Source organism: Nerophis ophidion, linkage group LG11 (assembly GCF_033978795.1).
Source record: "Nerophis ophidion isolate RoL-2023_Sa linkage group LG11, RoL_Noph_v1.0, whole genome shotgun sequence".
Classification (NCBI taxonomy): domain Eukaryota; kingdom Metazoa; phylum Chordata; class Actinopteri; order Syngnathiformes; family Syngnathidae; genus Nerophis; species Nerophis ophidion.
This window is the reverse complement of record NC_084621.1, coordinates 12,615,870-12,687,958: the sequence shown is the minus strand read 5'-3', so window position 1 is coordinate 12,687,958 and position 72,089 is coordinate 12,615,870. Positions and strand designations below refer to the sequence as shown.

The 72,089-nt window shown below is 41.8% G+C and overlaps 2 protein-coding genes and 2 long non-coding RNA genes across 5 annotated transcripts in view; 3 read left to right on the top strand and 1 right to left on the bottom strand.

The window, feature by feature from the left end:
- Positions 1–3,436, bottom strand: part of fhl3a (four and a half LIM domains 3a) — a 126,639-nt gene extending 123,203 nt beyond the window's left edge. For both annotated transcript variants that reach the window (XM_061915105.1, XM_061915107.1), the window contains exon 1: positions 3,253–3,436. The gene's annotated coding sequence lies outside the window, so the exon portion shown is untranslated. The remainder of the gene's footprint in view (positions 1–3,252) is intronic.
- Positions 3,437–10,595: 7,159 nt separating this feature from the next.
- LOC133561380 (uncharacterized) lies at positions 10,596–14,423 on the top strand. Its single transcript, XR_009808661.1, has 3 exons — positions 10,596–10,860; positions 12,198–12,308; positions 12,379–14,423. It is a non-coding gene; the product is annotated as an uncharacterized LOC133561380 (long non-coding RNA).
- Positions 14,424–23,392: 8,969 nt separating this feature from the next.
- Positions 23,393–41,941, top strand: utp11 (UTP11 small subunit processome component). Its single transcript, XM_061915104.1, has 8 exons — positions 23,393–23,681; positions 23,768–23,829; positions 27,878–27,980; positions 30,071–30,181; positions 33,314–33,407; positions 41,358–41,488; positions 41,578–41,688; positions 41,758–41,941. Exons 1-8 carry the CDS (start codon positions 23,622–23,624, stop codon positions 41,839–41,841), a joined length of 756 nt encoding a protein of 251 aa, XP_061771088.1. The 5' UTR covers positions 23,393–23,621; the 3' UTR covers positions 41,842–41,941.
- A 1,315-nt stretch (positions 41,942–43,256) lies between these two features.
- Positions 43,257–71,604, top strand: LOC133561665 (uncharacterized). Its single transcript, XR_009808751.1, has 3 exons — positions 43,257–43,356; positions 44,028–44,243; positions 71,386–71,604. It is a non-coding gene; the product is annotated as an uncharacterized LOC133561665 (long non-coding RNA).
- Positions 71,605–72,089: the final 485 nt, after the last annotated feature.

Genomic DNA, 72,089 nt, shown 5'->3' with positions numbered 1-72,089 from the left:
ATAACAATTTTATATATTGGTGGGGCGTAGCAGAAAATAATTGAGAAGCACCACTGTGGTAGGCTAATGTTTTTAGCATCACGCTAACACTGGCATATAGCCATACATTAAATATTTTTTATTTTTGTTTACAATAAGAAAACAACTGTTTTGGATATAAAATGTATTTTGGGGAATTTTAGTGTAATTCAATATCTTAGTTGAGTTTTTTCCCGAACATAATTCCAGTTTGTTGTTTTATTATGTGATTCTGATCAAAATATAATGTCATCTGAAAAAAATGCTCTTAATAAGTTTGCAATCATGCCTACAATTTTATAGATAGCACGGGGGGGGGGTACCAGAAAATAATGGAGAAGCACTGTGGAATGCTAATGTTTTTAGCATCACGCTAACACTGGCATATACTTTTTTTTTTTATTAACAATAACAAAATAACTGTTTTGGATAGAAAAAGCATTTTGGGGGAATTTTAGTGTAATTCAATATCTTACTTTTGTTTTTTCCCCACGTAATTATTCCCACTTTGTTGTTTTATTATGTGAAAATTTATGTTTTCTGTGGCGTTAAAACATGTCATTTTTGTGTTTTGATTGAAATATAATGTTAACTGTTAAAAATACTCATCCAAAGCTCTTAAGTGTGCAAGCATACCTAAATGTTATGCAGAGGTGTACTTATAACAATTGTATAGACAAAGCAGCAAAACGTGGGGGGGAAGCTAATGTTTTTAGCATCACGCTAACACTGGCATATACTTTTTTTTTTATTAACAATAACTGTTTTGGATATAAAATGTATTTTTGGGGAATTTTAGTGTAATTCAATATCTTACTTTTGTTTTTTCCCCACGTAATTATTCCCACTTTGTTGTTTTATTATGTTAAAATGTATGTTTTCTTGTAGTGTTAAAACATGTCATTTTTGTGTTTGGATTGAAATATAATGTTAACTGTTAAAAATAATCATCCAGAGCTCTTAATAAGTGTGCAAGCATACCTAAATGTTATGCAGAGGTGTACTTATAACAATTGTATAGACAAAGCAGCAAAACGTGGGGGGGAAGCTAATGTTTTTAGCATCACGCTAACACTGGCATATAGCCAAATATTAACCCAAAAGGGACAAGCTGTAGAAAATTAATGGATGGATATAGCATTTGAAAGATATTAAAAGTTATGTTTTGCAGTATACAATAACAAAATAACTCTTTTGCATATAAAATCTATTTTTGGGGTGTTTTAATGTTATTTAATATCTTACTTTAGTTTTTTTTCCACATAATCTGACCTTGTTGTTTTACTATGTGAAAACGTACGTTTTTTGTGGCGTTAAAACATGTCATTTTTGTGTTCTGATCAAAATATCAACTGAAAAAAAAAAAAATACACTTAAGTGTGCAATCATGCCTAAATGTTAAGCAATTGAAATAAAATAAAATAAAACTTTTATGTTTATTTACAGTAAGAAAATAACTGTTTTGGATATGAAATGTATTTTGGGGGAGTCTTAGCGTAATTCAATATCTTAGTTTGTTTTTTCCCACCACATAATCCGAGGTTTGTCGTTTTATTATGTGAAAATATATGTTTTCTTTGGCGTTAAAACATGTAATTTTTGTGTTCTGATTGAAATATTATGTTAACTGTTAAAAATACTCATCCAAAGCTCTTAAGTGTGCAAGCATGCCTAAATGTTATGCAGAGGTGTACTTATAACAATTGTATAGACAAAGCAGCAAAACGTGGGGGGGAAGCTAATGTTTTTAGCATCACGCTAACCCTGGCCTATAGCCAAACATTAGCCCAAAAGGGACAAGCTGTAGAAAATGAATGGATGGATATAGCATTTGAAAGATATTAAAAGTTATGTTTTGCAGTATACAATAGCAAAATAACTGTTTTGCATATAAAATTAATTTTTGGGGTGTTTTAATGTTATTTAATGTCTTACTTAAGTTTTTTCCCACATAATCTGACCTTGTTGTTTTACTATGTGAAAATGTACGTTTTTTTGTGGCGTTAAAACATGTCATTTTTGTGTTCTGATCAAAATATCAACTGAAAAAAAAATACACTTAAGTGTGCAATTATGCCTAAATGTTAAGCAATTTAATTATAATAAAACTTTTATGTTTATTTACAGTAAGAAAATAACTGTTTTGGATATGAAATGTATTTTGGGGGAGTCTTAGTGTAATTCAATATCTTAGTTTGGTTTTTCCCCCCACATAATCCCAGTTTGTGGTTTTATTATGTGAAAATGCATGTTTTCCGCGGCGTTAAAACATGTCATTTTTGTGTTCTGATAAAAATATCAACTGAAAAAAAATACACTTAAGTGTGCAATCATGCCTAAATGTTAAGCATGATAAAATAAAATAAAACTTTTGTGTTTTGGATATAAAATGTATTTTGGGATAATCCCAGTTTGTCGTTTTTTGTCGAGAAACGTGGCTTCCCTCGGACACAATGGCGGTCACCAAACCCGTGTCCACACCCCTCCGACTTTTAGGTACAACTATAGAATCTCACTAAAACACTAGTAACACAATAAGCAGATATGGGATTTTCCAGAATTATCCTAGTAAATTTGCGTAACAACATCTGAATCGCTCCCACTGCCCTCGTCTTTTTTTTTTTTCTAGTCCTTCACTCTCACTTTCCTCATCCACAAATCTTTCATCCTCGCGCAAATAAATGGGGAAATTGTCGCTTTCTCGGTCCGAATCGCTCTTGCTGCTGGTGGCCATGATTGTAAAAAATGTTCAGATGTGAGGACGTCACGCGCACACCGTCTGCTACTTCCGGTACATGCAAGGCTTTTTTTATTAGCGACCAAAAGTTGCCAACTTTATCGTGGATGTTCTCTACTAAATCTTTTCAGCAAAAATATGGCAATATGGCGAAATGATAAGTATGACACATAAAATGGACCTGCTATCCCCGTTTAAATAACAACATCTCATTTCAGTAGGCCTTTAAGTGTGCAATCATGCCTAAACGATGATACAAGTGACAAATACAGTAAAAAAAAAAAACATCTTCTTGCACTTGTAATGACGTCATGAGGAGCACTTGTAATGACGTCATGAGGAGCAGCGTGCGGACACTGTTGTTGCTTCTAAGTCAATGTCAAGTTTGAATGGCGTTCATAAGGCACATCAACTCAAAGTACGTCCATGTGTGCATTCAACAACAGGACTGTTTCAAAATAAAATAAAAAAAATCAATCAAAAGTCATGTTTCCTACCAGCGGGCAGCCTGGGTGTCAGTCAGCCGGGAGTGGAGCTCCGTGGGGCGGGTGATGAAGGAAGGCTGCTCCGGTGAGTCTGCAGCGTTGCCAGCCTGCAGGACACACAAAACGTTCCTGGGACTGAGGGACTAAGAGACTATGAGACTATGAGACTGTGGTCTACAAAGTTGTGCAGCTTGCCGGCTACTTTTTTTTTTTTTTTTTAAGTCTTTACTACTGAGGAAGTCGCTAGTGAGTCACAAGCCCCGCCCCCCCTCCGCCAACCCCGCCCACTTCCATATAAGGAATGCCTGCCTTCCTTGCAGCTCTGCAGCAGCCTGGGTGTGTGCAGCTAGCTGCTTGTTTCCTTGGTAGTTTGACTAAATGAGCTTTAATTGGACTTCATATGAAGCCAACAATAGATCAGGGATGTCAAACTGGTTTCCATGGCGGCTCACGTGGCAGTTATGGCTGCCATCAAAGTGGATAATGTATTAATTTGCCTCTGGATTTCATTACTACTTATATGAATTGTTGTAAGTAGAATCTCAATTTTACAATAAAAACTTTACATTCACAAAATTTTACTGCAAAATATGTTTTATTTTTTTGATTGTTTTTTCACAACATTTTATGGTAAATGGAAAAACAGTACCACTGTTTTGTGTGGGTTTTTTGTTGTTGTTTTTTTTTACAGAAAAAGTTGGCAGCTTGGTTGCCAGAATTTCCGTGTTAAATTGATATTGTTTTTTACACCATTATATTGTTAATGGAAAAACAATTCAAGTTATTTTTTTTTTATTCTGGCAACTTAGCTGCCAGTTTTTCTAGGGTGAAGTGAAGTGAATTATATTTATATAGCGCTTTTCTCAAGTGACTCAAAGCGCTTTTATATTGTGAAACCCGATATCTAAGTTACATTTTAAACCAGTGTGGGTGGCACTGGGAGCAGGTGGGTAAAGTGTCTTGCCCAAGGACACAACGGCAGTGACTAGGATGGTGCAAGCGGGGATCGAACCTGCAACCCTCAAGTTGCTAGCAAGGCCGCTCTACCAACCGAACTATACCGCCCCTAAAAACAAATGTACCGTCTTTCCATTCACAGTGTCAGAGTTAGTTTGTGACCAACCCCAAGATGCAGAGAAGGAGGCAGGCATTGAATAGGGAAACATGATTTAATTAAAATATTAAGACAAAAACCGAACGAAAGGTACAACAAAAAGCGCGCATGAGGCGGGCAAAAAAACTTGGCTATGAACAAACAAACTTGGAAGCAGGGAACAAAAGACAGTAAGCTACAAACCGCTACTACGACAATAAATCCAGCGCAGAGTGGAGGACAAAGCAGGTCTAAAATAGGAGCGGGCTGATTGACACCAGGTGTGGCCGGGTGCCAATCAGCCGCAGCAGAGGGGAAACGGCGCCCAGGGAGAAACACAGGAAACAGCCAAAATATGAGCCCTTACAAGGAAATACTACACACACAGAGGAAACAAAGACACATGCAGAGGAAAAAACTAAAACATAGCCAAACTGTCAGGGACAAGCCTGACACAGAGTAATACACCGTTAAAAACGACAGCCGTGTATTTTACAGTTAAAAACTGGCAGCTCAGTCAACAGAATTTCAACGCAAGAAAGAGTAGTCGTTTTTTTTCAATTTACAGTAATATGCTGTAAAGAACAACGTAAAATTAATTGTCATTTTTTTTATTTGATGGTGAGTTTGCTGTAAAGTTAAAAATTATCTTTTATTTTTTTATTTAGACAAAAGTGAATTATATTTTGTGAAGTGAATTATATTTTATATAGCGCTTTTCTCAAGTGACTCAAAGCGCTTTACAAAGTGAAACCCAATATCGAAGTTACATTTAAACCAGTGTGGGTGGCACTGGGAGCAGGTGGGTAAAGTGTCTTGCCCAAGGAAACAACGGCAGTGACTAGGATGGCACAAGCGGGAATCGAACCTGCAACCCTCAAGTTGCTGGCACGGCCACTCTACCAACCGAGCTATATTATCATATTTGGAAAGTATGATAGTATACTGCAGTGGTGTCAAAGTCATGTCAATGAATGATCTGTGGCCCCCGGGATGATATTTGATTAGCAGTAGAACCGGCCCGCAGGCCACAGCCGCCTGCTGCTGTTTTGCACGCACCAATACTCCAACAGAGTTGGTGCTAGGAGTTTTCAAAATGGGGCCCCCATCAAGTCCAACATTTTTTTGGGGGGCCCCCACTTTTTTGTAAGCGTTTTGAAAACAAATGATAAATGTATGCATTATCCTGTTATATCTCGCATTTTACATGTGTTTTAGAAAAAGGTTGTCATAAACGTACTTACTGTATTTCCTTGAATTGCCGCCGGGTATATAGTATGCGCCTGTCTAGAATTACTGCCGGGTCAAACTCGTTTCGCAAAATAATTAGCGCGTTTGTCGTTTCGGCTTCAAACTTGCACAGGAAAGAGTTTGAACCCTTCTGATTAAAAGTTATCGAAAGAGTTTTGATTACTTCTCCCGTTTTGATTTTACGAGCCTTCAAACAACCCCTGTGCAAAGTTTCCTAAAAAATGTAATTTTTGCCTCTTTGAGCTGTAATTTCACCCCCTTAAAATGCTTCAAAGTGCAAGGCGAAAGCCATTTATCAACAACATCCAGAAACGCCGATCTGTAATTTGACCCCTTAACTTGCTTCAAAACTCACCAAAGTTTAGACACACATCAGGACTAGCGAAAATTGCCATCTAATAAAAAACCAAACCCTAAAAATCAAAATTGCGCTCTAGCGCCCCCTAGGAAAAAAACACAGACAAAACTGCTCGTAACTTCTGTTAGGAATGTTGTAGAGACATGAAACAAAAACCTCTATGTAGGTCTGACTAAGACCAGGGCTTGAGTCGCGGGGGCAGCAGCCAAAGCGGACCCGACCAACGCTGCTTGTTATATTTGTAACCATCAGTTAATTTTTTTTTTTTTAAACATGTTTTTGCAATTTAAAGCAAATTATTTACTTTTGAATATGTAAAATTGTATTATTAGTATTACTATTATTATTGATTAGGGACCGAATGTCCCTTTGGGACAGAGGACCCTATTGTATTTCTAAAGTTTTATTATTATTATTCCTTCGCCTCTTTGTGCTGTATTTTGACCCCCTGAACATGCTTCAAAACTCACCAAATTTTACACACAAATCAAGACTGGCAAAAATTGCCATCTAATAAAAAACCAAACCCTAAAAATCAAAATTGCGCTCTAGCGCCCCCTAGGAAAAAACACAGACAAAACTGCTTGTAACTTCTGTTAGGAATGTTGTAGAGACATGAAACAAAAACCTCTATGTAGGTCTGACTAAGACCAGGGCTTGAGTCGCGGGGGCAGCAGCCAAAGCGGACCCGACCAACGCTGCTTGTTATATTTGTAACCATCGGTTAATTTTTTTTTTTTTTAAACATGTTTTTGCAATTTAAAGCAAATTATTTACTTTTGAATATGTAAAACTGTATTATTAGTGTTACTATTATTATTAATTAATGACCGAATGTCCCTTTGGGACAGAGGACCTTATTGTATTTCTAAGGTTTTATTATTATTATTCCTTCGCCTCTTTGAGCTGTAATTTCACCCCCTTAAAATGCTTCAAAGTGCAAGGCGAAAGCCATTTATCAACAACATCCAGAAACGCCGATCTGTAATTTGACCCCTTAACTTGCTTCAAAACTCACCAAAGTTTAGACACACATCAGAACTGGCGAAAATTGCCATCTAATAAAACACCAAACCCTAAAAATCAAAATTGCGCTCTTGCGCCCCCTAGGAAAAAACACAGACAAAACTGCTTGTAACTTCTGTTAGGAATGTTGTAGAGACATGAAACAAAAACCTCTATATAGGTCTGACTAAGACCACGGCTTGAGTCGCGGGGGCAGCAGCCAAAGCGGACCCGACCAACGCTGCTTGTTATATTTGTAACCATCAGTTATTTTTTTATTTTTTTTTAAACATGTTTTTGCAATTTAAAGCAAATGATTTACTTTTGAATATGTAAAACTTTATTATTAGTATTACTATTGTTATTAATTAGGGACCGAATGTCCCTTTGGGACAGAGGACCCTATTGTATTTCTAAGGTTTTATTATTATTATTCCTTCGCCTCTCTGAGCTGTAATTTCACCCCCTTAAAATGCTTCAAAGTGCAAGGCGAAAGCCATTTATCAACAACATCCAGAAACGCCGATCCGTGATTTGACCCCTTAACTTGCTTCAAAACTCACCAAAGTTTAGACACACATCAGGACTGGCGAAAATTGCCATCTAATAAAAAACCAAACCCTAAAAATCTAAATTGCGCTCTAGCGCCCCCTAGGAAAAAACACAGACAAAACTGCTTGTAACTTCTGTTAGGAATGTTGTAGAGACATGAAACAATAACCTCTATGTAGGTCTGACTAAGTCCACGGCTTGAGTCGCGAGGGCAGCAGCCAAAGCGGACCCGACCAATGCTGCTTGTTATATTTGTAACCTTGTGTTAATTTTAAGTTTTTTTAAACATGTTTTTGCAATTTAAAGCAAATTATTTACTTCTGAATATGTAAAACTGTATTATTAGTATTACTATTATTATTAATTAAGGACCAAATGTCCCTTTGGGACAGAGGACCCTATTGTATTTCTAAGGTTTTATTATTATTATTCCTTCGCCTCTTTGAGCTGTAATTTCACCCCCTTAAAATGCTTCAAAGTGCAAGGCGAAAGCCATTTATCAACAACATCCAGAAACGCCGATCTGTAATTTGACCCCTTAACTTGCTTCAAAACTCACCAAAGTTTAGACACACATCAGGACTGGCGAAAATTGCCATCTAATAAAAAACCAAACCCTAAAAATCAAAATTGCGCTCTAGCGCCCCCTAGGAAAAAACACAGACAAAACTGCTTGTAACTTCTGTTAGGAATGTTGTAGAGACATGAAACAAAAACCTCTATGTAGGTCTAACTAAGACCAGGGCTTGAGTCGCGGGGGCAGCAGCCAAAGCGGACCCGACCAATGCTGCTTGTTATATTTGTAACCATCAGTTAATTTTTATTTTTTTTTTAAACATGTTTTTGCAATTTAAAGCAAATTATTTACTTTTGAATATGTAAAACTGTATTATTAGTATTACTATTATTATTAATTAGGGACCGAATGTCCCTTTGGGACAGAGGACCCTATTGTATTTCTAAGGTTTTATTATTATTATTCCTTCGCCTCTTTGAGCTGTAATTTCACCCCCTTAAAATGTTTCAAAGTGCAAGGCGAAAGCCATTCATCAACAACATCCAGAAACGCCGATCTGTAATTTGACCCCTTAACTTGCTTCAAAACTCACCAAAGTTTAGACACACATCAGGACTAGCGAAAATTGCCATCTAATAAAAAAACAAACCCTAAAAATCAAAATTGCGCTCTAGCGCCCCCTAGGAAAAACACAGACAAAACTGCTTGTAACTTCTGTTAGGAATGTTGTAGAGACATGAAACAAAAACCTCTTTGTAGGTCTGACTAAGACCAGGGCTTCAGTCGCAGGGGCAGCAGTCAAAGCGGACCCGACCAACGCTGCTTGTTATATTTGTAACCATCGATTAAGTTTTTATTTTTTTTTAAACATGTTTTTGCAATTTAAAGCAAATTATTTACTTTTGAATATGTAAAACTGTATTATTAGTATTACTATTATTATTAATTAGGGACCGAATGTCCCTTTGGGATAGAGGACCCTATTGTATTTCAAAGGTTTTATTATTATTATTCCTTCGCCTCTTTGTGCTGTATTTTGACCCCCTTAACATGCTTCAAAACTCACCAAATTTTACACACACATCAGGACTGGCGAAAATTGCCATCTAACAAAAAACCAAACCCTAAAAATCAAAATTGCGCTCTAGCACCCCCTAGGAAAAAACACAGACAAAACTGCTTGTAACTTCTGTTAGGAGTGTTGTAGGGACATGAAACAAAAACCTCTATGTAGGTCTGACTAAGACCAGGGCTTGAGTCGCGGGGGCGGCAGCCAAAGCGGACCCGACCAACGCTGCTTGTTATATTTGTAACCATCAGTTATATTTTTATTTTTTTTAAACATGTTTTTGCAATTTAAAGCAAATTATTTACTTTTGAATATGTAAAACTGTATCATTAGTATTACTATTATTATTAATTAGGGACCGAATGTCCCTTTGGGACAGAGGACCCTATTGTATTTCTAAGGTTTTATTATTATTATTCCTTCGCCTCTTTGAGCTGTAATTTCACCCCCTTAAAATGTTTCAAAGTGCAAGGCGAAAGCCATTCATCAACAACATCCAGAAACGCCGATCTGTAATTTGACCCCTTAACTTGCTTCAAAACTCACCAAAGTTTAGACACACATCAGGACTAGCGAAAATTGCCATCTAATAAAAAAACAAACCCTAAAAATCAAAATTGCGCTCTAGCGGCCCCTAGGAAAAACACAGACAAAACTGCTTGTAACTTCTGTTAGGAATGTTGTAGAGACATGAAACAAAAACCTATATGTAGGTCTGACTAAGACCAGGGCTTGAGTCGCGGGGGCGGCAGCCAAAGCGGACCCGACCAACGCTGCTTGTTATATTTGTAACCATCAGTTAATTTTTATTTTTTTTAAAACATGTTTTTTCAATTTAAAGCAAATTATTTACTTTTGAATATGTAAAACTGTATTATTAGTGTTACTATTGTTATTAATTAGGGACAGAATGTCCCTTTGGGACAGAGGACCCTATTGTATTTCTAAGGTTTTATTATTATTATTCCTTCGCCTCTTTGAGCTGTAATTTGACCCCTTTAACGTGCTTCAAAACTCACCAAATTTTACACACACATCAGGACTGGCGAAAATTGCCAAACCCCAAACCCAAAACCAAACCCCAAAACTCAAAATTGTGCTCTAGCGCCCCCTAGGGAAAAACACAGACAAAAGTGCTTGTAAATTCCGTTAGGAATGTGGTAGAGACACCCATGGCTGATTCCAGGCATCTTTATTCCCTATTTTATATGCACTGTAACTACCTCTGTGCCTTCAATTGTTCTTTCCGATGGATGGTTTCACTTCTCCATTCCGCAGAATGAAACCTTGGCCGTGTGCTGACTCAGCGAGGAACACAAAGACGTGGATGCAGCCGCCTTCTCTGCTTCTTGGGTCATAGGCGGGAGAGGAAAGGTACACGGCGCGTACGTTGAGTCATGATGCCAGCTAATCATTAAAACATCTCAACATTGTTGACAGCAGCCCCGCCTTCCTTGATAAGACTGTCTTACACAGAGTCATGTCAGCACAGTCTTCATCACCTCAGCGGCTCAGCTTTGGACAAATACCACATTTTGGGGCTGCAGGGGTGTGCTCTTTAACAACCTTTCTTCTCCAATGTCTTTTAAGTTCTTTTTTTTTTTTTTTAAAAAGGACAGACGTTGAGAGGTTTCTACCCCTCAACCTCAGCCAGTGAAGACAATCGATATATTTCTTTACAGACAGACATCATTTTGTATTGCATTATTGTTTCTTTTGTTAATATCAGAGTCAATTCTGCAAAAACCACACCGCTTATGGACAGAGACCCACAGGTAAAGAATCTGGGTATTATCTTCGACCCAACTCTCTCCTTTGAGGCACACATTAAAAGCGTTACTAAAACGGCCTTCTTTCATCTCCGTAATATCGCTAAAATTCGCTCCATTCTGTCCACTAAAGACGTTGAGATCATTATCCATGCGTTTGTTACGTCTCGCCTCGATTACTGTAACGTATTATTTTCGGGTCTCCCCATGTCTAGCATTAAAAGATTACAGTTGGTACAAAATGCGGCTGCTAGACTTTTGACAAGAACAAGAAAGTTTGATCACATTACGCCTGTACTGGCTCACCTGCACTGGCTTCCTGTGCACTTAAGATGTGACTTTAAGGTTTTACTACTTACGTATAAAATACTACACGGTCTAGCGCCATCCTATCTTGCCGATTGTATTGTACCATATGTCCCGGCAAGAAATCTGCGTTCAAAGGACTCCGGCTTATTAGTGATTCCCAAAGCCCAAAAAAAGTCTGCGGGCTATAGAGCTTTTTCATTTCGGGCTCCAGTACTCTGGAATGCCCTCCCGGTAACAGTTCGAGATGCCACCTCAGTAGAAGCATTTAAGTCTCACCTTAAAACTCATTTGTATACTCTAGCCTTTAAATAGACTCCCTTTTTAGACCAGTTGATCTGCTGTTTCTTTTCTTTTTCTTCTATGTCCCACTCTCCTTTGTGGAGGGGGTCCGGTCCGATCCGGTGGCCATGTACTGCTTGCCTGTGTATTGGCTGGGGACATCTCTGCGCTGCTGATCCGCCTCCGCTTGGGATGGTTTCCTGCTGGCTCCGCTGTGAACGGGACTCTTGCTGCTGTGTTGGATCCGCTTTGGACTGGACTCTCGCGACTGTGTTGGATCCATTATGGATTGAACTTTCACAGTATCATGTTAGACCCGCTCGACATCCATTGCTTTCCTCCTCTCCAAGGTTCTCATAGTCATCATTGTCACCGACGTCCCACTGGGTGTGAGTTTTCCTTGCCCTTATGTGGGCCTACCGAGGATGTCGTAGTGGTTTGTGCAGCCCTTTGAGACACTAGTGATTTAGGGCTATATAAGTAAACATTGATTGATTGATTGAAATATACATCACCAAATCTCAGTGGCCTAGTGGTAGGTTGTGAGTTCAAAACCCGGCCGAGTCATACCGAAGACTACAAAAATAGGACCCTGAAGGGTTGGAATTGGGGGTTAAATAACCAAAATGTTTTTTTTTTTTTTAAATCCTTTTTACTTTAGATAAATGCATACTAGTACTAGCTATTAGGCTGTTCTAGTGTTTATTTGTACTTATTCTTATTATCTTTTTCGTTTTTTTATGTTTTTTTTTAAGACAAAGAGCAGCTCGAAGACCTCTATGAAGAAAACCAATCATGGATCCAGATTTCACTCGCCCGGAGGTGTGGCACGATGGCGAGCGCCTGGTGCCCGGGTCTGTTCCCAGGTACAGCCCGACAACTAATTAAGTTTTTCAGACATATACTTGGAATAAACCCTCTCCATCTTTCAAACAGCAACACATTCTAGGTGAGGGAGGAAAAAGCCTGCCATCATCCAGAGTGGAAAAAGCAATAAAAGCTTTGAGTCCAATGGGAGGAAGAATAGTGTATATCTCAGTGGCTGCGGCGTGACATGTTTTGCAGGAGGACCTTGGCCAATGGCGGTGTGTCTCTCCTGCGAGCTCAGAGTGCCAAACAAGATGTCCTCCTTAACCGTCACACTGAAACTGAACTAAGTTGTTGACACCGTTTGCTTTAAGAAAAAAAAAAGTACAATTTGCAGCCGATTAGAGCCAGCTGCAGCACAGTATTCTCTGTGCGCCTAATGTACGGAATAATTATGGTTGTGCTTACCGACATCAAAGCTATTTTATTTACATAGTGAAATGATAAGTGTGACCGGTTGATGGCAGTCTGTCAGGTTCAAACACTGATGACATCTATTAAACAGACAAGAAGCAAGGAATCATGCAGAGACAGAGTTTAATTTTGCTCAATGAGGAGAATGCATGGAGCTGCACACTTAGTTACAGTCTCGCCCTACACTCTAAGGTACAGCTCCCGCGTCCCTCTATTTATTAAGGAATTCCCCAGTCAACATCACTGAGGCCACCTCTGAAAGGAGTGGTTGCGTATCATCCAAAGCAGCTCCAGTACGCACAATACGTGACGGAGTGTGCCGGCGGCCTTGTGGTTTCGCCTTGTCTCTGCTTCGTCTGCGTTATGTTGTCTTATCTTGGTTGAGGTCCTTGAAGTCCTTGGCTGTTGGCGGGCTAAAACAAAGATGACATCTGCAGCTGCAGACAAGAGGTTTTGTCCTTGTACAGATAGAAAAAGTACAGCTTGAGCACAATTGCTAATAACTATAGCAACAGACTTTAAGCATACTAAAGTTGTGTGATGACTTACACATAATTATTCCAACGCAGTCACACATAAGAGATACATGAAGACTGCAATATGACTCAAGTAAACAACACCAACATTTTATATCGTCCATTGAAAATATAGAACATTACACACGGCGCTCAAAAATCTATTAAAATGTTTTAGTGCGTGTAGAGGTTGCCCTCTAGTGGGTTCCTCGGACCACCACACACGGCCACGAGAGCCCGGGTTTCAGGGTACAACACTGGTTCATTTGCATAAATAGTGCGAGGCTTTTACTTTCCACCAAAATTTATTTTCTGAATCCATGTCTCGCTCTCTCACTCTGGCTCCCACTCCAACTCTGTGTCTCGTTCCAGCTGCTGCTAATAAAGGTGACAGGTGATTAGATAACATGGCCCACGTGGGCCGTCTAGTCACCTGTCGCTGTCTTCAAGGCCGGTCCTTCCACACCCTGTTCCGCGGCAGGCCTGCAGGTCACGCCTCCCTCCACAGTACGACTTTGGTAAGCTGTGAAGCCGCACCGCTTGATGGATTGTTCTGTTGTGGGGGGTGGGGGGACCTGCGGACTTGCAGCGGAATGGGGTGTGCAAGGACCGGCTTCGAGATCAGCGACAGGTGCGTAGATGGCCCACCTGGGCCTGCTTATCTAATCACCTGTCACTCTGTTAAAAGGCAGCAGCCGGGGAGGAGAGAGGAAGTGGAGTTGGAGCACTAGCGAGAGCGAGACAGACCAACGCAAAGACAATTGCTGAAAAGCACGTCAGAGACAATTTTATTGCAAAATAAAACAGTGTTCTCAACCCTGAAAGGAACTGTCATGTCAGTGCTTGGTGGGCCGAAGAACCCGGAAGGGAAAAACCTCCACAACTGTGCTTCAACATATGAGTATTATTATAGTGTGTGTATAAGGTAAGAAATATTTCCTGGCGTTTTGTTTCGCAATATTATGCAAAAGAAACTTTTCTTACCTTCTGGTACCTGCTGATCTGTGTTTGGGAAACTGAAAACTTGCACGCGTCCGCCTTTGTAGTCTGTGACGATGACGTAGTGGATAAGCTTCTTCTTTTTCTCTATCTTCTTGTTATGGGATATTCTTCCTCCACTGTTGCCATTTCTAATATAAAGTAGTGTCAAGTTCAAACTTATATCTGTCAATAAACTCATCATGTAAGCGCTAAAACATACCAGTGTAGTGAGTTCACAATATTCACCCAAAGAACTTTAGTTATTAGAGAGATCCGGTCGGACGTTTTTTCACGGGGCACATTTCTGGTGTTGTTTTTGTTTCCGGATGAGGAGATGCTGCACCGTTATTGATCGAAGTAATGTCTGAATGTCATTGAAACAAGTTAGCTCCATCTTTTGACACTTCTCCCACTCCCGTCCTTGAACGCTACACCGCTACAACAAAGATGACGGGGAGAAGACGCTGTGGAAGGTGAGCCGCGTAAATAAGACCGCCCACAAAAGGGCACATCCCAGAAGTATCATGCTAAAACGTCGCGGAATGATGACATGTGCGCATGACGTCACGCATTGTAGAGGACATTTTGTTCCAGCACCGTTCACAGCTATAAGTCTTCTCTTTTCACCGCATAATTCCACAGTATTATGGACATCTGTGTTGCTGAATCTTTTGCAATTTGTTCAATGAAAAATGGAGACGTCAAAGAAGAAAGCTGTAGGTGGGAAGCGGTGTATTGAGGCCGTCTTTAGCAACTCAAACACAGCCGGTGTTTCATTGTTTACATTCCCCAAAGATGACGGTGAAGCTTTACTATGGAACAGAGATGTCAAGCGAACACGGTTGGATTGGACCACACACACGAAGTACAGTGTATTATGCAGCGATCATTTCGAAAGAACGTGTTTCGAAGAGGGTCCCTTGCGAAGGGCAGGGATGGGCATCGCCACCACCCGTCAACTGGTGCTGAAGAAAGGTGCGGGGCCGACCTTCAGGTTGTACAGGTACCACCATATAATCTCACTAAAACACTAGTAACACAATAAGCAGATAAGGGATTTTCCAGAACCATCCTAGTAAATTTGTCAGTGTGCTAAAAATACACTGCGATTCTATGTTCTAGAGCAGGGGTGCCCACACTTTTTCTGCAGGCGAGCTACTTTTCAATTGACCAACTTGGGGGGATCTACCTCATTTATATATATCATTTATATTTATTTATTTATGAAAGAGACATTTTTGTAAACAAGTTAAATGTGTTTAATGATAATACAAGCATGTGTAACACATATAGATGTCTTTCTTTCACGAAGACAAGAATATAAGTTGGTGTATTACCTGATTCTGATGACTTGCATTGATTGGAATCAGACAGTAATGATGATAACGCCCACATTTTCAAATGGAGGAGAAAAAAATGTGTCCTTTCTGTACAATACCACATGAAAGTGGTTGGTTTTTGGCATCTAATTCATCCAGCTTCCATACACTTTACAAGAAAAACATTGGCGGCAAATTCCGTAGCTTGCTTGATTGACATTCACGGCACCCGAGGGTCTTGTGAGATGACGCTGGCTGCTGCCAGTTCATTATTATGAAAAAATGACAGAGAGGAAGGCGAGAAACACTTTTTATTTCAACAGACTTTCGCGCCGTCCCTTCCGTCAAAACTCTAAAGGCCGACTGCACATTTCCTATCTTCACAATAAAAGCCCTGCTTCATGCTGCCTGCGCTAACAAAATAAGAGTCTCGGAAAGCTGGCGTGCACAAGTGATATGCACGCCAGCTTTCTGAGGGATCGCTTGTGCACGCCAGTTTTCCGAGACTCTGTATTTAGTTAGCGCAGGCAGCATGAAGCAGGGCTAGGAAATGTGCAGTCGGCCTTTAGAGTTTTGACGGAAGGTACGGCGCGAGAGTCTGTTGAAATAAAAAGTGTTTCTCGCTTTCCTCTCGGTCATATTTTAATAATAATGATCTTGCAGCAGCCAGCGTCATCTCACAAGACCCTCCGGTACCGTGAATGTCATTTAAGTGACGTCTTGGTGAAAATTGATGATCACTAATTTTTAGGTCTATTTTTTTTAAAAGCCTGGCTGGAGATCGACTGACACACCCCCCACGGTCGACTGGTAGCTCGCGATCGACGTAATGGGCACCCCTGGTCTACACTAAGTTTCATTTTCAAAGCTGTGTGGGTGGCACTGGGAGCAGGTGGGTAAAGTGTCTGGCCCAAGGACACAATGGCAGTGATTAGGTTGGTAGAAGCGGGGCTCGAACCTGGAACCCTCAAGTTGCTGGTACGGCCACTCTACCAACCGAGCTAAACCGGTTGGTAGAGTTGCACCTGGATGGAATCAACTGTTATGAGAATCCTGACTAACGCCCCAATTAGACTGATTAATGCAGTAAATTTGTGATAAATAAAGACAAAACATCAGTTTTTTCCCTGATTGGTGTGAGGTATTGATATCCTTTTTCTGTTACGTGACCAAACATTCTTTCTAAAGACACACCACAGTGGTCATTTGATCGTTTCGCCACCCAACCAGCCTGGCCTCTCCACTGTGGTGTGAAGAAGACATCAGGCTGCAATACACGCCTTGGAAAGTCAAGCAGGGAAAATAACAGCTAGATTCACACTTAATTGTAGACATTTTTCTTTTACAAGACTCTGCGGTTTCAAAGCGTTGGTGAAAATACCACCCAGGAACGAGGCGATATCGGAGAGGCTGGCGACTGGCGGGCATTGAACAGAAGGCCGTGCAGGGCTGCTGACGGCCATGGAGCTGTGGAAGCAGGTATTGAAAGACGACAGTGTACAAACCCCGTTTCCATATGAGTTGGGAAATTGTGTTAGATGTAAATATAAACAGAATACAATGATTTGCAAATCCTTTTCAACCCATATTCAGTTGAATATGCTACAAAGACAACATATTTGATGTTCAAACTGATAAACATTTTTTTTTTTTGTGCAAATAATCATTAACTTTAGAATTTGATGCCAGCAACACGTGACAAAGAAGTTGGGAAAGGTGGCAACAAATACTGATCAAGCTGAGGAATGCTCATCAAACACTTATTTGAAACATCCCACGGGTGTGCAGGCTAATTGGGAACAGGTGGGTGCCATGATTGGGTATAAAAACAGCTTCCCCAAAAAATGCTCAGTCTTTCACAAGAAAGGATGGGGCGAGGTACACCCTTTTGTCCTCAACTGCGTGAGCAAATAGTCAAACAGTTTTAGAACAACGTTTCTCAAAGTGCAATTGCAAGAAATTTAGGGATTTCGACATCTACGCTCCATAATATCATCAAAAGGTTCAGAGAATCTGGAGAAATGACTCCACGTAAGCGGCATGGCCGGAAACCAACATTGAATGATATCCTTATATCACCCATGTGGTGATATAAGGATATCACCACATGGGTTCAGGAACACTTCAGAAAACCACTGTCACTAAATACAGTTGGTCGCCACATCTGTAAGTGCAAGTTAAAGCTCTACTATGCAAAGTGAAACCCATTTATCAACAACATCCAGAAACGCCGCCAGCTTCTCTGGGCCTGAGGTCATGTAAGAAGGACTGATGCAAAGTGGAAAAGTGTTCTGTGGTCTGACGAGTCCACATTTAAAATAGTTTTATGAAATATTCGGCATCGTGTCATCCCGACCAAAGAGGAAGCGAACCATCCAAACTGTTATCGCCGCAAAGTTGAAAAGCCAACATCTGTGATGGTATGGGGGTGCATTAGTGCCCAAGGCATGGGTAACTTACACATCTGTGAAGGCACCATTAATGCTGAAAGGTACATACAGGTTTTGGAACAACATATGCTGCCATCCAAGCGCAGTCTTTTTCATGGACGCCCCTGCTTATTTCAGCAAGACAATGCTAAGCCAAAATTCAGCATGTGTTACAACAGCGTGGCTTTGTAAAAAATGAGTGCCGGTACTTTCCTGGCCCGCCTGCAGTCCAGACCTGTCTCCCATTGAAAATGTTTGGTGAATTATGAATCGTAAAATACGACAGTGGAGACCCCGGACCGTTGAACGACTGAAGCTCTACACAAAACAAGAATGGGAAAGAATTCCACTTTCAAAGCTTCAACAATTAGTTTCCTCAGTTCTCAAACGTTTATTGAGTGTTGTTAAAAGAAAAGGGGATGTAACGAAGTGGTGAACATGCCCTTTCCCAACTACTTTGGTACGTGTTGCAGCCACGAAATTCTAAGTTAATTATTATTTGCAAAAAACTAAATTTAGTTTATGAGTTTGAACATCGAATATGTTGTCTTTGTAGCGCATTCAACTGAATATGGGTTGAAAATAATTTGAAAATCATTTTATTCTGTTTATATTTACATCTAACACAATATCCTAATTCATGGAAACTGGGTTTGTATATATATATATATATATATATATACATATATATATATATATATATATATATATATATATATATATATATTATATATATATATATATATATATATATATATATATATATATATTAGGGCTGGGCAACGATTAAAAATTTTAATCGAAGTTAATCGCGCTATTTCTCCAATTAATCGCGCTTAACTGCATTGTATACGCAAAGCCCAATAATGAATTCAAAAGTAGTGTGTAGTGCACCTTTATTGGAATATTCTCCCACATGAACAAAAGCACCAAAACATTTGTTGTGCAAACACAATTTAAATCAGTCCTTGTTAAACAGTAGCAGTTAAATAGCATATTTCATGAAAATCAACTCAAAAAATGTAAATACAAACATTTAAGCTTATTGCCACTGCCAGGGTATTTAAGTTGTCCTGTTTGTTATGGAAAATAAATATAATCTACATACAAATCTCTGAGCCACAATCATAACATCCGAACAGGCAATTTCTGAGGTAACAGCAGAAACATTTTTTTTTCCAGGGATCTTATGTTTAAAAAAACCTATATTATAGGTAGTGGGCTGTTTTAGGGAATTTTTGATCAAATTATCCGTGGTAGCAATATTAATAATGTTGTGTTTATTCTGCGTAGTGCACTTAAAATAATTATGACCATATCTAGGAATTGATATGATGTGAATTATCCGATTGTTTGCTTGGTGCTTTGATAAACTGAACACATCATATACATGGTACTATATTGTGATGTTATGAGCCAGGGAAAAAAAGAACTACCCTACCCAGCATGCAACAGGAGTGACGAGCATGCGCGGTAGCCCGGTATAGGTTGTGTCGCCATGACGGCATCTTGTATGTTGTGATATGCACGCTCTGAAAGTAAACGTTAAGAACTCAGCCAACACTCCTGGTCTGCATTATTCATAAATAGACAGACAACACATATACTCCGCTGCTTCACAGGCCGCTGGATGTAGCCGGCAAAGTATTCCCATGCTAGCTAGCCGGTCTAGCAAGCACGCGTCATTCAGTCCAAAACGGCCCGATCTATCCACATCCAGAATTGTCTGGCGGTCGTAAGTGATCCCGGAGTGACCACGCTGTAAGCCAGCCATGAAATTTGCAGAATTGTCCGGTATTTTTGCCCAAATGTTCCATCTTTACCAAGAGCCCCTCGACAACGAAGCCCATTCAGGCGACGCCATCTTGTTAAGAAAAGGCGTTAACAAAATAAAAGCATGTAAACAACATACGCAAATGTGCGATAAAATAATTGTCGGCGTTAATAGATTGATGAGTTAACTCGTAATTAACGCATTAATTTGCCCACCCCTAATATATATATATATATATATATATATATATATATATATATATATATATATATCACCAATTTAGTGATCAAGTGTACGGAATATGTACTGTACTGTGCAATCTACTAAAAAAAAGTTTCATTGAAACTGAATAAAATTGCTTTGAGGTTGGTAAGCTTAACCACAATTACTCCGTACATTAGGCGGAATAATTTTATAGATATATGTATGATAATTGTATGGGGTTATAAGGCGCACTGTCGAATTTTGAGAAAATGAAAGGATTTCAAGTGTGACTTATTGTCATTAAAATCCGGTACTAGGGAACGGAAAGGCGTTTGTAGAGTCATACTGTTTTTCTCTCAGGTGTGACTGAAACAAACAGATGACACAGAACAGTCAAAGCACCAGTGAGCTAATTTGACCCAGACTTGCAACTCTGCATGGATGTAATACCCCACCGAACAAGCAGCTACCTCGCCTCACCCCCACACCCCCACACCCCCTCCTCTGAACCGCGAAGAATGTGCGTTACATGTGTGAGATTTGCCCAGCATGCAGAATGTTTGTGGCTGATGAGGACCGTGAATGGGATCAGTGTTTCCACATGATGTCACATATTTTCTTTATCAGCCCGCCGGTTAATGACCTCAATCTCGCGCACGTTTCCGCGCGACTAATCCGCTCGCCCGCAGGACTGTACTCTATATTTACAGTAACCGCCGCCGGTGTAGTTGCACCTTTTAATGTCTGCAATCAGACTTACTGGGTTGCTCGCTGTTTCATTCCTGGAAGTCAGGGAAATACTCTAAAATGTTTCCCCATCGGAAATAACACAAAACTTCATAAAAACCTTTTCAAAATGACTGTAATACAAGTGTATAAAGAAGTTGACCACCGTTGTTAGTACTGTGAACACTAATGATGAAGGCAATTTGTATAAAAATGATCCATTCGAGGGCCCGACTTACTAAGATCCAAACACACAGCGTGTGCAATCTATAAAAGAGGGTGTATTATTAGTGGGTGTGTTAAGTGTGATTTACTAACACTGTGTGCAGAACATCCATCCATCTTCTTCTTCTTATCCGAGGTCAGGTCGCGGGGGCAGCAGCCTAAGCAGGGAAGCCCAGACTTCCCTCTCCCCAGCCACTTGGTCCAGCTCCTCCCGGGGGATCCCGAGGCGTTGGACGTGCCCTAAACACCTCCCTAGGGAGGCGTTCAGGTGGCATCCTGACCAGATGCCCGAACCACCTCATCTGGCTCCTCTCCGTGTGGAGGAGCAGCGGCTTTACTTTGAGTTCCTCCCGGATGACAGAGCTTCTCACCCTATCTCTAAGGGAGAGACCCACCACACGGCGGAGGAAACTCATTTGGGCCGCTTGTACCCGTGATCTTGTCCTTTCGGTCAGAACCCAAAGCTCATGACCATAGGTGAGGATGGGAACGTAGCTCAACCGGTAAATTGAGAGCTTTGCCTTCCGGCTCAGCTCCTTCTTCACCACAACGGATCGATACAGCGTCCGCATTACTGAAGACGCCGCACCGATCCCCCTGTCTATCTCACCATCCACTCTTCCCTCACTCGCGAACAAGACTCCTAGGTACTTGAACTCCTCCACTTGGGGCAGGGTCTCCTCCCCAACCCGGAGATGGCACTCCACCCCAGACAGTCTTATTTAAATGATGTACGATACAGGCATCACCACGGAGACACTTTCATTTACTGCTCATGCACGTTATCATGCTGCTATATATATATATATATATATATATATATATATCCATCCATCCATTTTCTACCGCTTATTCCCTTTCGGGGTTGCGGGGGGCGCTGGCGCCTATCTCAGCTACAGTCGGGCGGAAGGCGGGGTACACCCTGGACAAGTCGCCACCTCATCGCAGGGCCAACACAGATAGACAGACAACATTCACACTCACATTCACACACTAGGGACCATTTAGTGTTGCCAATCAACCCTAAATATAATTCTATTTTAGTTACTTTAGTTACTTGAGGTAGCGACTTGTCCAGGGTGTACTCCGCCTTCCGCCCGAATGTCACTGAGATAGGCTCCAGCGCCCCCCGCAACCCTGAAAGGGACAAGCAGTAGGAGATGGCTGGAAGGATTTTAATTACTTTATTGAGCTTACAACCAGGTTTCACGGTGGCAGAGGGGTTAGTGCGTCTGCCTCACAATACGAAGGTCCTCCAGTCCTGGGTTCAAATCCAGGCTCGGGATCTTTCTGTGTGTAGTTTGCATGTTCTCCCCGTGACTGCGTGGGTTCCCTCCGGGTACTCCGGCTTCCTCCCACTTCCAAAGACATGCACCTGGGGATAGGTTGATTGGCAACACTAAATTGGCCCTAGTGTGTGAATGTGAGTGTGAATGTTGTCTGTCTATCTGTGTTGGCCCTGTGATGAGGTGGCGACTTGTCCAGGGTGTACCCCGCCTTCCGCCCGATTGTAGCTGAGATAGGCGCCAGCGCCCCCTGCGACCCCGAAAGGGAATAAGCGGTAGAAAATGGATGGATGGATGGATGGAGCTTACAACCCCCTGGCGCTGTTTTTGTACTTTTTAAAAAAAATTAATAATATATCTAAATTGTTTTTAAATGTTGCAATTTATAAATAAAGATTTATGAAATTTAAAAAAAAAAAAAAAAAAAAGAAGTCTGTTTTTTTCTATATTCGACACATTCATGGCAACTTGTCCAGGGTGTACTCCGCCTTCCGCCCGATTGAAGCTGAGATAGGCACCAGCGCCCCCTGCGACCCCAAAGGGAATAAGCGGTAGAAATGGATGGATGAATTCCGCCCGATTGTAGCTGAGATAGGCGCCAGCGCCCCCCGCGACCCCAAAAGGGAATAAGCGGTAGAAAATGGATGGATGGAGGGATGGGTTTCTAAATTAAAAAAAAAAAAATAAAATATATATATATATATATATATATATATATAAAATACATAAATGAATACAAAAATAAATAAATAAATAAATCAAGGCTGTCCTATTCTACATTAGATGCATTTGTGGCGACTTGTCCAGAGTGTACGCCACCTTCCGCCCGAATGTCGCTGTGATAGGCTGCAGCACCCCCTGCGACTCGGAAAGGGACAAGCAGTAGGAAATGGATGGATGGATTTTAGTAACTTTATTGAGTTTACGACCACTTGGCGCTGTTTTGTGCTGTTCTTTTTTTTGTACTTTTTAAAAATTACTATTATTTCTCAATTGTTTGTAAATGTTGCAATATATAAATAAAGGTTTAGAAAACTAAAAAAATAATACAATTAAATGTGCTATATTCGACGCATGTGTAAAACAGCGCTCCCTGTCGTGTTTACCTAAACCCATCCAGTTGGTACTTGGCGCTCCCAAGTGACATTTTTATTCCACTTCATCATCGTTCAGATGACAAATCGTACCTGTAAAAAATATTTCATAATTATTTAGCCTGTTAGACTTACTTGTAAAGACCTACACAACGTTTTTACTATTTCTCTTTTCGTGGCGAATCTCCGGAATGAAATAAACGCCGCACGCCAAACCGGAAACCACGTGGTTGTACGGAAAGCGAGTTTAGCAGAACACGAGCCTTGAATTTCCAAAGTTTATTTTTAAGGGCTTTTTTATTTGTTTATCTTATACAATACGTTTTTTTCAAACATTTTGCAGCTATGTCGTCGTTCAGAAAAGCCTTAAAATCCCGACAGAGGAACCACCATGAGCGGTCTCAGGTGAGCTAAATGCTAACATGGCCACGCTTGTGTTTATTAAACATGATTTGTTATTTAACACATAAACCTTGTCTGTGTCCACTCAGCCTGCCTTCAGGAAGCATTTGGGACTCCTTCAGAAGAAGAAAGACTACAAACTCCGCGCAGAGTAAGTTTACAAATTTGTCGAGGCCAGTGTTTATCAACCACTGTGCTGCGGCACACTCCTGGGAGATTGTCTACTTTCACCTATTTGGGTAAAACGTTTTTTTTGCAAACCAGTAATTAGGGCTGAACGATGTGGCCTTTTTATCAATATCTCGATATTTTTAGGCCATGTCACACTACACGATATATATCTGCATATTTTTCCTTAGCCTTGAATGAACACTTGATGCATATAATCACAGCAGTATGATGATTCTATGTGTCTACATTCAAACATTCTTCTTCATACTGCATTAATATATGCTACTTTTAAACTTTCATGCAGAGAGGGAAATCACAACTAAAAGTGTATTTATTAAACAGTTATGAAGCAGTGGCACAAACATTCATGTCATTTCCAAAACAGAAAGTGCAAGATTGTCACAGACATTTTAAAACAAGATATGAGTGCACTTTTGTGCATGATGTCACTAAGATGACATATTAAAACAGTAAATTAAAGTGCACTTTTTGTACAGAACGCCACTACAATAGTTTAAAACAAATTGCACTTTTGTGCATGATGTCATACAAGATATTTCAATAAATGTCAAATAAAAATGAGTTGCATAACAGGAAATCAAATAGTGTATGTCCTTCACTATGTGGTAGGTTCCTGCGGACGTTTTCTCCTTCTGTTGTTGACTATTTTTTTTCATACGCTGTTGATTTGGAAATGGTTGCTTGGGCATTTTGTCGGCATGGCACCGGTTGGAGTTGTTGACATGCAGAGTTTCAAGCACTCTTCATTCTCTAGGGCAGTGGTTCTAAAACCTTTTTTCAGTGATGTACCCCCTGTGAACATTTTTTTTAATTCAAGTACCCTCTAATCAGAGCAAAGCTTTTTTGGTTGAAAAAAATAGATAAAGATGTAAAATACAGCACTATGTCATCAGTTCCTGATTTATTAAATTGTATAACAGTGCATAATATTACTCATTTGTAGTTGTCTTTCTTGAAATATTTGGGGAAAAAAATAAAAATAATTAAAAACTTGTTGAAAAATAAACAAGGGATTGAATTATAAATCAAATTTCTACACTTAGAAGTAATCATCAACTTAAAGTGGGGATTGAAATCCATCTGGATTCATGAACTTAATTCTAAACATTTCTTCACAAAAAAAAAAATCTTTAACATCAATATTTATGGAACATGTCCACAAAAAAATCTAGCTGTCAACACTGAATATTTAATTGTTGCATTTCTTTTCACAGTTTGTAAACTTACATTCATATTTTGTCGAAGTATTATTCAATAAATATATTTATAAAGGATTTTTGAATTGTTGCTATTTTTAGGGGCGGTATAGCTCGGTTGGTAGAGCAGCCGTGCCAGCAACTTGAGGGTTGCAGGTTTGATCCCCGCTTGCACCATCCTAGTCACTGCTGTTGTGTCCTTGGGCAAGACACTTTACCCACCTGCTCCCAGTGCCACCCACACTGGTTTTAAATGTAACTTAGATATTGGGTTTCACAATGTAAAGCGCTATGAGTCACTTGAGAAAAGCACTATATAAATATGATTCACTTCACTTCACTTAGAATATTTTTAAAAATCTCACGTACCCCTTGGCATACCTTCAAGTACCCCCAGGGGTACGCGTACCCCCATTTGAGAACCACTGCTCTAGCGGGTGACATTTCAAATGATGCTACAAATGACCATTAACACTACTTTTTCTTAGCAACGCTTTTGCCGCATACTTGACATATTACGGGTGTCTGTTCAACATCTTCCCGCTTGAAGCCAAACCACCGCCAGACGATGGACCCCCTTTCTTACCACTCTGCTAGCATCACAGCTAACGTTACCATGCCGCTACCTCTCTGCTCGGCGAGGGCGTATGACTTTGCATGCGTGACATCATGTGACGTATATAAGAAGATGCGCTTGTTTTATGTCCCTGTGAGAAGGAGAGATAAGAAAGAGTGAGAAACACCTGTGGTGTAATGCCCGCAGCAAAAAGCAACTGCGTGAGAAGGTATACTCCAATATCACCATATAGTCATTTTCTGTATCGCACAGAGACAAACCCGCGATGTTTCGAATATGTTCGATATATCGCCCAGCCCTAGTTACATTTTTTTTTTTTTGCAAACCATTAATTGTAGCCTGTAAAATTGTGTTGTTGTTGAGTGTCAGTGTTGTCTAGAGTCAGAGGTGGGTAGTAACGCGCTACATTTACTCCGTTACATCTACTTGAGTAACTTTTGGGATAAATTGTACTTCTAAGAGTAGTTTTTATGCAACATACTTTTACTTTTACTTGAGTATATTTATAAAGAAGAAACGCTACTTTTACTCCGCTCCATTTATCTACAATCAGCTCGCTACTCGCTACTTTTTTTTTATCGATCTGTTAATGCACGTTTTGTTTGTTTGGATTTTGTCAGTAGGAATTACGCATGCTTTCGTTTCACCAATCAAATGCAGTCACTGGTGACGTTAGACCAATCAAACAAAACCAGGCGGTCACGTGAGCATCACACGTCGAATCCGACCTAAAAAAGTTGAAAAACTTATTGGGGTGTTACCATTTAGTGGTCAATCGTGCGGAATATGTACTGTACTGTGCAATCTGCTAATAAATGTTTCAATCAATCAATCAAAAGTGTAAAGGAAAAACGACACTTTATTTCAACCGTACTTCGCGTCACAAGCCTAGAGGCTGATCGCACAGTTCCTGTCTTCACAATAAAAGCGCCGCTCCATCGCGCCTGCGCTAACAAAATAAGAGTCTCCGAAAGCCAGCGCAAACAAGCGAGCAAGCTACGGAGTTTGCCGCCAATGTATTTCTTGTAAAGTGTATAAAAACGAATATGGAAGCTGGACATATAAGATGCCAAAAACCAACGACTTTCATGTGTTATTAGACAGAAAAGAGGAACTTTTTTTCTCCTCCATTTGAAAATGTGGACATTATCAGCACTATACTGTCTGATTCCAATCAATGCAAGTCATCAGAATCAGGTAATACACCAACTTATATTCTTGTCTTCATGAAAGATAGGAATCTATGTGTGTTAAACATGCATGTATATTCATTAAAACACCTTTAACATTTCAACAAAAACGTCAAAATAAAAAACTATAAATTATATACTGTATATATATATATATATATATATATATATATATATATATATATATATATATATATATATATATATGATATGTGTGTGTGTGTGTATATGAGGTAGATCACCTCGACTTGGTCATTTATTAAGTAATTGATTAACGTTGAAAAACTTATTGGGGTGTTACCATTTAGTGGGCAATTGTAGGGAATATGTATTGTACTGTGCAATCTACTAATACAAGTTTCAATCAATCAATCAATTAATAAATGCCTACTGAGCCTATGGTGCTGTTAAGTTATTGTGGCTCAATTTGCCTTATTTTTTTTATTTTAATGTATTATTATTTAATATATATTATTGTTTTAGTTGCTTAAGAGATATTCCTGGCTATGAATTTGCTCATTGCTCTTTTTATGTTTTGTGCATTATCTGTTGCCGTAATTATTAAACGAACAGGTTACTCATCAGTTACTCAGTACTTGAGTAGTTTTTTCACAACATACTTTTTACTTTTACTCAAGTAAATATTTGGATGACTACTCCTTACTTTTACTTGAGTAATAAATCTCTAAAGTAACAGTACTCTTACTTGAGTACAATTTCTGGCTACTCTACCCACCTCTGTCTAGAGTTCAGCAAAATAACCGTGTAATATTCTTCCATATCAGTAGGTGGCAGCTGGTAGCTAATTGCTTTATAGATGTCGGAAACAGCGGGAGGCAGTGTGCGGGTAAAATTGTGTCTAATGCTTAAACCCAAAATAAACAAAAGGTGAGTGCCCCTAAGAAAAGGCAGTAGGTGGCAGTAGATGTGCCTTTGCGTTTTTTCAAAGCAAAAACTGTGCCTTGGCTCCAAAAAAGGTTGAAAAACACTGGTCTAGGCTTTACCATAGATATTTAACTGCAGCCATTGATTGTGTTCCAACAGTGATTACCACAAGAAGCAAAACACCCTCAAAGCCCTTAAGAAGAAGGCTCTGGAGAAGAATCCAGATGAGTTCTACCATAACATGATCAACTCACAGATAAAGGTAACCATATTTTTCTAATCTGCTCCTAATCTTTTGAAAACAGGGCAAAAATGTGTCAAAACTGCAATCTCTATTGCCTGTGCTATTATGTGTGACAAATACATTGGGACCGGGTGATATTTTTAATGATTTAAATAAGGACCAGGAGAGAGAGAAAAAAAAGAATGTTCCATCCATCCATTTTCTACCGCTTATTCCCTTTTGGGGTCGCTGGCGCCTATCTCAGCTACAATCGGGCGGAAGGCAGGGTACACCCTGGACAAGTCGCCACCTCAATGCAGGGCCAACACAGATAGACAGACAACATTCACACTCACATTCACACACTAGGGCCAATTTAGTGTTGCCAATCAACCTAACATTTGTATTTCAAATGTAATCCTGGCAGCATGGTAGACAGGGATTGGTTTGTGTGCGCCTCGCAATAAGAAAGAGCCAGGTTCAATCCCCGGGCTGGGGATCTTTCTGTGTGGAGTTTGCATGTTCTCCCCGTGACTGCGTGAGTTCCCTCCGGCTTCCTCCCACCTCCAAAGACATGCACCTGGGGATAGGCCCCTCCCACCTCCAAAGACATTCACCTTGGGATAGGCCCCTCCCACCTCCAAAGACATTCACCTGGGGATAGGCCCCCTCCCACCTCTAAAGACATGCATCTGGGGATAGGTTGATTGGTGACACTCAGTGGCCTAGTGGTTAGAGTGTTGTGTTGTGAGTTCAATCCCAGGCCCTGTCATACCAAAGACTATAAAAATGGGACCCATTACCTCCCTGCTTGGCACTCGGCATCAAGGGTGGGAATTGGGGGTTAAATCAGCAAAAATGATTCACGGGCGCGGCCACCACTGTTGCCCACTGCTCCCCTCACCTCCCAGGGGGTGATCAAAGGTGATGGGTCAAATGCAGAGAATAATTTCGCCACACCCAAGTGTGTGTGTGACAATCATTGCAGCTGAGTTGGGCTTCGGCACCCTCCCGCGACCCCGACAGGGACAAGCAGTAAAAAAAAAAAATGGAAAGATAGATGGAAGTAAACGTCCTCTGATTATAATCCTCTTAGCTATCAACACAGAAAGGAAAGAAAATGTCAACACAACCATGGAAACACTCAAGGTAAAAAAAAAGCTCTAAAAATCCCTTTTTTTTGACTCTTATAACGTCTTAAATTTAAGATACAAAAATATTTAGAATGTAAGAAATGCTTAGAGTGTAACAAAATAGTGTGAAAATTTTAACTTGGAGAAATCTGGGAGGAACTATTTTTTGCAGGTTTAGTTCCACTTAATTTGCTCTGTTATTCCTATTTAATTGTGGAAAGGAAATCATGTTATTTGAAAGTAATTATTATTTAAATATTATCGGACCAAATCATTTTAGTTTTAAAGTCGCACATTTGTTATATTTTGTAATTTATTTTTATTTTATTTTATGGAAAAGTCACCACTGCACTTCAGTTCGTACCGAATGTTTCCATTTTCCTGAACAGAGAACAGAGGAAGGTTGAAAAAAAGAAGTGGGCGTGGCTAAGCTCTACGGTCCGTTTTTAAAAATCCAATAAACTGCCATACTGTCGAGGTGACCATTCCTTTGGTATCGACAATTTATTTTTCTCTCTCTGCAGCACTCATTTTTACTTTCTCTTCTCACTCCATGCAGAGAATCAACAGCGAGATGGCATGATGGTGCAACCAAACTTGATACTGTTACGTGATTGGCTCTTAGCGTGTTCTCTCCCATTGCTAAGTGATCACTTCCTGTTTTGTTGGGTTACAAGAACGAGAGTGAAGTCATTCATACAACCAACTTGGCTTTTTAGCTAGCTGCCGTCGAATGGTTACACTTATCATTACACCATGTACAAAATAAAATAGCTTTGAGGTCGGTAAGCAAAACCAGAATTATTCTGTACATTAGGCGCACCGGTTTATAAGGCGCCCTGTCGATTTTTGACAAAATTAAATGATTTTAAGTGCGCCTTGTATTCTGAAAAATAGTGTGTATGCTAGTACGACTTCCAAGCAATAAGGTATCCACAAATCAGTGAAGAGCCGTTGCTTATCGTTATCTCTTTTAATGTTGTGCCCGGTCCACAGGATGGCATTCACACGTCTAAAGAGGGGGACCCGATGACAGAGGAGCAGAAGAAAGTGATGAGGACTCAAGATATCAAATACGTGGAGCTGAAGAGGGTGGCGGAGTCAAGGGTAAGTTATACAACATGTAAATTTGAATCCGTAATGTGCTTTTACACTATTGGTACTCCGCTACAGGGAGTCTATCCCACTTCCTTATTTGTTATACATCTTATCTCCTGCCACTCTGTCCTCCAGACTCATTGTTTTAAGGAGATGCCAGTAAAACATGGAGTCACCTGTCTTGTTTTCAGATGTCCACCAATGTGTGATACAAGATTGATGTTCTAACATTTAAGAATAATTCAGCAGTCAAATGTAGCTTGCACCCGGAAAGTATTTACAGTGCTTCACTTTTACCACGTTTTGTTATATTACAGCCTTTTCCCCAAAAGGTTCTAAAGTCATTTAATTCTTCAAAATTCTTCCCCACACTGACAATTTCAAAATGTTTCTAAATTTGTTTTGAAAATGTATTACAAAAAAAAAAAAAAAATCACATATACAGTACAGGCCAAAAGTTTGGACACACCTTCTCATTCAATGCATTTTCTTTATTTTCACGATTGTAGATTGTCACTGAAGGCATCAAAACTATGAATGAAGACGCGTGGAGTTATGTACTTAACAAAAAAAGGTGAAATAACTGAAAACGTTTCATATTCTAGTTTCTTTAAAATAGCCCCTCTTTGCTGATTACTGTTTTGCACACTCTTGGCATTCTCTCCATGAACTTCACGCACACCTGTGAAGTGGAAACCTTGTTTTCAGTTGTTTCAACTTTTTTTTGTGAAGTACATAACTCCACGTGTTCATTCATAGTTTTGATGTCTTCAGTGACAATCCTGTTGTTGTAAAGGAAGCGCATTGAATGAGAAAGTGTGTCCAAACTTTTGGCCTTAGACAAACTTTAATGATCCACAAGGGAAATTTTTCCACACAGTAGCTCAGTTACAAATGATGGAAAAGATGGAAAGGTATAAAATACACTAAAAGCCATACAAAATATAACATATACCGTATTTTTCGGACTATAAGTCACAGTTTTTTTTTTCAGGGGGTGCGACTTATTATACTCAGGAGCGACTTATGTGTGAAATTATTAACACATTGCCGTAAAATATCAAATAATATTATTTATCTCATTCACGTAAGAGACTAGACCAGGGGTGCCCATTACGTCGATCGCGATCGACTGGTCGATCTCGGAGGGTGTGTCAGTCGATCTCAAGCCAGGGTTAAAAAATAGACATAAAAATGAGCAATCATCAATCATACCAAGACTTCACTTTCGTCAGTTGTTTGACATTCTCGGCACCCGAGGATCTTGTGAGATGACGCTGGCTGCTGCGAGCTCATATTTAAGAAAAAAATCACTAACAGGGCGGACATATTTTATTTCTAGAGACTCCGTACCTACTGTCAAAACTCTAAAGACCGACAACACAGTTCCTGTCTTCACCATAAAAGACCTGTTTCATCCTGCCTGTGCTAACAAAATAAGAGTCTCAGAAAGCTAGCGTGCACAAGCTAGCAAGCTACGGAGTTTGATGCCAATGTATTTCTCCCCCGCCCTCAGCGACCGCTTTCTCACTTGCTTGCCCACCCGCACACTCACTGACGTCACTCACCTGCTGCCAGACATTAAAGGGCCACACACATATGCTACTCTCATAACAAAGTGTTTAAAAACGAGTATGCAAGTTGGACAAATGAGATGCCAAATCCAACCACTTTCATGTGGTATTGGACAGAAAGGAGGACTTTTTTTTTCCTCCATTTGAAAATGCGGACGTTATCAGCACCACTGTCTAATTCCAATGAATGCAAGTCATCAGAATCAGGTAATACACCAACTTATATTCTTGTCTTCATGAAAGAAAGGAATCTATGTGTGTAAAACATGCTTGTATTATCATTAAGCACCATTAACTTGTTAACAAAAATGTCTCTTTCATAAATAGATAAATATAAATTATAAATAGGAATGAGGTAGATCTCCTCGACTTGATCAATTGAAAAGTAGCTCGCCTGCAGAAAAAGTGTGAGCGCCCCTGGACTAGACGTATAAGATTTCATGGGATTTATGGATTAGGAGTGAGAGATAGTTTGGTAAAGGTAAAGCATGTTCTATATGTTATAATTATTTGAATGACTCTTACCATAATATGTTAGGTTAACATAGCAGTTGGTTATTTATGCCTCATATAACGTACACTTATTCAGCCTGTTGTTCACTATTCTTTATTTATTTTAAATTGCCTTTCAAATGTCTATTCTTGGTGTTGGGATTTATCAAATAAATTTCCCCAAATAATGGAACTTATACTCCAGTGTGACTTGTATGTTTTTTTCCTTCTTTATTATGCATTTTCGGCAGGTGCGACTTATACTCCGGAGCGACTTATACTCCGAAAAATACAGTATATGTAATATTTACATAATATATGTACAGTATAGGATATACACTGATTTATTATGTTTATATCATACCTGTATATATAACAATTACCATGTACAATATTACAGTATATATGACATATGCAGCATAATATAGAGAGTAAATCCAGCAGAAAATATATATTTTAAACAAAGACAAGTAGCTAACATTCAAAGGTGTCAGGTAATAGACATTAGCCTGTACTGTACATAAGTATTCACAACTTTAGCACAATACTTTGATGTATCTTTTATTTAGAAATTACAGCTTAAATTATTTACTTTTGTGTTTTTATTTTAAATACATTTGCAAATTTCAAAAACATTTTCATATTATAATTATGGGTTTTTGTGTGGAGAATTTTTAGGAAAAAAATGAAGTAATTTTATTTAACAATTTTGGAAAAAGTGATGCACCGTCTTTCTGATTGCATTGTATTCTACACAGGATGTCTCAGGTAAGGGCAAAATAAATTCCAAAAAGAATACATTTGTGTTATTTCATGATTACAAGTCAAGGCACTGGAGATACTCTCGCCTCAGCTAATATGCAAGAACAAATCATTGAGAACAACAACTGAGACAAGCTGTAAATAAGAGGAAACCAGATGAACTGCGAGTCTAAAAAACAATAAATAAAAAATTCCTGTATTTAGTGTTTGCGAAACAATTGACCATTGAGTGGGGGGAAACAGAGACAATCATGGCTGAAAAGAAAATTTAAGCGCTACACACCATTAACCCTGTTGATCATTTCTTTTTCAGAAAATAGAGCGCATGAAGGCGAGTCTCCATCTTCTCCATGTGGATGGCAGACAAAAAAACAACCACACCTTTTTTGTGGATTCCAAAAAGGAAGGTTGGTAAACAAATGGGTTGTACTTGTATAGCGCTTTTCTACCTTCAAGGTACTCAAAGCGCTTTGACACTACTTCCACATTTACCCATTCACACACACATTCACACACTGATGGAGGGAGCTGCCATGCAAGGCGCCAACCAGCACCCATCAGGAGCAAGGGTGAAGTGTCTTGCTCAGGACACAACGTACGTGACGAGGTTGGTACTAGGTGGGATTTGAACCAGGGACCCTCGGTTTGCGCATGGCCACTCTTCCCCACTGCGCCACGTTAGAAAACTGAAAGGATAGTTGTATTTTGGCGCGCAACAGGGAGGAAACATTTCTGGAGTATAATCACATTAAATGAAAGATTGACACATTTTCATGGAAATTGATGATGGTAGGAAATGTGGGATGATTACTACAAATGTTGTCTCAGACACTTGTGACGTATTTGTTCCAGGCCTGACCCTGGTAAATTAATTGCTGCACAGTAAGATTACTATAAATAAATCTAATATTTTCGTAGAACATAAGACATGCACCTGGGGATAGGTTGATTGGCAACACTAAATTGGCGCTAGTGTGTGAATGTGAGTGTGAATGTTGTCTGTCTATCTGTGTTGGCCCTGCGATGAGATGGTGACTTGTCCAGGGTGTACACCGCCTTCAGCCCGATTGTAGCTGAGACAGGCTCCAGCGACCCCAAAGGGAATAAGCGTTAGAAAAATGAATGGATGGATAAAAAAGTTACAATTGTCAGGTTCAAACATTGACGACATCTATTAAAAAGACAACAAGCAAGGAATTAAAGAGAGACAGGATTCAATTTAGCTCAATGAGGAGAAACGTCTCTGCTGTACTCTTTGTACAGTCTTCCACCACACTCTGACAAGAGAATTCTACACCTTTTATTTGTACTTTCCCTGATTACATGGCGACAGCTGTTTCTAAAGGGAGGGGGGTCGTAAACAGCCGTCGCTCTTGGTCACAAAACAGGCCAAAGAAAAGATGCCGGAGCTTGCGTCAGGTCCTGCTTCCTCTCCGCTTTGTAGATCTCTAATCAAGACAAGATCTTCCTGTGGATTACAATAGATCAAAGAAACCGACACCTTCATGTCGCTTTCCATCGTACACAGTGAAGTTTTACAAACCTTTTGCTTGGTAAGATCTAATAGAGCTTTTGTCTTCTCGCCGGGAACTCATGGCAACACAAAGTTTTGTGATAACTTAGATACAATTGTTCTGACAACAATCTTCTAAATAATTTATTCAAACAGAATCTAAGTCATTTAAATCAAATAACACCCTTAGAATCACCTGTACACCCAGTAAAGCAGCCTTGTGTGCATTGTACTGTAGATTACAGTACACACCCAAAGGGTTTCGTGGGCAGAAAAGAATGCTCCCATTGAATTGTTAGCAGACTTTTTATTTGTTTATGTATTTATTTACGACTTAGAATGCATAAAACAACATATGTTCATGTCTCATATACAGGGATTGTGAATGATAGAAAGCACATCTTGTTCTAATTTTTGCATATTTCCAGTACGACTGATCTGCTGATATGGTCAGAGTGCAGAAGCGTTCCCATCGTGATGTCAATCGACGGAAATTGCCGTAAACATTTGTAGCGGAATAGTCAATATTCCGGTCTTAATTGTGGCAATTTGTGGTGGCTCGGGGGTTGTTTTAATGAATACAATGAAACCCAATGAAGTATATAAAGTCAACTTCTTTTTTCCATTCTATTGGTACTTTAAGTGGCGCGCTGGTCTTCGTTTATCACACGTCTCGTCCTTTGACATTGCTTATGTCAAATGCTCACCAATATATCATTGATGAGGCAGGAGTTGAAGATTAAATTGAAAAGAAAAAAGTTGTTCTTCAAAAATGTGGTCAATTTGATTGTTGCAGAGCGCTGAGATAAGCCGTCGTGTTGCCAGCGGTGTTCAGTTCACCCTTAACCCGGAAACCGAAGTCCCCCTTGGTGAAAATCTAATGCCACAACGCAAATAGAAAATATGACAAATGCTGCACTTAAGTACATATAACACTTCATTTAGGTCAGACGTGTAGAATATGCTTCAAGAAAATATTCGATGTCGTGAAGACAAAATATTTGAAGCGTGAAGAGGCGAGGAACTTCTTAAGTGAACATTTTGCCATAAACCATGCAGGATGATTACAACTGTACAGTATGAATGACACATCATTCATTTTTCAATGTCTTTTTTGTGGACTGTCATCAGTACTTCTATAAACCTGTCATAGTGTTTTCGAAATCTTTAACAAAAAAGGAATTTCAGAGCACATTATTAAGGTGACCAGGGAAGAAAGATTGAATATAAAGCTGACCTGGGTGAATTTTAAGGCCTGAGAGCCACATGTGTGGCCTGTTTAGCTTTTCAATCCTTAACATTTTTTTTTATCTTTAAGATGGAAAGTGTAGCTGCAATTATGATGTGCAGTGATGTTTTCTAATGACCGTAAGTCTTGAACTACACAAAGTATTTCAATGGTTCGAATCTGCGCTTTTGCATGATATACTAGAAACTATGGTCATCTAAGTAGGGCTGGGCGATAAGGCCTTTTTTTAATATCTCAATATCCTTGGGTCATATCGTGATACACCATATAGGGACGGCGTGGCGCAGTGGGGAGAGTGGCTGTGCGCATCCCGAGGGTCCCTGGGTCAATCCCCACCTAGTACCAATCTCATCACGTCCGTTGTGTCCTGAGCAAGACACTTCACCCTTGCTCCTGACGGGTGCTTGTTAGCGCCTTGCATGGCAGCTCCCTCCATCAGTGTGTGAATGTGTGTGTGAATGGGTAAATGTGGAAGTAGTGTCAAAGCGCTTTGAGTACCTTGAAGGTAGAAAAGCGCTATACAAGTACAACCCATTTATCATTTATTTATTTATATATCTGGATTTTTTTGCCTTAGCCTTGAATGAACACTTGCTGCATGTAATCACAGCAATATGATGTTTCTCTGTGTCTACATTCAAACATTCTTCTTCATACTGCATTCATATATGCTACTTTTAAACTTTCATGCATAGAAGGAAATCACAACTAAGTCAATTGACCAAAAGTGTATTTATTAAACAGTTATTAAGCAGTGGCACAAACTGAAAGTGCAAGATTGTCAGAGACATTTTAAAACAAGCTATGAGTGCACTTTGGTGCATGATTTCATTAAGATGACATATAAAAACACTAAATCAAAGTGCACTTTTTGTACAGAACAACACCACAATAGTTGAAAACAAATAAAGTGCACTTTTGTGCATGATGTCACACAAGATATTTCAATAACTGTCAAATAAAAATGAACTACATAATAGGAAATCAAATAGTGTTCGTCCTTCGCTAGGTGGTAGGTTCCTGCGGACATTATCTCTTTTTGTTGTTGACAATATTTTCCATACAGTGTTGATCTGGAAATGTTTGCCTCGGCATTTTGATGGTGTGGGCGTGTGGCACCGAATGGAGATGTTGAAATGCGGAGTAAACACTCTTCATTCTCTAGCACAAGGGTGCCCATTACATCGATCGCGAGCTACCAGTCGACCGCGGGGGGTGTGTCAGTCGATCTCCGGCCAGGCTTTTAAAAAAAAATAGACCTAAAAATTAGTGATCATCAATCTTCACCAAGATGTCACTTAAATGACATTCACGGTACCGGAGGGTCTTGTGAGATGACGCTGGCTGCTGCAAGATCATTATTATGAAAATATGACCGAGAGGAAGGCGAGAAACACTTTTTATTTCAACAGACTCTCGCGCCGTACCTTCCGTCAAAACTCTAAAGGCCGACTGCACATTTCCTATCTTCACAATAAAAGCCCTGCTTCATGCTGCCTGCGCTAACTAAGTACAGAGTCTCGGAAAACTGGCGTGCACAAGCGATCCCTCAGAAAGCTGGCGTGCACATCACTTGTGCACGCCAGCTTTCTGAGACTCTTATTTTGTTAGCGCAGGCAGCATGAAGCAGGGCTTTTATTGTGAAGATAGGAAATATGCAGTCGGCCTTTAGAGTTTTGACGGTAGGGACGGCGCGAAAGTCTGTTGAAATAAAAAGTGTTTCTCGCCTTCCTCTCTGTCATTTTTTCATAATAATGAACTGGCAGCAGCCAGTGTCATCTCACAAGACCCTCGGGTGCCGTGAATGTCAATCAAGCAAGCTACGGAATTTGCCGCCAATGTTTTTCTTGTAAAGTGTATGGAATCTGGATGAATTAGATGCCAAAAACCAAGCACTTTCATGTGGTATTGTACAGAAAGGACAACTTTTTTTCTCCTCCATTTGAAAATGTGGGCGTTATCATCATTACTGTCTGATTCCAATCAATGCAAGTCATCAGAATAAGGTAATACACCAACTTATATTCTTGTCTTCGTGAAAGAAAGACATCTATATGTGTTACACATGCTTGTATTATCATTAAACACATTTAACTTGTTTACAAAAATGTCTCTTTCAAAAATAAATAAATATAAATGATATATATAAATGAGGTAGATCCCCTCGAGTTGGTCAATTGAAAAGTAGCTCGCCTGCAGAAAAAGTGTGGGCACCCCTGCTCTAGCAGGTGACTTTTCAAATGATGCTACATATTAGCAGTAATGCTACTTTTTGTAGCAACGCTTTTGCCCCACACTTGACAAATTACGGTTGTCTGTTAGACATATTCCCACTTGAAGCCAAACCACCACCAGACGATGGACCCCCTGCTGTTTTTCTTGGGAATAATTATTCCTTCATTTGTTACCAGATTCACCTTCTTTCTTTCATATTACCACTCGCATGGCTCCCGCTAGCACCACAGCTAACGTTGCCCATGCTGCTACCTCTCTGCTCCGCGAGGGCGTTTACTAGAGATGCGCGGTTTGCGGTCTCTTCCGCGGAGTCCGCGGGTAAACCGCGGGTCAGGCGGGTGACATGACGAAACAATTGATTTTAAATAAATTCAGGCTGGTGGCGGTTGAACCATTCGGAAATATTTGATATACATGGTTCAGGGATCGGTAGCCTTTACCATTCAAAGAGCCATTTTGGACCCGTGTCACAAAGCAAAGAAGACATTAGGAGACGCAAACATTCTGACGAATGTCTGCCGGCAATCACCCAGTTAATAAGTATTAGGGCGAGCTATGAAGCTATCGCCTCTGACGCCTTCTACATGTACAATCTACTTGCCAGTCCAGCAACATGTTGTGTGTGGCTTCCGCAGACACACGCACACGACTGCAAGGCACGCTGGGTGATACTGAGTACACTAATGGTTGTGATATAAACAATTTTAACACTCTTACTAATATGCGCCACGCTGTGAAGCCACACCAAACAAGAATGACAAACACATTTCGGGAGAACATCCTCACAGTAACACAACATAAACGCAACACAACAAATACCCAGAATCCTTTGCATCCACGAGTCTTCCTGACTATATTATACACCCCACTAGCAGCAAACCCCGCCACCCCCCCACCCCCCTTGCGTCGGTAAGGTGGGCGTAGTTGGTGGCGCGGGGGTGTAAAATATAGTCAGGAAGAGTCATGGATGCAAAGGATTCTGGGTATTTTTTGTGTTGCGTTTATGTTGTGTTACTGTGAGGATGTTCTCCCAAAATGTGTTTGTCATTCTTGTTTGGTGTGGCTTCGCAGCGTGGCGCATATTAGTAAGAGTGTTAAAATTGTTTATATCACAACCATCAGTGTACTCTGTATCACCCAGTATGCCTTTCAATCTTGTACATGTGTTTGCGGAAGCTGCATTCAACATGTTGCTGGACTGGCAAACGGTTCGTACATGTTGTAGAAGGCGTCAAAGGCAATGGCTTCATAGAACGCCCTTATTCTCGTTATCTGGATGAGCACCAGCGGATATTTGCGTGAATGTTAGCGGCTGCCATTGTCTTCTTTTCTCTGTGAAACGGGTTAAAATAGCTCTTTGAGTGGTAAAGGTGGCCGACCTCTGATATATAACAGCGGGCGGGTGCTGTTCTGATAAAATGTTGGTTCGGGTGGATGACGACTTTAGTGATGCGGATGATATAATTGCCTATCCGCGCATCTCTAGCGTATACGTATGTGAGGTATGTAAGAAGGTGTGACAAGAAAGAGAGTGAGAAAGAGCCTGTAGTGTAATGCCTGCAGCTAAAAGTAACTGCATGAGAAAGTATACTCCAATATCACCATATAGTCATTTTCTGTATCACACAGAGACAAACCTGCATTAGATCGAGTATATCGATATATTGCCCATCCCTACATCTAAGTCACAGCAGCTCAGATGAGGCACCAAGCAGTGTGGGTTGGGAGTGTTTCCACAGAGTGTTTCCAGAGCAGCCACCTGAAGGAAATTTTTACTACAAAGTTCTAAAGCTTAGTGATATATCAGATTGTAGGTAGGTTTTTTTTTTGTTTCCCTTCATGTTTGTTGCGTTTCGCTTGATTGTAAAATCAATCAATCAATCAATGTTTATTTATATAGCCCCAAATCACAAATGTCTCAAAGGACTGCACAAATCATTACGACTACAACATCCTCGGAAGAACCCACAAAAGGGCAAGGAAAACTCACACCCAGTGGGCAGGGAGAATTCACATCCAGTGGGACGCCAGTGACAATGCTGACTATGAGAAACCTTGGAGAGGACCTCAGATGTGGGCAACCCCCCCTCCCTCTAGGGGACCGAAAGCAATGGATGTCGAGCGGGCGTAACATGATACTGTGAAAGTTCAATCCATAGTGGCTCCAACACAGCCGCGAGAGTTCAGTTCAAAGCGGATCCAAGACAGCAGCGAGAGTCCCGTCCACAGGAAACCATCTCAAGCGGAGGCGGATCAGCAGCGTAGAGATGTCCCCAACCGATACAGGCGAGCAGTCCATCCTGGGTCCCGGCGAGCGGTCCATCCTGGGTCTCGACTCTGGACAGCCAGTACTTCATCCATGGTCATCGGACCGGACCCCCTCCACAAGGGAGGGGGGGACATAGGAGAAAAAAGAAAAGAAGCGGCAGATCAACTGGTCTAAAAAGGAGGTCTATTTAAAGGCTAGAGTATACAGATGAGTTTTAAGGTGAGACTTAAATGCATCTACTGAGGTAGCATCTCGAACTGTTACCGGGAGGGCATTCCAGAGTATTGGAGCCCAAACGGAAAACGCTCTATAGCCCGCAGACTTTTTTGGGGCTCTAGGAATCACTGATAAGCCGGAGTCTTTTGAACGCAGATTTCTTGCCGGGACATATGGTACAATACAATCGGCAAGATAGGCTGGAACTAGACCGTGTAATATTTTATACGTAAGTAGTAAAACCCTAAAGTCACATCTTAAGTGCACAGGAAGCCAGTGCAGGTGAGCCAGTACAGGCGTAATGTGATCAAACTTTCTTGTTCTTGTCAAAAGTCTAGCAGCCGTATTTTGTACCAACTGTAATCTTTTAATGCTAGACATGGGGAGACCCGAAAATAATACGTTACAGTAATCGAGACGAGGCGTAACAAACGCATGGATAATGATCTCGGCGTCTTTAGTGGACAGAATGGAGCGAATTTTAAATGTCGATCAAGAGGGGGTGTGATGTTCATATGTTGTCAACATTCAGTGTTTTATTGGTCACAGTTAATATTGTAAAACCCACATTGTTTATTTTCATGTACATTTGGGTGTCTCATTCAGTAGACAAAACAAACTTCCATTCCGTTTTTTAAGGCGGTCTGTCAAAACTTTTTTAGCATTCAATCAGATATTGTGAATGTTTGTAATAGTTTTCCTTAAAATCAGATATTCTGGTCCCCAGACACATTGTTTCCCTCTAAATTCGGCCCCCGGGTCAAAATAATTGCCCAAGCCTGATATAAATTAGACAACCCTATTTGCATTGTTTGCTTGCTGATTGTGGATTTTCGACCATCTTGTAATATTTCAACACACGTGTGCGTCCGCAGTGCAGTCGTTTGACTTGGCCCAACACCTCAACACTGTCCCCGAGCTGCTGGATCGAGTCTACAACAGGCCCACTGTGGACACGCTGAGGACCAAGCGCTTTCACACAGGCATACAGCCCATCCACCTCATGGTACGTCCTAAGAAATGTTGGTTGGTCCCTAAAAAATAATTACAATACCAGCTGGAAGTGACTGTTTTCACCCCTCCACTCATCTGTAGAAACTGTCCAAGAAACAGTCCTTCGAGTACAGGCTTCTTTCCCAAAGGATCGACCGCGAAAGCAAATTATTTGTCATCAGCCAGAAAATCCAGACCCGCAAGGACCTACAGGTAACATAACTATTTTCTAGCTTCTGAGGTCGACTTTCTATTTTTTAATCACATCTTTGTGTGCGCCAGGATAAAGCCAAGAAAGTGAAAGTAAAGGACGAGACACCTGGTTCTGCTGCCGTCTACAAGTTTGAGACCAAGAGGAAACGCTGAGTCGCCACAGTGCTGGAATTTACTGCTACTCCTAGTTGTTGTACATACAAACACTTCTTTTCTCTGCCAGGTAATGAACAATAAAATATATTTGACTCCACTCTCCAATGCTGGGTTTTGCATAATTTAAGACTTTAAAATGAGAAACCCTAGTGCGGGGTCGACCTGGTGGCACTCTGGTGCTTTTAAATAGACCTCCTTTTTAGACCAGTTGATCTGCCGCTTCTTTTCTTTTTTCTCCTATGTCCCCCCCTTCCTTGTGGAGGGGGTCCGGTCCGATGACCATGGATGAAGTACTGGCTGTCCAGAGTCGAGACCCAGGATGGACCGCTCGCCTGTGTATCGGTTGGGGACATCTTTACGCTGCTGATCCGCCTCCGCTTGAGATGGTTCCCTGTGGACGGGACTCTCGCTGCTGTCTTGGATCCGCATTGAACTGAACTCTCGCGGCTGTGTTGGAGCCACTATGGATTGAACTTTCACAGTATCATGTTAGACCCGCTCGACATCCATTGCTTTCGGTCCCCTAGGGGGGGGGGGGGTTGCCCACATCTGAGGTCCTCTCCAAGGTTTCTCATAGTCAGCATTGTCACTGGCGTCCCACTGGATGTGAATTCTCCCTGCCCACTGGGTGTGAGTTTTCCTTGCCCTTTTGTGGGTTCTTCCGAGGATGTCGTAGTCGTAATGATTTGTGCAGTCCTTTGAGACATTTGTGATTTGGGGCTATATTGCTTGATTGATTGATTTTTCAAAAATATATGAAAAATGGAAAAAGATGAGTGTTTGAGACAAATATCCTTTTTTGTTTATATTGTTTTTTATTTTATTTTGTCTAGTTAATTGCTGGCCTCAGTTTACGTTGAATTTCCTTTTTCGGCAAATTGCTCCGCCCACTTCCTGTTAAGAACCAGGAAGTGTCGACAGAGATGGCACTGTTGCTATGGTGTGGTTATCATGGTAGCCTACTTAAATTGGGTTCAGGTGTGATTGGAGGACAAACCGTTTTCGACCGTGACTTGTGACAAATGCAGTGACAATGTGCTTTCAAGGTCAGCATACTTGGTTATATAGCGTACATTTGATTCAATTTGATAGCTTAAAACAAACAATTTGTCATATCCAAACACAAAACTACAGTACTGGACATTCTATCATTCACACGCGTCAAACTGGTCAACTCAGTCCCCCTCAGTATCGGCCCAGAGGTAAGGGCTGTACAAAGAGGAAAAAAGCATATTTTTTGTTTAAATATAGTTTCTGTAGGAGGACAAACATGACACAAACCTCCCCAATTGTCATTAAGTACACTGTTATTATTAAACATGCTTCACTGATTTGAGTATTTGCCGAGTGCCGTTTTGTCCTACTAATTTTGGCGGTCCTTGAACACACCGTAGTTTTTTTTTTTTTTACCTGTATAACTTTCTCTGACTTTCTAAGACGTGTTTTATGCCACTTCTTTTTCTGTCTCATTTTGTCCACCAAACTTTTAACGTTGTGCTTGAATGCACAAAGGTGAGTTTTGTTGATGTTATTGACTTGTGTGGAGTGTGCTAATCAGACATATTTGGTCACTGCAAGCTAATCGATGCTAACATGCTATTTAGGCTAGCTGTATGTACATATTGCATCATTGTGCCTCATTTGTGGCTATATTGGAGCTCATTTAGTTTCATTTAAGTCATCTTAATTCAATTTATATCTCATGACACTATCTGTATGTAATATGGCTTTTATTTTTTTGCGGCTCTAGACATGTTTGTTTCTGTATTTTTGGTCCAATATGGCTCTTTCAACATTTTAGGTTGCCGGCCCCTGTGTTAGTGATGCAGGTGATATTTTGTACCACTAGATGGAGCTAGTAACCTACATTTAGAATTCCACTGTAAGAACAGTGGAGTTATTTTTTTCACAGAAATACTTTTTGGGGAGAAATACACTAAATCACATTGTTAGGTACTCCTGCACATCTGTAAAGAGATCCACCACAAAAGCTGCAGAAAAAAGCAAATGTTATAATTTTCAGCAACTTTGAGAGTTGATGCTAATGTTTTGAACCCTCACAAAGCAAGATATTGCCATTGAAGTTGTGGTATGAGAATGTGTGTATAATATTGAGTATATGCAGAAGCAGCAATATGCATAATACTGTATGTGTGTCTCCCTCCTCTATGGCCTTTATACAGTGCAAGATGGGCTGAAGTCCAACTGCAGATCACAGCCATCGGGGCCTTGATTGATCGCCTGTGGTGGCTTCATAAACGGGGCCAATCCATCAAACTCTCCTGGGAACCTCTGGAAGGGAAGAAGGAAGAGAGCGAGTCAGGCAGAAATGTCAGCGGGGAGAAGTGGAGGAGGAGAACCAGCAGCCTCGGTCCAGACGTTGACCATGTGACCATAAGGTGAGCTAGCAAGCTTTTCATCATAGACCTGAACAGGAAAACCTGCTGGATGCTGACTAAAAATCCTACATGTACTCGTGCAGCTACTCCCATACACATTATACGTCAGGAAGTTACCTACAGCCACAGCTTTGAATGAATCTGCGCTAATTTGCCGACTTTAGCAGCGATGAATTGTATAAGAATAGAATATATCTTTATTGTCGTTGTGCATTGTACAACGAAATTGTAAGCAAAAACTAATTTAGTGCGAAATTCATAACAACATAAGAACATTGATAAATACAAACCCCGTTTCCATATGAGTTGGGAAATTGTGTTAGATGTAAATATAAACGGAATACAATGATTTGCAAATAATTTTCAACCCATATTCAGTTGAATATGCTACAAAGACAACATGTTTGATGTTCAAACTGATAAACATTTTTTTTTTTGCAAATAATCATTAACTTGAGAATTAGATGCCAGCAACACGTGACAAAGAAGTTGGGAAAGGTGGCAATAAATACTGATAAAGTTGAGGAATGCTCATCAAACACTTATATGGAAGATCCCACAGGTGTGCAGGCTAATTGGGAACAGGTGGGTGCCATGATTGGGTATAAAAGCAGCTTCCACGAAATGTTAAGTAATTCACAAACAAGGATGGGGTGAGGGTCACCAATTTGTAAGCAAATTGTCGAACAGTTTTAGAACAACATTTCTCAACGAGCTATTGCAAGGAATTTAGGGATTTTACCATCTACGGTCTGTAAAATCATCAAAAGGGTCAGAGAATCTGGAGAAATCACTGCACGTAAGCGATGATATTATGGAGTTTTGATCCCTCAGGAGGTACTTTATCAAAAACCGACATCACTGTGTAAAAGATATCACCACATGGGCTCAGAAACACTTCATAAAACCACTGTCAGTAACTACAGTTGGTCGCTACATCGGTAAGTGCAAGTTAAAATTCTACTATGCAAAGCCAAACCCATTTATCAACAACACCCAGAAACGCCGCTGGCTTGTTATTCAGATTGTTATAGGTGCAAAGTTCAAAAGCCAGCATCTGTGATGGTATGGGGTTGCATTATTGCCCAAGGCATGGGTAAATTACACATCTGTGAAGGCACCATTAATGCTGAAAGGTCCATACAGGTTTTGGAGCAACATATGTTGTCATCCAAGCAACATTATCATGGACGCCCCTGCTTATTTCAGCAAGACACGTGTTACAACAGCGTGGCTTCGTAGTAAAAGAGTGCGGGTACTTTTCTGGCCCGCCTGCAGTCCAGACCTGTCTCCCATTGAAAATGTGTGAAGCGTGAAATACGACAGCTGAGACCCCGGACTGTTGAACGACTGAAGCTCTACATAAAACAAGAATGGGAAAGAATTCCACTTTCAAAGCTTCAATTAGTTTCCTCAGTTCCCAAACGTTTATTGAGTGTTGTTAAAAGAAAAGGTGATGTAACACAGTGGTGAACATGCCCTTTCCCAACTACTTTGGCACGTGTTGCAGCCATGAAATTCTAAGTTAATTATTATTTGCAAAAAAAAAATAAGGTTTATGAGTTTGAACATCAAATATGTTGTCTTTGTAGTGCATTCAACTGAATATGGGTTGAAAAGGATTTGCAAATCATTGTATTCCGTTTATATTTACATCTAACACAATTTCCCAACTCATATGGAAACGGGGTTTGTTGATAAAAATACCAAGCACACAGTTCAAATGCATTCATTCTTGTCTTGTGTTCAGCGACACTATTGCTCTCCGGTAAAAAGTGTTCTTAAATCTGTTTGCCCCGCTTTTTATTGTCCTGTATCTCCTACCCGAGGGCAGCAGTTCGAAAAGTTTATGTCCGGGCTGAGATGGGTCCCTCATGATTCTTTGGGCCTTTTTGAGGCACCTGGCACAGGTCATGCAGGGAGGGGAGAGAGGAATCAGGGGTTCGCCCAACTTTTTTTAACCAAGTAGCACCTCAGAAAACACTTGGTTCTCCAGGTACCACCATAATGACAGACTTTCAAACACAGTAGCGTAGTAGGCCTAAGTATTCATTAATAAAAAGGCAGAGGTTTTATTTAACAAGTTCCGTATTTTTGGGACCATAAAGCGCACCGGGTTAAAAGGCGCACTGCTGATGAGCGGGTCTATTCAGGTGGTCTCATCGGCGGTCACTCGAACAAGTATGACGATCCTCCTGATAGGGGTGTATCCCTTTATGGAGGATGCCTGTGCGTGGGGGGACTGGAGCACAGACAGTCACCACACGATCCCTGACAGAATCAGGTCAGGGTTTGGTGGCATGGAGTCCTAGACGACCGGGGACCCTTTTCTGCTTCAGCCTTCTTCCTCCATCGCAGCCGTTGTGGTAGTTCTTAAATCTAGCGTCTTCCGCCTGCTCTGCCGTTGAGGTCTTCACCGTATTCCTGGCAAGGGGGCAGTCAGGTTCTAGGCCTTTGCCAAGGGCCACCTGGGGTAACAGTAGTAAAGGGGTGAACCTCCTAGTGCCCCAAGACCCCAAATAGGAGCCTCCACTGCCGGTTGCACTTTAACGTCATGCCCAGGACTTGTGGTCTACACAACATGTAATGCAGATTATTTGGTTAAAGTGTTGCATAGATGATGTTTTACACATCATCTTCAAGTAGCTTTCTGACAGTCGCTTCAGGATGCGCCGTTGTTGTGAGCGGTCTTATTTACGTGGCTCACCTTCGACAGCGTCTTCTCCCCATCATTTTTGTTGTAGCGGTGTAGCGTGCAAGGACGGGAGTAGACAAAGTGTCAAAAGATGGCGCTAACTGTTTTAATGACATTCAGACTTCAATCAATATCGGAGCAGCGTCTCCTCATCCGTGGCTCACTAGTGCAACAACAATGCCGGAAATGTGTCACATAAAAAAAATGTACGACCGGAATCCTCTAATAGCTAAAGTTCCTTGGGTGAATAATGTAAACTCTACTTTTAGTGCTTTCATTGCAAATTTACTGACATATTTTTTCCAAGATGGCGCTGCTGTCGTGGCTGCTGTTGGCAGGAGCTCTGTGCTCTTGTGTCATCCTTTTGTGTTTCCCTCTTGTTTTCATGTCTTATTATATTTTTTTGCCTTTTGGTCCGGGACCCTTTGGGACTGTGTGACAAGGGCTGCCACTTTCGTGACCTCTGTGGTGCTTTTTTTGTGGACTTCTGGATCTGCCTCCTGGGAGCCTTTAGCTATGGAGACCAGCTGCTGGGTGTCGGTTTGGAGGGACTGGCGGAGATGCGGATGAGGGGACAGGACTGCAGAGTTTGGAGGGACTGGAGGAGGTGCGGATGAGGGGACAGGGCTGCGGAGCTAGCACTGAGCGCTGGGACGGAGAGGCTTCGTGGTGTCTTGGCTGGGTGAGCAGGTGTCGGACACCTCAGTCACCTTGGACGTATCCTCGCTCATCCATGCGGACTGGACACTGGCCGAGAGTGGAGTCTGCTGTCCTGGTTGCTTGGTTGGGTCTGCTCCTGTCTCTGGCCATGCTCCCTCCACCCCAGCGGACAATGGCGTGGAACACCGCAGAGGCCACCACACTGGATATGTTTCTTTTACTTTTTATTCAAAAGCTGTATGTAGAAGTGTCTGGTTGTATCTGCTGATTTAATGTCTTTAATGTCCTCTGTGTTCTTTGATGTTTGATGTTTCCCTCTTACACACATGGAAGAGGGCTGTGTACCATGGCTATGAGTTGTTGTTTTTTTCCCTTGGCCTCAGTCTGCACCCCCTCTCCAGGGCCCAGGCTAAGACCGATTTTTATTTTATTTTATTTTAATCTTCTATTTTTTTTCTCCCCCCGTTTACCTGTATCTCATCTTTTTTGTAAGGGGCGCTGGAAGCCGGCAGACCCGTCAGCGGTCCTGTTCTGTCTCCCTGTAATGTTTGTCTAAACTTGAATGGGATTGTGCTGAAAATTTTAATTTTCCTGACTGAATAAATAAAGTACTATCTAAGATATAAGTAAAAACTTTACACTACTTTATATTAGAAATGGCAACAGCAACAGGGTGAATGTTCCATAACAAGAAGGTCGAGAAAAATAAGATTATTAACTATGGCATTTACACGGACTACATTGGCGGACCCGCGCAAATTTTCAGAACTTATGCAGATCCCAAATACAAATCAACAGGAACAAGAAGGTAAGAAACGTTGGTTTTGCTTAATATTGCGAAACAAAAGGTCAGATAATGTCTGCTAATAGGTGCCATTTTGCGGTCCTTATACACACACCATAATAATACTTGCATCTTTAATGCGCCGATGATCCATCAAGCGGTGCGGCTTCATATAGCGCAGCGTGTAATGTTCTATCTTCTCATTCGAACACTTAAAGTCTACCGGGCTTGGGGTCTTTCTTTGTGGAGTTTGTATGTCCTCCCCGTAAATGCGTGGGTCCTTCCTAGTTAGTCCGGCTTCCTCCCACCTCCAAAGACATGCACCTGGGGATAGGCCCCTCCCACCTCCAAAGACACACACCTGGGCATAGGCCCCTCCCACCTCCAAAGACATGCACCTGGGCATAGGCCCCTCCCACCTCCAAAGACATGCACCTGGGGATAGGCCCCTCCCACCTCCAAAGACTTGCACCTGGGGATAGGCCCCTCCCACCTCCAAAGACTTGCACCTGGGTATAGGCCCCTCCCACTTCCAAAGACATGCACCTGGGGATAGGTTGATTGGCAACACTAAATGGTCCCTAGTGTGTGAATGTGAGTGTGAATGTTGTCTGTCTGTCTGTGTTGACCCTGTGATGAGGTGGGGACTTGTCCAGGGTATACACGCCTTCCGCCTGAATGCAGCTGAGATAGGCTCCAACACCCCCTGTGATCCCGAAAGGGACAAGTGGTAGAAATGGATGGATGGATGGTGTTTACTGGCGTATCTCTTATTTGTGACTGCCATCTACTGGTCACACTTATCATTACACCATGTACCCAATATAATAGCTTCGAGGTCGGTAAGGAAAACCAGAATTATGCCATCCATTAGGCACACTGGGTTATAAGGAGCACTGTCGATTTTTGAGAAAATGAAAGAATTTTAAGTGCGCTTTGTCGTCCGAAAAATATGGTATATTTAATATTTTTGGCTGCTGTTACATTATGCATAGTTTGTGACAGTAACAATGTTTGAATATAGGAAAATAAACACCGTACTTCAAATAATGAATTGTGTTACAATGTTTAATTAAGTAATACATTGCCGTGCAACTAGAGGGAGCCCGTGTACCAGTTTGGGAATCACAGGTATATACTGTGCTAGAGTGCCATCCAAGAAGAAGTTTCTATCGGTCAGAGCCACCAGCCCCCCTCCCCACCCACCCCCCTCCCTCATTGTCTGAATGCGTCAGCCACTAGAGGAGTGTGCGTGCATGGGGACCCTGAGTCCCTGCGTCTATAAGCGGTGTGGGTGGAGGTCACCGCCCAGAGCCAAGGGGCCAAAACACTATGTGCGCAGTTCCGGACCCCCAGCCCACCCTCCATCTGACCGTGCACAGACACAGCACTCTTCTGGCTGAAGCTCTCTTTCACAGTCAACCCCTGACTCTTACGCTTCTGATTGGAAAGATATAGACAAGCTTCCCTCCAGTGTGGCCTTCATCGCTCTTGTTAACATGTGCACACACACACACACACACACACACACACGCACACACATCTCAGAGTATTGTCGCTGTTGAGGGTGAAGACTGGGAAAGAAGGATCACACAATACATGCTTGTTCAGAAACAATGATTTAGAACTGTATGTATTGGACGCGAAAAAAAAACGAAACAATTTAATCACAATTCTGATTAAATTGTGAAATACGATATTAAATGGTTAAATTACCGTATTTTCCGCACTATAAGGCGCACCTATAAACCTCAAATTTTCTCAAAAGCTGACAGTGCGCCTTATAATCCGGTGCAAACTTATATATGGACCAATATTGATCCACAACAGCTCTCACAACTACGGTAAGCAGCCGCCGACTTTGTTTTCCCCCGTAGAAGAAGAAGTGCGCAGTGCATGCTGGGATATATGTCTGCGGGAGGCGTCCCGTTTGTGTGTGTTTATGTATCCATCCATCCATTTTCTGCCGCTTATTCCCTTTTGGGGTCGCGGGGAGCGCTGGCGCCTATCTCAGCTACAATCAGGCGGAAGGCGGGGTACACCCTGGACAAGTCGCCACCTCATCGCAGGGCCAACACAGATAGACAGACAACATTGACACTCACATTCACACACTAGGGTCAAATTTAGTGTTGCCAATCAACCTATCCAGTTCGAGATGCCACCTCAGTAGAAGCATTCAAGTCTCACCTTAAAACTCATTTGTATACTCTAGCCTTTAAATAGACTCCCTTTTTAGACCAGTTGATCTGCCGTTTCTTTTCTTTTTCTTCTATGTCCCACTCTCCTTTGTGGAGGGGGTCCGGTCCGATCCGGTGGCCATGTACTGCTTGCCTGTGTATCGGCTGGGGACATCTCTGCGTTGCTGATCCGCCTCCGCTTGGGATGGTTTCCTGCTGGCTCCGCTGTGAACGGGACTCTCGCTGCTGTGTTGTATCCGCTTTGGACTGGACTCTCGCGACTGTGTTGGATCCATTATGGATTGAACTTTCACAGTGTCATGTTAGACCCGCTCGACATCCATTGCTTTCCTCCTCTCCAAGGTTCTCATAGTCATCATTGTCACCGACGTCCCACTGGGTCATTATTGTCACCGATGTCCCACTGGGTGTGAGTTTTCCTTGCCCTTATGTGGGCCTACCGAGGATGTCGTAGTGGTTTATGCAGCCCTTTGAGACACTAGTGATTTAGGGCTATATAAGTAAACATTGATTGATTGATTGATATCCCCAGGTGCATGTCTTTGGAGGTGGGAGGAAGCCGGAGTACCCGGAGGGAACCCACGCATTCACGGGGAGAACATGCAAACTCCACACAGAAAGATCCCGAGCCTGGGATTGAACCCAGGACTGCAGGACCTTCGTATTGTGAGGCAGACGCACTAACCCCTATGTAAAGAGCCCAAAATGTCTCCTATTAAGCGACACGCTTACAACGCGGAGTTTAAAGTCAAGGCCATCAGTCACACAGTAGAAGACGGGAATAGAGCCGCAGCGAGAGAATTGAACATTAACAGCAGCGACACTGACTCCTTTAATGAGGACTTGGGACGAGACGGAGCCGGGCATGTTGGATGCCGTATTCGCCCAACTGTTTGGTTGGAACACTGAAGAAGAAGAATTTGAGGGATTGGTGGATGAGGAGGCTTCACGGTGGGAGAGGGGTTAGTGCGTCTGCCTCACAATACGAAGGTCCTGCAGTCCTGGGTTCAAATCTGTGTGGAGTTTGCATGTTCTCCCCGTGAATGCGTGGGTTCCCTCCGGGTACTCCGGCTTCCTCCCACTTCCAAAGACATGCACCTGGGGATAGGTTGATTGGCAACACTAAAATTGGCCCTAGTGTGTGAATGTTGTCTGTCTATCTGTGTTGGCCCTGCGATGAGGTGGCGACTTGTCCAGGGTGTACCCCGCCTTCCGCCCGATTGTAGCTGAGATAGCTGAGATTCCCCGAAAGGGAATAAGCGGTAGAAAATGGATGGATGGAGGGTGGATGAGGAATAACTTAATTAAGTGAGCTTTACATGTTTATTTTATGTGTTGTGTTGTGTGACATTATCCTTCGAGCAACCTTGACTTATTGATATATTATTGCTTTGCACTATTTCCAGTGTTACTATATTGTGATTGCACTAAAGTTGGATTTACCGTAACAGTATCAGACTGTTTTTTACTTGCTTATTGAATCGGGGAAAATAATAAAACAGCTGTTTATTCATTTTGGGAGTGAACGAAGGCTGGTTTGTAATCTATTAATGAAGTTTGACTGACCTATCCGACTGTTTTGTTGACATTCCCTTTAGAGCAGCGCCATCTAAAGGATGCATAACGTAACCCCAGTCTCTACTGTAGCATCCATTCTATGTGCCTTATAATGCGGTGCACCTTATATTTATGTCTTTCATCTCCGTAATATCGCTAAAATTCGCTCCATTTTGTCCACTAAAGATGCCGAGATCATTATCCATGCGTTTGTTACGTCTCGTCTCGATTACTGTAACGTATTATTTTCGGGTCTCCCCATGTCTGGCATTAAAAGATTACAGTTGGTACAAAATGCGGCTGCTAGACTTTTGACAAGAACAAGAAAGTTAGATCACATTACGCCTGCACTGGCTCACCTGCACTGGCTTCCTGTGCACTTAAGATGTGACTTTAAGGTTTTACTACTTACGTATAAAATACTACACGGTCTAGCTCCAGCCTATCTTGCCGATTGTATTGTACCATATGTCCCGGCAAGAAATCTGCGTTCAAAAGACTCCGGCTTATTAGTGATTCCTAGAGCCCAAAAAAAGTCTGCGGGCTATAGAGCGTTTTCCGTTCGGGCTCCAGTACTCTGGAATGCCCTCCCGGTAACAGTTCGAGATGCTACCTCAGTAGAAGCATTTAAGTCTCACCTTAAAACTCATCTGTATACTCTAGCCTTTGAATAGACCTCCTTTTTAGACCAGTTGATCTGCCGCTTCTTTTCTTTCTCCTATGTCCCCCCCTCCCTTGTGGAGGGGGTCCGGTCCGATAACCATGGATGAAGTACTGGCTGTCCAGAGTCGAGACCCAGGATGGACCGCTCGTCGGGACCCAGGATGGACCGCTCGCCTGTATCGATTGGGGACATCTCTACGCTACTGACCCGCCTCCGCCTGAGATGGTCTCCTGTGGACGGGACTCTCGCAGCTGTCTTGGATCCGCTTTGAACTGAACTCTCGCGGCTGTGTTGGAGCCACTATGGATTGAACTTTCACAGTATCATGTTGGACCCGCTCGACATCCATTGCTTTCGGTCCCCTAGAGGGGGGGGGGGGTTGCCCACATCTGAGGTCCTCTCCAAGGTTTCTCATTGTCAGCATTGTCACTGGCGTCCCACTGGATGTGAATTCTCCCTGCCCACTGGGTGTGAGTTTTCCTTGCCCTTTTGTGGGTTCTTCCGAGGATGTTGTAGTCGTAATGATTTGTGCAGTCCTTTGAGACATTTGTGATTTGGGGCTATATAAATAAACATTGATTGATTGATTGATGATATATGAACAAAGTTTTAAAATAGGCCATTCATTGAAGGTGCGCCTTATAGTCCGCAAAATACAGTACATTACATGAATACTTGCATCATGCTTTTAACTAATGGAGGTGTTTGGATGTTTTTTTTAAGGGCTTTATTGTCACGGTCCGCCTACCGGATCAGACATAGTTTTTGTTCTTCAGTCCTTTTGTGTGTTTTGATTATTTTTTGGACACTTCCGATCCCTTAGTTTGAGCACTTCCTGTTTCATCTTGTCACCATGGTTACTTTATTTGTTCCACCTGCTGTGCTTTTTACGCACACCTGTTGGCAATTGTTTGCTTTAGTATTCAAACCTGCATTCTACCTCGGTTCGCCCTTGGTTCGTAGTTTGCTTCATGCAACTATCACGTTTGCTTCTCTGGTTTATATACCGTTGCTAAGTTACGCCTTAGCTTCCGGGCGCTATTTTGGACTCCTTGCTAAGAATTAGCATTAACTTCCTGTGCGTAGGCATGCATGTTCTTTTCCTTTTGTACCAGTGTTATTTTATCCTTTTCGTATTAGAACTAGCTCTTACCTGCAAATCCTGCTTGTCCAGGTCCTTTTGCATCTTGGGGTGACCCCGCGCGCATCACGATGCGTTCCAGACGTGACATTTATAGGCAGAATAGAACGTGCCGCCATAGATAGGCGTCATTGTAAACAGACTTTTGATGCATTTATTTACTATTTAGAATGCATTTATTTACTATTTAGAATGCATTAAAACAAACACATCCGTGGTCATGTCTTTTGTAAGGATGGTGAACCAAAGGCAAAACTCCCAAAAATTCTAATCACATGACTTCCAATGGAAATATTTCAATATCTGAACAAATTTGACCAGCTTCCTGAAAAGGATTGTTTGACTTTAGAGGTTCCCAGCTCTCAGGGACTATGTAAGGATGGTTAAGGGCAGCACTAATCGATCTCCCAATTATAGTGTTGGATTGTGTGTGTGTGTGTGTGTGTGTGTGTAGAGGGAGATTTTGGACTCCTTGCTAAGTATTAGCATTAACTTCCTGTGCGTAGGCACGCATGTTCTTTTCCTTTTGTACCAGTGTTATTTTATCCTTTTTGTATTACAACTAGCTCTTACCTGCAAATCCTGCTCGTCCAGGTCCTTTTGCATCTTGGGGTGACCCCTCGCGCATCACGATGCGTTCCAGACGTGACATTTATAGGCAGAATAGAGCGTGCCGCCATTGATAGACGTCATTGTAAACAGACTTTTGATGCATTTATTTACTATTTACAATGCATTAAAACAAACTCAGCCGTGGTCATGTCTTTTGTAAGGATGGTGAACCAAAGGCTAAACTCCCAAAAATTCTAATCACATGACTTCCAATGGAAATATTTCAATATCTGAACAAATTTGACCAGCTTCCTGAAAAGGATTGTTTGACTTTAGAGGTTCCCAGCTCTCAGGGACTATGTAAGGATGGTTAAGGGCAGCACTAATCGATCTCCCAATTATAGTGTTGGATTGTGTGTGTGTGTGTGTGTGTGTGTGTGTGTGTGGAGGGAGATTTTGGACTCCTTGCTAAGTATTAGCATTAACTTCCTGTGGGTAGGCACGCATTTTCTTTTCCTTTTGTACCAGTGTTATTTTATCCTTTTCGTATTAGAACTAGCTCTTACCTGCAAATCCTGCTCGTCCAGGTCCTTTTGCATCTTGGGGTGACCCCTCGCGCATCACGATGCGTTCCAGACGTGACATTTATAGGCAGAATAGAGCGTGCCGCCATAGATAGGCGTCATTGTAAACAGACTTTTGATGCATTTATTTACTATTTAGAATGCATTAAAACAAACACATCCGTGGTCATGTCTTTTGTAAGGATGGTGAACCAAAGGCCAAACTCCCCAAAATTCTAATCACATGACTTCCAATGGAAATATTTCAATATCTGAACAAATTTGACCAGGTTCCTGAAAAGGATTGTTTGACTTTAGAGGTTCCCAGCTCTCAGGGACTATGTAAGGATGGTTAAGGGCAGCACTAATCGATCTCCCAATTATAGTGTTGGATTGTGTGTGTGTGTGTGTGTGTAGAGGGAGATTTTGGACTCCTTGCTAAGTATTAGCATTAACTTCCTGTGCGTAGGCACGCATGTTCTTTTCCTTTTGTACCAGTGTTATTTTATCCTTTTTGTATTACAACTAGCTCTTACCTGCAAATCCTGCTCGTCCAGGTCCTTTTGCATCTTGGGGTGACCCCTCGCGCATCACGATGCGTTCCAGACGTGACATTTATAGGCAGAATAGAGCGTGCCGCCATTGATAGACGTCATTGTAAACAGACTTTTGATGCATTTATTTACTATTTAGAATGCATTAAAACAAACTCAGCCGTGGTCATGTCTTTTGTAAGGATGGTGAACCAAAGGCTAAACTCCCAAAAATTCTAATCACATGACTTCCAATGGAAATATTTCAATATCTGAACAAATTTGACCAGCTTCCTGAAAAGGATTGTTTGACTTTAGAGGTTCCCAGCTCTCAGGGACTATGTAAGGATGGTTAAGGGCAGCACTAATCGATCTCCCAATTATAGTGTTGGATTGTGTGTGTGTGTGTGTGTGTGTGTGTGTGTGGAGGGAGATGAAGAGGATGAAGAAGAGGGGCGCCGCAGGGTTGGAGTGTTGGGAGGCTGTCTCAGAACGTGAGGGATGAGAGGTAGATCCCTCTCCTCCTTTAACTTGAAGCTGGGTGTCATGGAGCTTTTTGAAGTAGTGGATAGAGGAAGAGGGACACCAGAGGAGGAGGAGGAAGGGCTGGCCTGCCAGAGGGAAGACGTGTGAAGGGAAGTCTTTATATTCTTGACAGACACTTCTTGACATGTTTTTTTTATATATATAATATCATTTTTGCAGTGTTCAGATATGTGCTCTTGGCTGACATCTGGCTGGAGGTTAGGATCACAAAACCTTCTTTAAAAAAAAAAAAAAAAGGCTGCTAATGAGCCCTGGCTGCTGACAAGTACTCCAATTGATTAAATTTGCATGGGAGCCCAAATCAAAACACACACACACACACACACACACACACACACACACACAGCACCCCTGTAACTGAGACACTTCCTCCCCATCAGACCTACAGGAGGTAGATCTCTGCAGGGGTTTATATTTTTTTAAGAGTGTGTGTGTGTGTGTGTGTGTGTGTGTCACGTTCCCATCTGCCCCAGCATCACTATTGGTTCATCATTCAGAGAAATGGCAGCCAGGCGGGTACCTGAGGGACATGTTCATTATGTTTTAACTAGTGCATATGTCCTTTGTGTGTGTGTGTGTGTGTGTGTGTGTGTGTGTGTGTGTGTGTGTGTGTGTGTGTGTGTGTGTGTGTGTGTGTGTTCTGGCAATGCTGACTTAATGGGGACATGGCTCTGTTTACACAGTCACCTTTAGAGGACCTCTGATGGTATGGGGACAAAAAAAAAACAGGTGCCCTAAAAGGAAACCTTTTTAAATGATAGATCCATCCATCCATCCGTCTTCTTCCGCTTATCCGAGGTCGGGTCCCGGGGGCAGCAGCCTAAGCAGGGAAGCCCAGATTTCCCTCTCCCCAGCCACTTCGTCCAGATCCTCCCTGAGAATCCCGAGGCGTTCCCAGGCCAGCCGGGAGACATAGTCTTCCCAACGTGTCCTGGGTCTCTACCTCGCCCCATCCTTTCTTGTGAAAGACTGAGCATTTTTTTGGGAAGCTGTTTTTATACCCAATCATGGCACCCACCCGTTCCCAATTAGCCTGCACACCTGTGGGATGTTCCCAATAAGTGTTTGATGAGCATTTCTGAACTTTATCAGTGTTTATTGCCACCTTTCCCAACTTCTTTGTCACGTGTTGCTGGCATCAAATTCTAAAGTTAATGATTATTTGCAAAAAAAAAAAAAATGTCATAAATTTGAACATCAAATATGTTGTCTTTGTAGCATATTCAACTGAATATGGGTTGAAAAGGATTTGCAAATCATTGTATTCTGTTTATATTTACATTTAACACAATTTCCCAACTCATATGGAAACGGGGTTTGTACTACTAATGAAGTATCACCCGGGGGGCCACAGATCATTCATTCACGGGCCTGATCTGGCCCGCAGGCCTTGACTTTGACCCCCCCTGATATAGACAGTAATAAAAAGCAAAAATATTTGTTAATGTACACCATTTTTTTTTTTTAAAGTTGAAATATTGTGTTTGATAATTAATTGCTAAGAAAACAATAAAGTGGGCGTAACACCAATTCTGCCTAGCAACATGTGACGTGCACTGGCTTTTTTTCTAAAGTTTGATACAATTATGAATCAGATGTGTTGTCTTGTATCTTCTCAGTGTGTGTGTGTGTGTGTGTGTGTGTGACGGTGCACGCGTGGTTATCCCGGGTGATTGCAGTAATCATATGGGGAGGGGGTGTTAATCAGGGTTTGTTCGTCAGTGGCCTGATGAGGGCGGCTGATTGTAATGCGATGCTGACGACCGCAGAGGCAGATCATTAGTGTGCTGCTGTACAATTTTTACTTTATTTTTTTGGTGCCTTTTTTTTGTATACAAACAAGCACTGATCCATCAATTGTGTTGTGGACAGCAGAGATTGCTGACGCACAAATGAGCAACAAAAGGCACGGATAGAGATAGACGGGGCTCTCATCCTGCCAGGCAGGGGTTTGCACTACCCTCCCACCCTTTATCCCCACTTTTTTTTTGCAATAGGGTGGTGTTGGAGAAGAGGGGGGGGGGGGGGGGTGTACTATGGATACCATTACCACTGCCTCATCAGCCAAGTCCCTACAAGGGCTGATACAAATTAATTAACCTAATTAGGTGCTGTGATTGCGGGTGTGATTGTAGGGGCTAGGCGGGAGGAGGCTTGGTTTGGGGGGGTTTTGTGCCGGCAGCCAGCGCCCGGGTCTTGATGCTGATGCTGATGATGATGATGATGATGAGCCGTGAGGTGTGGGAGAGCAGCCAAGATGTTCTGCATGGCTAATGAGGAGCTAGTGAGCCCCTCCCCTATCTCATTCAACGCTCCCCACCTTCTGTTTATGCTCATTTTTTTTGTTCCTATCATTGAATATTTCTACGAAAATTGCATCCTTGAAGCCAGTTGGGGACCTTTTTTGTCACGTTTGGCCTTAGTGGATTTCTTTTTTTGTTGTCGTTGCCTTGACAGTGTTTTCCAATGTGGACGCACCTGTTGCAACATACAGGACTATACTGACGGGAGCATTCATGGGGTGCAGATGAAGTGAGTGAAAGGCAATAAAGAGATGCAGCTTCTGCCGCTGCAAACATACTTGCACCTTCTCATCTGTTCCAAAAAGAATCGTACCTATATTTCCTGAGGAAGGAATGTAAATCCTATTAATTTATTCCAGATACCTAAAAAATATAGAGAATAAACATAGTTTTACATGCAGCAGGCAATGCGATGTACATATATCTTTTAACTTTAGTGACGGCTCTTATAAATCAATCAATAAATCAAAGTGTATTTATACAGTATAGCTCTAAATCACAAGTGTCTCAAAGGGCTGCACAAGCCACAACAACATCCTCAGCTCAGATCCCACATCAGGGCAAGAAAAAACTCAACTCAACCCAATTATTGGCATATACATGTATATTGTATGTATGTACATATATGTATGTATGTATATATGTACATTTATTATATACAGGACGTATATGAATGTATATACATATATTTGTATGTATATACATAAATGTATGTATATACATATATGTGTGTATCTACATATGTGTATGTATGTATATACTTTTATGTATATATTAGGGCTGGGCAACGATTAAAAATTTTAATCGAAGTTAATCGCACCATTTCTCCAATTAATCGCGATTAACTGCATTGTATACGCAAAGCCCAATAATGAATTCAAAAGTAGTGTGTAGTGCACCTTTATTGGAATATTCTCCCACATGAACAAAAGCGCCAAAACATTTGTTGTGCAAACACAATTTAAATCAGTCCTTGTTAAACAGTAGCAGTTAAATAGCATATTTTATGAAAATCAACTCCAAAAATGTAAATACAAACATTTAAGCTTATTGCCACTGCCAGGGTATTTAAGTTATCCTGTTTGTTATGGAAAATAAATATAATCTACATACAAATCTCTGAGCCACAATCATAACATCTGAACAGGCAATTTCTGAGGTATTAGCAGAAACATTTTTTTTATCAGGGATCTTATGTTTAAAAAACCTATATTATAGGTAGTGGGCTGTTTTAGGGAATTTTTGACCAAATTATCCGTCGTAGCAATATTAAAAATGATGTGTTTATTCTGCGTAGTGCACTTAAAATAATTATGACCATATCTAGGAATTGATATGATGGGAATTTTCCGATTGTTTGCTTGGTGCTTTGATAAACTGAACGCATCATATACATGGTACTATATTGTGATGTTATGAGCCGGGGGAAAAAAAGAACTACCCTACCCAGCATGCAACAGGAGTGACGAGCATGCGCGGTAGCCCGGTATAGGTTGTGTCGCCATGACGGCATCTTGTATGTTGTGATATGCACGCTCTGAAAGTAAACGTTAAGAACTCAGCCAACACTCCTCGTCTGCATTATTCATAAATAGACAGACAACACATATACTCCGCTGCTTCACAGGCCGCTGGATGTAGCCGGCAAAGTATTCCCATGCTAGCTAGCAGGTCTAGCAAGCACGCGTCATTCAGTCCAAAACGGCCCGATCTATCCACATCCAGAATTGTCTGGCGGTCGTAAGTGATCCCGGAGTGACCACGCTGTAAGCCAGCCATGAAATTTGCAGAATTGTCCGGTATTTTTGCCAAATGTTCCATCTTTACCAAGAGCCCCTCCACGCCGAAGTACATCCGGGAGATGCCATCCTGTTAAGAAAATACGTTAACAAAATAAAAGCATGTAAACAACATACGCAAATGTGCGATAAAATAATTGTCGGCGTTAATAGATTGATGAGTTAACGCGTAATTAACGCATTAATTTGCCCACTCCTAGTATATACATACGTATCTATATTGATACATAAATGTATATACATACATATGTATGTACATGTATTTATACACATATATATGTATGTATGTATATACATATATGTATGTATTTACATACATAAATATGTATGTGTATACATACAGTCGCGGTCAAAAGTTTACATACACTTGTAAAGAAATTAATTTCATGGCTGTCTTGAGTTTCCAATAATTTCTACAACTCTTAATTTTTGTGATGTAGTGATTCGAGCACATACTTGTTGGTCACAAAAGACATGCATGAAGTTTCAGGGTTTCCCACACATTCATTTATTTGTGGCGGCCCGCCACGAAAGAAATTATGGCCGCCACAAAAAAAAAAAAATATTATCCACCCATCCATTTTCTACCGCTTATTCCCTTTTGGGATCGCGGGGGGCGCTGGCGCCTATCTCAGCTACAATCGGGCGGAAGGCGGGGTACACCCTGGACAAGTCGCCACCTCATCGCAGGGCCAACACAGATAGACAGACAACATTCACACACTAGGGCCAAAAAGAAATATATGTACTTTTTTTTTTTTTGGCTTTTGACTCGCTCGACCGCTCATAAAAGCAATGGGACTCTGTCTGTGAATGGAGCTTGTAGTTACATATTATATAAGTAATTAAATATTTTAGAAATATGTATATAAATATGTACATAAAGTGTTGTAATTATATTCCAACTCCGTGTTCTTCTTGGTCACCGTCGCCGCTGCCGCCGCTGCCGCCGCTGCCGCCGCTGCCGCCGCTGCCGTCACTATTCAGCTAAATTTATTTGTTTTCTGACATGGACTTGTTTCTTCAGCATTGTCCACACGTTTAAGTCAGGACTTTGGGAAGGCCATTCTAAAACCTACATTCTAGCCTGATTTAGCCATTCCTTGACCCCTTTTGAGGTGTGTTTGGGGTCATTGTCCTGTTGGAACACCCAACTATGCCCAAGACCCAACCTCCGGGCTGATGATTTTAGCTTATCCTGAAGAATTTGGAGGTAGTCCTCCTTTTTCATTGTCCCATTTAAAGCAGCAGTTCCATTGGCAGCAAAACAGGCTCAGAGCATAATACTACCACCACCATGCTTGACGGTAGGTATGGTGTTCTGGGGCACCTTTTCTCCTCCAAACATATTGCTGGGTATTGTGGCCAAACAGCTCCATTTTTGTTTGTGAAACTTGCCAAGGGACATTATTAACATTGCTGTATGTATACTTTTGACCCAGCACATTTGCTCACATTTTCAGTAGAGCCATAATAAATTCATAAAAGAAGCAAACATCATGAATGTTTTTTTTTTTGTGACCAACAAGTATGTGCTCCAATCACTGCATCACAAATAAATAAGAATTGTAGAAATGATTGGAAAGTCAAAACAGGAAATGTGATTGTGTCTCCCTGAGCGTGCATTCCCTTTGAAGAAATGTGTATAATTGTTAGCCATGTACAATTCTGGGGCACAGCTGTGGTAAAAAAACAAAACAAAATAAACTTGTCATGCTGACACAATGTAACTGCGTAATTAGCTTTTTTTTTTTCTCTCACTAATTTGAACACTTAATACGAAAGTGTCCAAAGTGCAGCCTGAGGCCATTTGCGGCCCAAAGCTTGTTTATTATTGACCCGGAATAAAATTAATCAAGAAAACCACCCAAAAAAGGGGCAAAAGTTGACAAAGAAAGAGCAAAAAGAAATGGTGATTTGAATAAAACTCTAACCTAAAAGTTGAACCCATCAGCATCCACAAGTCAAAGTTGTTCTGACGGAGGGATGGAGCAGGGACCCCCTGGTATATAGCTTGTCTTCTTATCCTGTAGCGTCTCGGATAGCGGCTTATTTCTCTTCTGCTGTTTTTTTGGTGCATTATTTTGTCACGGTACACAATGAGTCAAGTTAAAGTACCTGTCAGGTTCAAACACTGATGACATCTATTAAACAAGGCAAGAAGCAAGGAATTAAACAGAGACAGAATTACATTTGGCTCAATTGAGGAGAGACACCTGGACTGTACTCTTGCACAGTCTCACCATGCTCCTGACGAAAGATTGTACGCCTCCTCATTTATTTGGACTTTCCCTGATTACATGACAACAGCTGTTTCTAAGGGGCAGGGGTCGTAAACAGTCATTGCCTTTGATGAAAACAGTTCAAAGAAAGGGTCGTAAAACAGTTCAAAGAAGAGGTCCCTGGAGGCAAGTCAGGTCCTGCTTCTTCTTCGCTTTTTAGATCTCAGGTCAAGACAATATCTTTCTGTTGATTACAGTACATGAAAGAAACAGAACCCTCATGTTGCTCGCCATCCTAAACAGTGGAGTTTTACACGCCTTTTGTTTGGTAGGATCAAAGACAGCTTTTGTCTTCTCGTTGGGAACTCATGGCAACACAAAGTTTTGTGATAACATAGATACAATTATTCTGACAGTACCAATGATTGACACACACACACACACACACACACACACACACACTGATGACATCTATTAAACAAACACAAAAAAATACAAACACAGCAAAAAAATGAACATGAAGGGTAAAACAAACCCTGTTATATCTGATATATCACTAAGCTTTAGAACTTTGTTGTAAAAAAATCTCCTTCTGCATCTGTCCCTGACACCCACATTTCAGGCTCTGGAAACACTCTATGGAAACGCTCCCAACCCACACTTGGATTACCATAGTAACTAATTAGATGACCATAGTAACTAATTAGATGACCATAGTAACTAATTAGATGACCATAGCAACTAGTATATGATGCAGATTTCAAGCATTGAAAGACTTAGTATAGTTGTGGTCATTAGAAAACATGAGTGCTCATCATAATGGCAGGTACACTTTACATCTTAAGGATCTAAAACAATTAATATGTGCGGCGGGCCAGAAAAGCTTAACGGGCCGCATGTGGCCCACGGGCCTTAATTTGCCCAGGTCTCAACTATGAGCTACTTTAAATTAGAAATGGCAAGAAACTAAAGAGAAAGGTGAAGTTCTAACACTGAAACGCCCTCAGGAAGAGAGATGCTTTAAGACAGGGGCGCTCACACTTTTTCTGCAGGTGAGCTACTTTTCAATTGACCAAGTCGAGGAGATCTACCTCATTCCTATTTATAATTTATATTCATTTATTTATGAAAGAGACATTTTTGTTAACAAGTTAATGGTGTTTAATGATAATACAAGCATGTTTAACACACATAGATTCCTTTCTTTCATGAAGACAAGAATATAAGTTGGTGTATTACCTGATTCTAATGACTTGTATTGATTGGAATTAGACAGTGGTGCTGATAACGTCCGCATTTTCAAATGGAGGAACAAAAAAGTCCTCCTTTCTGTCCAATACCACATGAAAGTGGTTGGATTTGGCATCTCATTTGTCCAACTTGCATACTCGTTTTTAAACACTTTGTTATGAGAGTAGCATATGTGTGTGGCCCTTTAATGTCTGGCAGCAGGTGAGTGACGTCAGTGAGTGTGCGGGTGGGCAAGCAAGTGAGAAAGCGGTCGCTGAGGGCGGGGGAGAAATACATTGGCATCAAACTCCGTAGCTTGCTAGCTTGTGCACGCTAGCTTTCTGAGACTCTTATTTTGTTAGCACAGGCAGGATGAAACAGGTCTTTTATGGTGAAGACAGGAACTGTGCAGTCGGTCTTTAGAGTTTTGACAGTAGGTACGGAGTCTCTAGAAATAAAATGTGTTTCTCTGCGTCCGCCCTGTTAGTGATTTTTTTCTTAAATATGAGCTCGCAGCAGCCAGCGTCATCTCACAAGATCCTCGGGTGCCGAGAATGTCAAACAACTGACGAAAGTGAAGTCTTGGTATGATTGATGATTGCTCATTTTTATGTCTATTTTTTTAATGCCTGGCTTGAGATCGACTGACACACCCTCCGAGATCGACCAGTCGATCGCGATCGACGTAATGGGCACCCTTGTTCTAAAACAATTATTATGTCCGGCGGGCCAGAAAAGCTTAATGGGCCGCATGTGGCCCCCGGGCCTTAATTTGCCCAGGTCTGAACTATGAGCTACTTAAAATTAGAAATGGCAAGAAACTAAAGAGAAAGGTGAAGTTCTAACACTGAAACGCCTCAGGAAGAGATGTTTTAAGACAGTGGTCCCCAACCGGGCTGCGGCCCGATTGGTACCGGGCCGCAGAAGAATTTTCTATTCATTTTTATTTAAAAAAAAAAATAATAATAATAATATATATATATATATATATATATATATATATTTTTTTTTTTTAAATTTATTTATTTATTAAATCAACATAAAAAACACAATATACACTTACAATTAGTGCACCAACCACAAAAACCTCCCTTTTTCATGACAAAGAGAAAAAAAGAAAAAGGGTTCCCCCTACCTCCGGGCTGCCGGACAAATTATTAAGCGTTGACCGGTCCGCGGATCCAAAACGGTTGGGGACCACTGCTTTAAGACATGGCGAGCTAGCTAGCAGCTAGCGTCCATCCACAGGCAGCATTGTTTTTGCTATTTCTTAATCACTAATCCTCACCTCCATGGTGACAAATAAAGTACGTTTCCTACAAGTAGCATTATCACTGGAAGACGAAGAATAGCTAAACATGCTTCACTACACACCGTAGGAGGATACAATAGCTCACAATGTAAACAAACACCATGGGTGGATCTACACCTGACATCCACTGTAATGATACCAAGTACAAGTGCGTATCTAGGCCATCCATATTTTTTATTGTTACCATCCATCCATCCATTTCCTACCGCTTGTTCCCTTTTGGGGTCGCGGGGGGCGCTGGCGCCTATCTCAGCTACAATACAAACTCTTTTTTTCTTTTTAAAAAAAAATTCATACTATGTTTATAAAGTCAGGAAATATGTCGCTGGACACATGCAAACTTTGAATGTGACCAATGTATGATCCTGTAAGTACTTGGTATCGGATTCATATCTAAATGTGTGGTATCATCCAAAACTAATGTAAAGTATCAACGGAGAGAAGAATAAGTGATGATTACATTTGAACAGAAGTGTAGATGCCTTCTCCAAGTCTACGACTTGGAGAAGGCATTCGACCGTGTCCCTCGGGAAGTCCTGTGGGGAGTGCTCAGAGAGTATGGGGTATCGGACTGTCTGATTATGGCGGTCCACTCCCTGTATGATCAGTGTCAGAGCTTGGTCCGCATTGTCGGCAGTAAGTCGAACACATTTCCAGTGAGGGTTGGACTCCGCCAAGGCTGTCTTTTGTCACCGATTCTGTTCATAACTTTTATGGACAGAATTTCTAGCCGCAGTCAAGGCGTTGAGGGGTTCCGGTTTGGTGACCGCAGGATTAGGTCTCTGCTTTTTGCAGATGATGTGGTCCTGATGGCTTCATCTGACCGGGATCTTCAGCTCTCACTGGATCGGTTCGCAGCCGAGTGTGAAGCGACCGGAATGAGAATCAGCACCTCCAAGTCCGAGTCCATGGTTCTCGCCCGGAAAAGGGTGGAATGCCATCTCCGGGGTGGGGAGGAGACCCTTCCCCAAGTGGAGGAGTTCAAGTACCTAGGAGTCTTGTTCACGGGTGGGGGAAGAGTGGATGGTGAGATCGACAGGCGGATCGGTGCGGCGTCTTCAGTAATGCGGACGTTGTATCGATCCGTTGTGGTGAAGAAGGAGCTGAGCCGGAAGGCAAAGCTCTCAATTTACCGGTCGATCTACGTTCCCATCCTCACCTATGGTCATGAGCTTTGGGTCATGACCGAAAGGATAAAATCACGGGTACAAGCGGCCGAAATGAGTTTCCTCCGCCGTGTGGCGGGGCTCTCCCTTAGAGATAGGGTGAGAAGCTCTGCCATCCGGGAGGAACTCAAAGTAAAGCCGCTGCACCTTCACATGGAGAGGAGCCAGATGAAGTGGTTCGGGCATCTGGTCAGGATGCCACCCGAACGCCTCCCTAGGGAGGTGTTTAGGGCACGTCCAACCGGTAGGAGGCCACGGGGAAGACCCAGGACACGTTGGGAAGACTATGTCTCCCGGCTGGCCTGGGAACGCCTCGGGATCCCCCGGGAAGAGCTAGACGAAGTGGCTGGGGAGAGGGAAGTCTGGGTTTCCCTGCTTAGGCTGTTGCCCCCGCGACCCGACCTCGGATAAGCGGAAGAAGATGGATGGATGGATGGATGGTGTAGATAGAACATGTTAAAACAGAAAATAAGCAGATATTAACAGTAAATGAACAAGTGGAATTTATAATTCATTTTTACAGTTTGTCCTTTATAATGTTGACAAAATAATAGAATGTTAAATGACACATTATGTTACTGCTATACATCAGCAGACTAATTAGGAGTCTTTGTTTACTTACTACTAAAAGACGAGTTGTCTAGTATGGTCATTATTTTATTTAAGGACAAACTTGTTCTTCAATTACAATAATAAACATATATTTAACGTACCTGTGGAGGGGGGTGTGGCCTGCGGGCCTTGAAGTCAGCGGCAGGTGAGTAGATTGCCCAGCTGGGTCTTGTACTGAAATGAGGAGTCTTTGTTACTATTGAAAGACAAGTTGTCTAGTATGGTCACTATTTTATTCAAGGAAAAAAATTGCAATTTTATTGCAATAATATGTTTAATTTACCCTAAGATATTTGCTTAAAATAAAGCCAATAATGCCAATATTTGTAGTCCCCTTTATTTATAAAAGTATAGAAAGGGATTGAAAAACACTTATTGGTACGGAGACAACCCCAGTACTCCAGCAGCCACCAAGCCTCCTCCATCCCACACATCATCATCTCCACACTACTTGCACACAGAGAGTATCAACACAACTCCAGAGGAGCAATATTTAAATCTCCATGTATTTGTACTAGCAACACAACAAAGACATCCTTCAGGCCCGAGCCAAATGTACTTTTTTCTTTTTTCCCCCTTTTTCTTTTGCCGGCATCAGCAACTCTGCGTCTCCTAATGAGTTTGAGGAGCGACTGGAAGCACTTTGCTGGCGGTAAATAAAACAAACGTCAAAGAGAGAAAAAGTTGCTCGCCCGTGCACGCTGAGGCGTCGCCCTCGTCTCACCTGCGTGAACTTTGTCTCCGGCAAACACGCCAGAGGTCGCCGGCGTTCCAGATCCAAAGCAGCCTTTCCTCCCTCAGCAGCAGCAGCAGGGATGTGATGTGGGAGTCATTTTCTACCGCTTGTCCCTTTCAGGGTCGCGGGGGGGTGCTGGAGCCTATCTCAGCTGCATTCTGGCGGAAGGCGGGGTACACCCTGGACACATTACCTTTTTAAATTAAATTACCTTTTTAGAATAGACAGGGCTTCATGGTGGCAGAGGGGTTAGTGCGTCTGCCTCACAATACAAAGTTCCTGCAGTCATGGGTTCAAATCCAGGCTCGAGATCTTTCTGTGTGGAGTTTGCATGTTCTCCCCGTGAATGCGTGGGTTCCCTCCGGGTACTCCGGCTTCCTCCCACTTCCAAAGACATGTACCTGGGGATAAGTTGATTGGCAACACTAAATTGGCCCTAGTGTGTGAATGTGAGTGTAAATGTTGTCTATCTGTGTTGGCCCTGCGATGAGGTGGCGACTTGTCCAGGGTGTACCCTGCCTTCCGCCCGATTGTAGCTGAGATAGGCGCCAGCGCCCCCCGCGACCCCGAAAGGGAATAAGCGGTAGAAAATGGATGGATGGATGGATTACATGACCATTTTATAATAGACAGGATAAACATGAAGAAAATTGGGTAATATAAAATCAAATCCACTTCTATGAGTTTGACAGGGGGTTCTAGGAACTAGGAACTAGGGTTGTCTCAATACCAATACTTTGGTACCGATACCAACATGTATTTTGATACTTTTCTAAACAAAGGGGACCACAAAAAACTGCATTATTGGCTTTATTTTAACAAACCATCTTAGTGTACATGAAACATATGTTTATTATTGTAGTTTAGTCCTTAAATAAAATAGTGAACGTACTGTACAAACCCTGTTTCCATATGAGTTGGGAAATTGTGTTAGATGTAAATATAAACAGAATACAATGATTTGCAAATCCTTTCCAACCCATATTCAGTTGAATGTACTACAACCCGCTGTATAATCTCATTTGGCCCTTGAGGCAATATCAAATTAAATAAATAAATAAATGGGTTGTACTTGTATAGCGCTTTTCTACCTTCAAGGTACTCAAAGCGCTTTGACACTACTTCCACATTTACCCATTCACACACTGATGGAGGGAGCTGCCATGCAAGGCCAACCAGCACCCATCAGGAGCAAGGGTGAAGTGTCTTGCTCAGGACACAACGGACGTGACGAGGTTGGTTCTAGGTGGGATTTGAACCAGTGACCCTCGGGCCACTCTCCCACTGCGCCACGCCGTCCCCAACATTAACATTAGAACTGGCCGGCTGGTGTTATACAGAGGTGCCGCTGTAACACCGCCGCATTCACCGATTTCCCGGAAGACTCTCGAAATTCAGTGCTCCTCACGAAAATCTCCCGGTGCAACTATTCTCCCGAATTCCACCCGGACAACAATATTGGGTGTGTGCCTTAAAGGCACTGCCTTTAGCGTCCCCTACAACCTGTGGTCAAGTCTGTTTTTCCGCCTCACAAACAGCGTGCCGGCCCAGTCACGTAATATATGTGGCTTCTACACACATGTAAGTAAAGGCAAGGCATACTTGATCAACAGCATACAGGTCACACTGAGGGCAACCATATAAACAACATTAACATTGTTACAAATATGCGCCACACTGTGAACCCACACCAAACAAGAATGACCAACACATTTTGGGAGAACATCCGCACCGTAACACAACATAAACACAACAGAACAAATACCCAGAACCCCTTGCAGCACTAACTCTTCCGTACCGCTGCAATATACACCCGCTCCCTGCTACCAACAAACCCCGCCCCTCTAACCCCACCCACCTGAGCCCCGAAATTAACTGATCAGTAAAAAGGCCTGAATGGTTGATTTATTTATTATTTTATTTTCAAATGTATTAGCCTCCGGAAAAAGTTAATGTTAATATTTACCTCAGAAGGCTGCAAATACAAAAGAGGCATTCCATTTTTATTTAAATTTGATTTGATATGCCATTGATTTTTTTAAATTATTATTATTATTTTAAACTCATTTTTGCATGTCACTATGAAGTTATATAAGCCTTGCTTGTTCAATATTCAATGAAAAACTTGTTTGGGTCCCTATTAAAAGATTAATTTGTTCAACCTCGGCCCGCGGCTTTGTTCACTTTTAAATTTTGGCCCATTTTTTATTTGACTTTGAAACCCCTGCACTACAAAGACAACATATTTGATGTTCAAACTCAAACTTTTTATTTTTTTTGCAAATAATACTTAGAATTTCATGGCTGCAACATGTGCCAAAGTAGTTGGGAAAGGGCATGTTCACCACTATGTTACATCACCTTTTCTTTTAACAACACTCAATAAACGTTTGGGAACTGAGGAAACTAATTGTTGAAGCTTTGAAAGTGGAATTCTTTCCCATTCTTGTTTTATGTAGAGCTTCAGTCCTTCAACAGTCCGGGGTCTCTGCTGTCGTATTTTACGCTTCATAATGCCCCACACATTTTCCACAGGAGACAGGTCTGGACTGCAGGTGGGCCAAAAAAGTACCTGCACTCTTTTACTAGGAAGCCACGCTGTTGTAACACTTGTCTTGCTGAAATAAGCAGGGGCGTCCATGATAACGTTGCTTGGATGACAACATATGTTGCCCCAAAACCTGTATGGACCATTCAGCATTAATGGTGCCTTCACAGATGTGTAAGTTACCCATGCTTTAGGCACTGATACACCCCTGTACCATCACAGATGCTGGCTTTTCAACTTTGCGCTTATGATAATCTGGATGGTTATTTTTCTCTTTTTTCTGGAGGACACCACGTCCATATTTTCCAAATATAATTTGAAATGTGAACTCGTCCGACCATAGAACACTTCCACTTTTCATCAGTCCATCTTAGATGATCTCAGGCCCATCGAAGCCGGCGGCGTTCCTGGGTGTTGTTGATAAATGGCTTTCGCTTTGCATAGCAGAGTTTTAACTTGCACTTACAGATGTAGCGACCAACTGTAGTTACGCACAGTGGTTTCATGAAGTGTTCCTGAGCCCATGTGGTGATATCCTTTACACACTGGTGTCGGTTTTACACGCAGTACCGCCTGAGGGATCAAAAGTCCATAATATCATCGCTTATGTGCAGTGATTTCTCCAGATTCTCTGAACTTTTTGATGATTTTACGGACCGTAGATGGTAAAATCCCTAAATTTCTCACAATAGCTCGTTGAAAAATGTTGTTCTAAAACTGTTCGACAATTAGCTGACAAAGTGGTGACCCTCGACCCATCCTGGTCTTTGAATTACTTAGCTTTTCATGGAAGCTGCTTTTATAGCCAATCATGGCACCCACCTGTTCCCAATTAGCCTGCACACCTGTGGGATGTTCCAAATAAGTGTTTGATGAGCATTCCTCAACTGTATCAGTATTTATTGCCACCGTTCCCAACTTCTTTGTCACGTGTTGCTGGCATCAAATTCTAAAGTTAATGATTATTTGCAAAAAAAAAAATGTTTATCAGTTTGAACATCAAATATGTTGTCTTTGTAGCATATTCAACTGAATATGGGTTGAAAAGGATTTCCAAATCATTGTATTCTGTTTATATTTACGTCTAACACAATTTCCCAACTCATATGGAAACGGGCTTTGTATATTTTCAATGGAACTTATCAAGTGGTGTTGTTTACTGGCGTCATATTGCAGTCTACACATATCTCATTGTGGAGGGGCGTGGTCGACGCGTCCCCTGCGGGCGGGGCATGTGCAGGAGCCGGCTGTGAAGCGATGACAGGTGAGGAGATTTCTCAGCTGGAACGAGTCATCTAATCAGCTGTCTCTTTATCAGGAGGGCCGGAGGCAGTGAGAGGGGGTCGAAAAGACCAGGCGAGACCCGGAGAGCCCGACAGAAAGACTGACGAGCACAGGCTGCAAAGCATCTCGGGGATCTGAACTATTGTTTGTGAAAAAGTAAAAATAAAACAGTGTCAAGCCAGAGTGGTGATTCCGAGTGGTCCTGAAGAATACGGGCAGGAAGAACGTCACAAGTGGCGCCCAACAGAACGAACCTGACATGTCCGCCACGAGCCCCCTGGAGGCGCTTGGCCAAGTCTTGGCAGAAGTGGCGGCGGCATCACAGCAGCAGACGCTGGTGCTACAGGCACTGATGGACCGGGCAGAGGGGGCATCGAACCCGAGAGGCGGTACCATGCAGCGCATGGTAGAAACCGAGGACCCCCACGCATACATCGATGTCTTCGAGGCCTCCGCCTCGGCGTGCGGATGGCCGGAGGCGGAGTGGGGCACCAGGCTTCTGCCGCTCCTGGCGGGGGAGGCGCAGCGGGCGGCGCTGAGTCTCCCAGCGGCCGCCCGCACGGACTTTACGAACTTGCGCCAAGCTATCTTGGATCGGATGGGAAGCACTCCAGAGGACCACCGACGCCGATGCCGGGGCTTGACGCTGAGCCCCGAGGACACGCCCTTTACCCTAGCGCAACAACTGCGGGATGCAGCGACCAGATGGCTCCGGCCCCAGGCAGCGGAAAGTCCGAT

Bases quoted from the DNA above. Each gene is read 5' to 3' on its own strand.
- utp11 (XM_061915104.1), top strand. From the start codon at position 23,622: ATGTCGTCGTTCAGAAAAGCCTTAAAATCCCGACAGAGGAACCACCAT. The intron at 30,182-33,313 runs GTAAGTTATACA...TTTCTTTTTCAG, and splicing joins AGAGGGTGGCGGAGTCAAGG to AAAATAGAGCGCATGAAGGC. The intron at 41,689-41,757 runs GTAACATAACTA...TGTGTGCGCCAG, and splicing joins AGACCCGCAAGGACCTACAG to GATAAAGCCAAGAAAGTGAA.